Below are 72,089 nucleotides of genomic sequence, written 5' to 3' on the forward strand. Positions count from 1 at the left end.
AAAGTAAATCAATAATGAACAGGATTTATATGATTCCATGAAGCAAACCTCTCAACCATGACATTCCCACTGACAGGTTACAGACTAATTGGTTCATGATGGTTACATAGAACAGAGCTTGCAGATGATCACATACTAATCATAAGCCATCACAGTCAGCATGAAGACTTCAGCAGCTGGAAAAAAATGCTCTCCAAGGACTTGGGTCATGCATCCATTGAATTGGATAGTATTTTTTTTCTTGAAATAAATAAAAAAATCAGTTTACTGTTACTAAAAGAAAGATAGTAATTATTAATAAAGGATCAATAGGCAAAAAAAAAAAAAAAAGCACACAGAGGATTCTACCAATCAACTCTGTGGGGAGGATTAGCTCACACGTGGGTGCGTGGGAGTGTGTTCTTGAATCTTGTTGGGCAGTTGTGATTCCCACAGCTCTGAAGAGACTGGAGCACAGGAATTTTTGACTGAGTCCCTTCCACGCAGTACTGGGCGGGTGCTGGACTGTGAGAAGCCACTGTGGTGCCCCTCAGTAAGGAGAGGACTCAGTCTGAAGTCTGAGGGGGCAGGCTCTTGAGTGGACCCAGAGAGAGGGCTGATGCCCACCAGCTACAGGGCACTCATGTGAGCGCTTACAGTGCTTGTCATAGCACACCAACGCGCCAGGGCAAAGAAGCTGCAGAACAGCCATGGTGGTCTCTATTTGTGACTCCCAGATGCCACCGGGGAGCCACAGATGAACAGAGATTGTGGGCATGCAGGGCTGGCCTGAACAAGGGAGAGGAAAGCCCCGACTGCTCAGTGGGAAAGAGATTCTTTGGTTACTGTTCTCACTTGGCTGACTTGGTAGCCCAGCTAGCTGGCTTGAAGAGGTGGTCCTCCACAGCAGATCATAGAGATGCTCTCCACAAGAGATTAGACGACACTTGGAGGGCCCCTCCACGGTTCTCCAAGGAAGGCCCCAGTGACATAAGAGAGTCCATGGTTGCAAATAGTTTTATTTTCATAGTGGATGGTAGCTGAATCTGGATACACCCCCACTTAGGTCAGGGTGGACCTGACTTAAATAGGGAGGGAGAAGGGAGGATAGTCTGGGAAAGGAATACATAATTGGCTCTGACCTCTGGCCTTTAGGTATCTCATTAATATGGAAATCTCTCTAGGGCCTGAGGCCTGTAGTCAAGCCCTCTACCTGTGCTAGGTGACACAAACCTCTTTGGGAGGGGCTTCATTGCCCTATGTGATTGAAAAGCATGGATCAATGGAGATCTTAGACTGCATGTCAGGAGTCTGGAATTTGGGGTTGTGGTGAGATATGTGCCATCCCTCACAGGCATGGACACCTGTTTGGTCTCCAGCCATCTCTAAGCCAGTGCTCTACCGGAAACCAAATCATTCTTTCACGGTCCCACAGTCTAATACTGGCCAGAACTGGGAAATTTCTGACCATAGAGCCTATGTAAATGAGCAAACCACAGAAAATAAAGTTTTCTGCATGTTTTGGTTCTGTAGAGAACAAAATTCAGTCACATTCCTCTTTTCTGTATGCATCATAGATAGTTTATTACATTCCCTGGTCACTAGAGCACCATTCCCTCAGTCTCATAATTTTTGTCCCTGCGGTTCTTTCAGACAGGACCAATTCTAGGTCAGAGTTTTTGATCATGGGATGGCAACCCCATCACTCCATTTGATGTCTTGTCTTTCTATTGGAGGTGGACAGCTGCGTTGTTAGCTCATAAGTGAATGGGTGAATGGGTGCTCACAAGAGTTTGACTGAGTTCCCTCCACCCAGGGGTAGGGAGATCTCAGTCTGATGTGTGTGTGGGGGTGCTTCTGAGAGAGGGTCTCCGCGCCAACAGCTGACCTGGAGGCCTGTGGTCTCTGTCTTTGGACCCCCAGACGCAGTTGAGAGCCATGGAAGAACAGAGACTGGGCATATTCAGGCTGGACCTCCCTGCAGCCTAGAGGAATGAGGAGGATAGAAACCCTGACAGCACCCCTCTGTGGAGACTCCTGTTACTTGGACTTGCTCGGCTAGCTTGATTGAATAGACAAGGCTTCGAGGCGGGAAAATAGAGAAGTCCTCAGGTGGGAGATTAGGTGGAGGCTGCGCAGCAAAAAGTTCATTAGTTAAAGGCCTTCTCCATGGTTCCCCATCATGGGGCACCAAAGACACAAAGAAGTCCATGGTTTCAAAAGGTTTATTGTCATGGTGGAAAGTGGATAAAGCTGTAGGGTCCAGGATTCGAGGCCTGTGCCCAACAGAACACATGCCCACACACTTGTGGGCACCACACCCCCACACTTAGCCATTCTGATTGGTACGAGGTAGAATTTTAGGGTCGTTTTTATTTGCATTTCCTGATCACTAAGGACTTAGAACATTTCTGTTGTGAAATCTGTTTATCTCTATACCCCATGTTTTGATTGTGTTGTTTAGTTTTTGTAGGTTAGCTTCTTAAGATACAGACAATGGACACGTGAGCTTATTTCAAGTAAGACGACATTGGAGTAGGATGTACAGGACACGAAAATCTTTTTATGAAAAATATTTATAATTGTTTGTAAACTTAGCCATCTTCTGCATATCTGTTTAGATAATTATAGGAAAGTCTGTCAATAAATGCCTATTATTTTTAACATTCACTAACCATTCTTCTTCATACTTGGCAAGAAAAGTACTGACACACAGAAGGTACCAAGGCATCTCTCTGTCCAAGCACCTACTCAGCACATGCAATGCCTGGGATCAACCTCCAGAATTGTAAAAATATCTACCTAAACATACTTGAAAACACAGCGCCTCCCTGGAGAACATCATAAAAATGCTCTGTATGAGCTGCTGTAGGCTAGTTCTCAGCATGATAATAGCAGTAGTTCCCTTCCTAGATTTCAAAATAGAAACCTTAAATGTTGTAATCAGCAATTAGATTGTCCATCATTAAAATTTTGTCATGAATGAGAAACATGCTTTTTACAGAACATTTATAATTCTGTTGCAGAATTGCTCTGATATTTTGGATCTCAAGTGATGTTGCTTACTGGTAAGTTGGTAACTTGAGTATATGTGAATGATAGATTTTTTAAAATTTTATCTTCAGAGGAAATTAAAATTTACATTTAAGAAATAATATCTGCCTAAAGATTTTGCTTAACAATTGAGTTTTAAATGCTTAGAAATTAATTCATTCTATAGATGTTGGAATGGACAGTCTCATATAATTATTAGTTTGGCAGTTTGATAACTGTCAGATAGTTATTAATTTTTTTCTCATGTATAAGTTTGGTAAAATATGAAATGAAATATCGATATTATAATTTGTGCTTAAGATTTCAAGTCAGAAATTACAAGAAAATAATTTAAGCTGTTATGCAACTGATTCTTTGACAAGGGATCAGACATGTTTATAAATCAAAATAACATTTAAAATAAAACTAGGACATGTGTGAATAAATAATTTCATAGTTATTATTTTTAAATATGAATTATTGAGAGTAGCTTTTACTCCTATGTTATTAATCTATATAGGAAGAATTCTTATATACCACTGATCCTGGCACATTCATTTTATGAACTAAGAGTATAACGTCCTGAATCTAAGAAGTGACAGTATTAGAAGTCGCACTCAATTTTGTGCTGTCCCTTATTTTTATCATGTGTCAGGTATCTGAAAATATAATACAAATAATCATTCTTAAGTAGCATCACTAGTCATTCTTGAGCATGGAGGAGATACTCCTACCTCAAACATTGCAAGAACTATGCATCTGTGACTTGCCAGAATTGGTTATAGATCTAAGAACTGATTCAGCTCTTAACTCATGAACAAACTTTAAATTAACTTATAATCCCATTTTTTTTAAATTAAATGTGTTCTGCTTAAAATGGCTGGCTATGCACCAAATATTGAAATTCAGAAAACTTATGTATGCTTCATTCATACAAGCATGTATATAAAATTTAATGTTGGATAAAGCAGAATTAATGCTCAATTTATCTCTACCTTTCTCTTGACTTTGGACAGGACGTATAAAGTGATGATGAAGAATTCAGGATCTGAGGTCAGAAAGCTCTGCTTAGAAGATGTGGTCAGCTATATGCTTGTTGCATTACCATGCATGTGTATCTTCCAGGTTAAAATTATAGCTATTTTTATTTATGTTTCAAGAGACACATCAACACTATCTCAATGTTGTGATTAAAATGGTTTAATAAGGCTCTTTTTATCTATTATGAAAGTTGAAATTCAGAACAGATCTCTAAAAGTAAGCTCTATTAATTTACAAAGGTGATATCTGAAGGGAGGTGTCAAAACTATAAGGATTAATTAAATTCTTACCAGTAATCTTTTCAAACATTAATACTGTATGTGAAGAGGTTGAATCAAAATGAAAAAAAGAGTGCATGATTCTGAAAGAGAACAAAGAGAGGTACATAGGAGGGCTTGAATGGAACCAAAGAAAGAAAAAAGTTATTATATTTCATCTCAAAATATTAAAAAATAAAAAAATCATATAATAAAGAAACCAAATTCCATGGAGAAAGTTAAACATCAGCTTTAGCCTTCTGAGTCAAGGCAACTCAAGATCACATTAGTATATTCTAATAATTGCCTAGTAAATCAATAAAAAGCAAAGGATGCCTAATATTTAGATTCCTGCCTGAAATTACTTCTTTGTTCTGGCCTAATATCAGATTCCTGCCTGAAGCCTACTTCCTTGTCCTTCACCAATATCATATTTCAGCCATGCAACCCATTTCTTGTCCTCAGCCCATGTCAGATTCTTGCAGAGCAGCCCCAAAGGCTCTCAGCCTCTCCCCCTTTTTTATTTCATTAACAAGATTGATCCTGTTTCAGACAGGAATCTAAATTTTAGGCTAGAACAAGGAAGGCTTCAGACATGAAACTGACTTTGGACTAGCATAGGGAAGTTGACTCAGATATTTTGATCAACCTGATAAGCCCTTAGAAACAGGGATCATGGAATTTTGCTTATTGCCTTGCTTGTTCTTTGACTATTTGTGTTTATTGTCTTGGTTGTTCCTTGACTATTTGCATCTATTGTATTGCTAGTCCCTCAACCTAAAACTGAGCTGAATACTTGCATGTAATTCAAATGGTCTAAAAGCAAAAAGGAGAAGGGGAGATGGGATAAGGGGTTCTAGGAAGGGGAAATAGGGAAATGGGATGTCATCTGAAATGTAAATCTTTAAAATACCCAATTAAAAAACACAAAGGATGTATGTTTTTGCTAACTATTTTAAGAACAATTATTACATACATTTTCTTGTTTAATAACAATATATTGTTATTATTATTATCTGCCTTGGGGAAAGATTAGAACCTACTTTATAAAAATCTATGCCTTTAGTATTATTCATGAAATTTCACTATGAAAATGAAAAAAAAACATTTTATAATTCAATATTATTTTAAAAAATCAAAAACTTAATGGTATTTTGTAGACTTTTGTCTTATATTGATTACTTTGGTGGCATTTTTGTCCTATTAGTCTTTTGCTTGTATATTACTGTTTCTAATTTTGTGTTATTTCTGTGTGTGTTTCTTGTTTTTTCTTTATGTTTAATAAATATTGTTTCTTTTTTGTGCATTTTTTTTAGGTTTTTATTGTTTTTCTACTTCTTCACTAAGGAGAGAGAAGAGTAATTGAGTTCTGTGTGTAGGAAGGTGACAATAATCTTGGAGCAGTTGTTGAAGGGAAGTCATATAAAACTTTTTTCAATAAGAAAGTTAATTATTGTTAATGTGGATTACAGTATTAATTAATATTCAATTAGTCAATTAGTAGAGGAAAATTAAATTGAAAATCTGAATGTGACATCAGAGCTGAAGTGCAGATCAAAGGGAACATTTTGAGACTATTTGATAATTTTAAGATATTTCATTTAGAAGTATTAAAAATTATATTTACAAACAATGATTTATTCTTGTCCAAAGTTCTAGAAAAATAAGATGAAATCTGGTCACTACATAATACAATATTTTTTTAGTTTATATAGCCTAATCTTTTATGTTTTTATGACTTTTATTGATTGATAAAAAGAATCATACTACTCACATATTTTCTATGGATTAAAAATAAAATCACTCTTTGTGAAACAAGACAATTGGGATGGAAGACACTAGTCTGAAAACATTTTAACATTTTATCTCAAAAGTCATTGTATATTCAGAATTTAAGTATAGCAAGTTTTTCTTTCTCATACTTATAAATAACTACATTAATGACTCTAGAATTTATGATGAATTCACAGTATTATTATGTCAATTCTACATGACTCTTAATAAGGCAGGTCAGATTTTATATTCTACTTAAAAAATCAGATAAAGTTGTTATAAAGTAAAGGCACATTATAGAAGAATAAAAAGAACACAGCCTACATTGAAACTGTTTTTATGTTAACCAGAACTATTATAATTTTCAGTGTCTAGAGAGTATATGTATTTGGATAAGAAATTACATTGAACAATTTTAAATCAGAAATCTTAATTTGATTTAAGATTCATTTAAAACCAGCTGTGATATTTTCACAGAATCTTAAAACCTATTATAACTGAGTACCAGATTTATTTATCTGAATTATTTGGCTGAAGAAGATTAAGCCTAGCTACTATAAGAGAAACTGTTAGAAGATACTTCTAAACATAAACTCCTTAATTTTGTCATTTCAGGTGATTTGCAAATTCTGTCTACAGTGAACCATGGATAAAAATAGTAATATCACAGTCTTTATTTTATTGGGACTTTCCCAAAATAAGAACACTGAAATTCTCTGCTTTGTATATTTTTTATTTTGCTACATTGCAATTTGGATGGGCAATGTACTCATAATGGTTTCTATCACATGCACTCAGCTCATTGACCAACCCATGTATTTCTTTCTTAACTATCTCTCACTCTCTGACCTCTGCTACACATCCACAGTGACTCCTAAACTAATGACTGACTTACTAGCAGAAAAGAAAATAATTCCCTACAATAACTGCATGATACAGCTCTTCACAACTCATTTCTTTGGAGGGATTGAAATCTTTATTCTCACTGGCATGGCCTATGACCGCTATGTGGCCATCTGCAGGCCCCTGCATTACACCATTATCATGAGCAGACATAAGTGTAACTTGATCATCATGACTTGTTGCACTGGAGGATTTGTGCACTCAGCTAGTCAGCTTCTTCTCACTGTCTTCTTACCATTTTGTGGCCCAAATGAGATAGATCACTATTTCTGTGATGTGTACCCTTTGTTGAAATTGGCCTGTTCCAATACACACATAATAGGTCTCTTAGTCATTGCTAACTCTGGCTTAATTGCTTTAGTGACATTTGTTGTGTTGATGTTCTCTTATTTTTTCATATTGTATACCATAAGGGCATACTCTGCAGAAAGCCGGAACAAAGCTCTATCTACTTGCAGTTCCCACTTAACTGTTGTAGTCCTGTTTTTTGCACCTGCACTATTCATTTACATCAGGCCAGCCACCATATTTCCAGAAGACAAAGTGTTTGCCCTTTTCTACACCATCATAGCACCTATGTTCAATCCTCTGATCTACACACTGAGAAACACAGAGATGAAGAGTGCCCTAAGGAAAGTTTGGTGTCATCAAGGACTTCTAAAGAGGAGGTAAATTTAAATTTCTTAGCTATTTCTGTTTCTACGACTGGTATCATGAGTCAATGCATACAAGATCCACTGTCATTTTTTTTAATGCTTTTGAAATTTAAGTAGACAGATAACAGTCTGCTCTCTTGAATTATATTTCTACATGGACCCTTCATGAATAAAGTGGACATTATTTGTATAGAACCCCTCTTGTATGTTACTTAGTCATTAGAACTGTATTCTGGCTATCAAATAAACCATTTTATATAATATAATAATTATTAATTCTTAAAGTATTTCATAGACTGTATCTTGACTATATTCAACTATTCAACTATTTTATGAAATTTATCCCAGACCAAATCTCTGTCCTCCATCCATATATATATATATATATATATATATATATATATATATATATATATGTGTGTGTGTGTGTGTGTGTGTGTGTGTGTGTGTATGATGTATATGTATGTAGTATATGTATATGATGTATATGTAATTGATGTATATGTATATGATATATGTGTATATGATGTATATGTATATGATGTATATGTATAAGTGTAGCTGTAGATGTAGATGTATATGATGTATATGTAGATGTTGATGTAGATGTATATGATATATATGTGTATGTATATGTATATTACTTGGTTATTTTATTTATCTGCATTTTAAATGTTCTCCACCTTCCTAGTCTCCCCTCCACAAATCCCTCATCTCATACCCTCTCTCGTATGCCTTTAAGAGGGTGCTCTCCCACCCACCAAGTCACTTTGACCTCACCAGTCTAGCATCCTCCTATGCTGGGGAATTAAGGTTCCACAGGACCAAGGGACTACCCTACAATTTTTGCCAGATAAGCAGATCATTTGCTGCATATGTAGATGGAGTCATGGGCCTATCCTTGTATAGTTTTGTTGGTGGTTTAATCACTTGGACCTCTTGGGGTGGGGGTCTAGTTTGTTGATATTGTTATTCCTATGAGGTTGCAATCGCCTTCAGCTTCTTCAGTCCTCCCCCTAACTCTTCCACTGGGTTCCCAAGCTCAGTAGTATGATTGGCTGTATCTGCATCTGTCTTAGTCAGATGGTGATGGAGCCTCTAAGAGAACAGCTATACTAGGCTCCTGTCTGCAAGTACTACTTGGCATCAGCAATAGTGTTTGGGTATGGTGTATGCAAATAGCATGCATCCCAAGATGGGGAGGTCTCTGGATGACCTTTATATCAGTCTCTGCTCCATTTTCTGTCCATGTGTTTCCTTTAGACATGAACAGTTTTGGTGTAAAATTTTTGAGATGGGTGTGTGGCCCCATCCATCAACTCAAAACCATGCCTATCTACTGAAAGAGCTCTCTTCGAGTTCTATCTCCACACTGTATTTAGGCAAATGTCATATCAGTTGGATCCTTGGATCCTCTTCCTTCCCTGGTGTCTAGGACCTTCTAGTAGTCCTCCCCAACCCTGTTTCCTACACCCACTGATACATATTTTTATTCATTCTCCTGACCCTCTGGACTACTCTCCTGTTTCTTCCTATACCTGATTCTGCCTCCTTTTTCCTCCCCATCCTCTCTTTATGCCAGATCCATTCTTCTACCTCCCATGACTATTTTGTTTCCCCAAGTAGGATTAAAACATCCACACTTTGGTCTTCCTTCGTGTTAAGTTTGTTTGGTTTTGTTTAAGAAAAGACTTTCTCACATTGTTTTAGTCCCCTGGCTCAAATGATTCTTCACTATTATCTTTGTCAAATTCCCGGAGACTTACAAATTGTTGTTGTACTATAAATATATGAGTTAGAGGCTATTACTTCTATGATCTGCTGATCTCTATAGTGTCACCATTTATTCTTTCTATAGTTTATGCGTTGTCTGTTCCAAAAGGAAGCTTTCATGATGAGTGGGAGATGGGGTTAAGGATATTCTCAAAGGCAGATTTAATGATAAGTACTTAGAATTCAGTGAGAAGTTTACTAATTCAGTAGTCTGGTAGTAGTAGGTTCTCATTTAAGTCTCATGCCCTGTACAGATGGTTGACTAAATTTACAGAGTCACACAAAAATTTCTTCTGTTTAGTGGTCCTTAAGAGGACTAAGATTACTCTTGGTTCCCCTAATACAAATAACACTATTGTAAATTTCTGAATCTTACCATGCTCTACCTTTTATTCTTTGTAGGAATTACAGAAGAATAGTCCTATTTATTGCTATTTGCTGTTGGTAAATTGCATGACTCCTCCTGAAAATATGAGAGCTACCCCTTGTGTGAGGAGTTTTCCAGGTTAGACACAGATCAGTTCCTCCAAATCTTGTGTCTAAAAAATGCGGTGTTTTCAGAAATAGAATTTAATCTTTTTTATTTTTTTCATGGAAGGCACCAAAAAAAAGAAGGCAATAACCAATATTTTCTGGGGTTTCTTGAATTCCCCTGAGCAACAAATCAAATGGAAGTTCACCATTCCTCAGACCTACATACCTTAAAATATTTTATGTTTATATAAAATGTAATTTTAAGTAAATATAAAATAATCAGAAATGTTTACCTAACATTTATCAAACATTAAAGTATGTATTTTTCATGTTTTAACAACTTGAAGTCAAATAAAATTCTCCGTTCCTTATTATTATGACAGCTTGTTCTAAATTGGTTACCTAAAGAAAGAGAAGCACAGGTGAGAAATTTTCTCCAACCGTCTGTCCAGTGCATATTAATGAGACATTTTATTGATTAGCAATTGCTGTGAGATGATTCTGCTCACTCAGAGTGATGTTATCTCTAGGCAGATGAACATGAGGCATAAGAGAGCAAACTACAAATGCCTTGGAGAACAAGCTAATAAGCAGCATCTTTCTATGGTCTCTGCTTCAGTTAGTGTCGGAATGAGTTCCACTTTCTGACTGAGTTCATGGTCTGCTTCCCTCAATGATAGAATCTAACCTATAAAGTATAATATACCCTTTCTTTCCACAATTTCTTATAGTCAAAGTATCTTCCTTATAGCAACACAAAGCAAATATTGATGCAAAAATACTCAATAAAATCCTTACAAACCAAATCCAAGAACATGTCAAAACAATCATCCATCATGATCAAGTAGGCTTTATCTCAGGAATACAGGGATGGTTCAATATTCAGAAATCCATCAATGTAATCTATTATATAAACAAACTCAAAAAAAACCCACATGATCATCTCACTAGATGCTGAGAAAGCATTTCACAAAATTCAATGTCTCTTCATGTTAAAAGTCTTAGAAAGATTAGTAATGCAAGGCACATACCTAAACATGGTAAATGCAATATACAGCAAGCCAGTAGCCAACATCAAACTAAATGGAGAGAAATTTGAAGCAATCCCACTAAGATCAGGCACTAGACAAGGCTGCCCACTCTCACCCTACCTATTCAATATAGTACTGGAAGTCCTAGCCAGAGCAATTAGACAACAAAAGGAAGTCAACGAGATACAAATAGGAAAGAAAGAAGTCAAAATTTCACTATTTGCAGATGATATGATGGTATACATAAGTGACCTTAAAACTTCCTCTAGAGAACTCCTAAACCTGATAAACAACTTCAGCAAAGTTGCTGGATATCAAATCAACTCAAACAAATCAGTAGCCTTCCTCTACTTAAAGGATAAACAGGCTGAGAAAGAAATTAGGGAAATGACACCCTTCATAATAGTCACAAATAATATAAAATATCTTGGAGTGAATCTAATCAAGCAAGTGAAAGATCTGTATGAAAAGAACTTCAAATCTCTGAAGAAAGAAATCAAGAAGATCTCAGAAGATGGAAAGATCTTCCATGCTCATGGATTGGCAGAATTAATTTAGTAAAAATGGTCATTTTGCCAAAAGCAATCTACAGATTCAATGCAATCCCCATCAACGTGCCACATCAATTCTTCATATAGAGAGAGCAATTTGCAAATTCATTTGGAACAACAAAAAATCCAGGATAATTAGAACCATTATCAACAATAAAAGAACTTTTGGGGGAATCACCATCCCTGACCTAAAACTGTACTACAGAGCAGTAGTGATAAAAACTGCATGGGATTGGTACAGAGACAGGCAGGAAGATCAGTGGAATAGAATTGAAGATCCAGAAATGAACCCACACACCTATGGTCACTTGATCTTTGACAAGGGAGCTAAAACCATCCAGTGGAAAAAGGTCAGCATTTTCAACAAATAGTACTGGCTCAACTGGAGGTCAGCATGTAGAAGAATGCAAATTAATCCATTCTTATCCCCTTGTACAAAGCTCAACTCCAAGAGGATAAAGGACTTTCATATAAAACCAAGTACACTGAAACTAATAAAAGAGAAGTTGGGAAATACCCTCAAATGCCTAGGCACAGGGGAAAAGTTCCTGAACAGAACACTAATGACTTACTCTCTAAGATCAAGAATTGACAAATGGGTCCTCATCAAATTGCAAAGCTTCTGTAAGGTGAAGGACACTGTCAATAAGTCAAAATGGCATCCAACAGATTGGGAAAAGATCATTACCAATCCTACATCTGATAGAGGGCTAATATCCAATATATACAAAGAACTCAAGAATTAGACTCCAGACAACAAAATAACCCCATTAAAAATGGGGTACAGAGCTAAACAAAGAATTCTCAACTGAGGAAACTCGAATGCTCTAGAAGCACCTTAAGAAATGCTCAACATCCTTAGTCATCAGGGAAATGCAAATCAAAACAACCCTGATATACCACCTCACACCAGTCAGAATGGCTAAGATCAAAACTCAGGTGATAGTAGATGCTGGCGAGGATGTGAAGAAAGTGGAACACTCCTTCATTGTTGGTGGGTTTACAAGCTGGTATAACCACTCTGGAAGTCAATCTGGTGGTTCCTCAGAAAATTGGACATAGCACTACCTGAGGACCTAGCTATACCACTCCTGGGCATATACCCAGAAAATGCTGCAACATATAACAATGACATATGGTCCACTATGTTCATAGCAGCCTTATTTATAATAGCCAGAAGCTGGAAAGAACCCAGATGCCCTTCAACAGAGGAATGGATAAAGAAAATGTGGTACATTTACACAATGGACTATTACTCAGCTATTAAAGACAATGAATTCGAGAAATTCTTAGGTAAATGGATGGAACTAGAAAATATAATCCTGAGTGGGGTATCCCAATCACAAATGAACACACATGATATCTACTAATAAGTGAATACCATAATATCACTAATAAGTGGATATTATCCCAAAAGCTTGAAATAGCCAAGAGTCAACTTACAAACCACATGAAGCTTATAAAGAAGGAATACCAAGTGTGGATGCATTTGTCCTACTTAGAAGGAGTAACAAAATACTCAAGGGAACAAATATGGAGACAAAGTGTGACAGAAACTGAAGGAGAGGCTGTCTGGAGACCATTCCACCTGGGTATCCATCCCATGTGCAGTAATCAATGTAGACACTGATGTGGATGGCAGGAAGTGCATGCTGACAAGAGCCTGATATAGCTGTGTCTTAGAGGTCTTCCAGAGCTGATGCATTCAGAGGCAGATGCTCACAACTAACCACTGATCTGATCAAGGATTTCCCAATGGAGCAGTTAGAGAGAAGACTGAAGGAGCTAAAAGGGTTTATGGCCCCATGAGGAGAGCAATAACACCAACCAAACAGAGCTCTCTAGGGTCTAAACCACCAGCCTGGGGGCACATAGAGAGGGTCCCATGACTCCATCTGTACATATAAGGGAGGATGGCCTTGTTGGGCATAGGTGGGAAAGGAGATCATTGGTCACATGAAGGTTGAACACTGAGTTTGGGGGGGGGAATTCAAGTGTGGGGAGGAACAGTGGGTGGGGTAGGTTGGGGCACATCCTCATAGAAGCATGAGGAGGTGGGATGGCAAAGGAGATTCCTGGATGGTGTGGGGAATGGGGTAAGGGGATAAAATCTGAAATGTAAATATAATATCCAATAAAAAGTATATTAAAAAGAAAGCAGAGTTAATATCACTAAGTGCTTTCATAAATCAATTGGAGATATCTCGTATGAGAAACTTAAAAGCAAAACTGAAAGCTTTAGAACAAAAGGAAGCAAACACGTCAGGCAGAGTAGATATTAAGAAATAAAATCCAGGCTGAAATCAATAAATTAGAATCAAAGAAAACAATAAAAATAATTAGTGTAACTGAGAGCTGGTTCTTTGAGGAAATTTGTAAGGTAGACAAACTTTTAGACAAACTAACTAACTAAAAAACAGAAAAAGAATGTTCAAATCAACAAAGTCAGAAATGAAAAGAGAGATATAACAACAGACACTAAGAAAACCCAAAGATTCATTAGAACTTACTTCAAAGGCCTTTATTCCATACAACTGGAAAATTAAAATGAAATGGCTGATTTTCTTGATAGGTACCACTTTCCAAAGATAAATCAAGCTGAGGAAAAGTATCTAAATACTCTTATAGCCCCTAAGAAAATAAAAAAACTCATTAAAAATCCATCCCCCAAAGGCACAGGGGCAGAAGGCTTAAGCCCAGAATTCTGCAGTCTTTCAAAGAAGAGGTAATACTTATACTTCTTAAACTATTCCACAAAATATAGAGGAAATAATTATTGCCGACTTCATTGTATTAGGATGGAGTCATCCTGACACCTAACCAACACAAAAACTCAAAAAAAAAAAAAAAAAAAACCCAGACCATTTTTCACTATGAACATTGATGCAAAAATATTCAATAAAATACTTGTAAACGAAATCCAATCTTGATTGCCCACAATGATCAAGTAGGCTTAATTCTGAACATCAGGTGTGGTATGAAAATCAGGTGTGGTATATGAAAATCCATCAAGGTAATCTACTATACAAACTAACTGAAAGAAAAACAAATGACCATCTTATTTTATACTGAAAAAGCCTTTGGAAAATCCAACATCGTTTCTTTTAAAAATGTTGGAAAATTTAGGTAGGTGAGGTACAAAGAAGGCAATATACAGCAACCCAAGAAATAATAGAGAGAAACTTAAAGCAATTATATAAAAATCAGGGAGAAAACAAGGCTGCCCAGTCTCACCTATTTATTTAATGTAATATATATAATGCCAAAATTCTACCTGAGTTCTACAGCTGATAAATTTCTTCAGCAAGTTTCTAGATAAACTATCATCTTATAAATTCTTCCTATATACAAATGATAAACAGGCTGAAAAAGAATTTGAGTAAACAACATAGCCACAAATAATATAAAATATGTTGGTGCAACTCTAAGCAAGTTAAAGATCTTTATGATGATAACTTCATGTCCCAGAAGGAAATTGAAGAAGATATCAGAAGATGGAAAGATCACCCATCATGAATCAATGGGATTAACATAGTGAAAAGGGCCATCTTGCTAAAAGCAATCTACAGATTCAATGCAATTCCCATCAAAATTCAAGCACAGTTTTTATAGATCTTGAAAGAACAAGCCTTAACTTCATATGGTAGTACATAAAACCAGGATAGCCAAAACAATTCTGAGCAATAAAAGAACATCTGGAGGAATCGCCATCCTTCATCTCAAACATGACTATAAAGTATAGTGATTAAAAGCTGCCTGGTATTAGTATAGAAACAGAGAGTTTGATCGTTGGAATCAAATTGAAGGCCCCAAAACTAATCCACAAACCTATGGGCACTTGCTTTTTGACAAAGAAGCTGAAACCATACAATGGAAAAAAGAAAGGCATCTTCAACAAATGGTGGTCTAGTAGGTTGTGTGCTTATCACCCTGCAGAAAACACAATTCCAAGTGGATCAAAAACCTCACCACAAAACCAGATATACTATATCTACTAGAAGAGAAAGTGGGAAACTGCCTTGAACACACTGGAACAGGCCATAACTTCCTAAACTTAATAGCAATAGCTCAAGCATTAAGATCATCAATTAATAATGGGACCTCAGGAAATTGAAAAGCTTCTATAAAGCAAAAGTCACCATAAATGAGGCAAAAGGGAGCCTAGGTAATGGGAAAAGATATTCACATATCCTAATTCTCACGAAGACTAATATCTAAAATATATAAAGAGCTCATGAAAATAGAAACTGAAAAATTCAAATAACCTAATTAAAAAATAAGACACAGTGAATTCTCAATAAAGGAATATTTAATGGCAGAGAACCACTTAAAGAAATATTCTACATCCTTAGTCATTAGAGAAATACAAATAAAACAGCACTCTGAGATTCCATCTTACACTTGTCAGAATGGCTAAGATCAAAAACCCAAGTGACAGCACATTCTGGAGAGGATGTGGAACAATATGAACACTCTTCCTTTGCTGGTAAGATTGCAAACTTATACAACCACTTTGGAAAGCAATGTGGCAGTTCCTTGGAAAATTGGAGAATAGTTCTACCCTACCAATCAACTATGTTCATAGCAGGTTTATTCAAAATAGCCAAAGTTGTAAACAACCTAGATTTCCCTCAGCGAAAGAATGGAAAAGGGAAATGTGTTACATTTACATAATGGAATACTAGTCATCTTTGTTGGGGGCCGACTTTTAGCAGAAAGCGGCTATCAGCTTTGCAGCCATCTTGAGCCATATACCCTGACATGAGACTTGGATTACAATAGCCTACAACAGCTGAGCACACTCCGATAATCTTGGTTTAGATACCTTGGGTGTGTGAGATTAAAGGTGTGTGAGATTAAAGGTGTGTGACTTAAGAGTGTGACCTAGAGATCAGATTTAGAGACAAGACCTAAGGGCATGATTAAAGGCGTGACCTGAAGTCGTGGCTTAGAAGTGAGACATATAAAAGGATAGAGACAGACAGAGAAAGTAACAGATTACTTGACATTAGGTAGAAGACACTTGGCTCTAGAGAGAACAATTTGGAGTAACAGAGTTTGAGTACAGGATTGAGTACAACTAGGAACTAGAAGTAAGAGGAACTAGGAACTCAAGACTTGGGACTTGGACTAGGAAGAGAGACTGAAGAATAAACGAGACTGAAACACACTCTGTCTGGTCTCCATTCTTCGAGTCCATCCTCACTCTCTCTCTCTTGCTGAACCCTGACCCGAGGACCTGAGCAGCAGCTTGGGCCGGGAAACAGTGGCCGCAAAACGCGGGGCAGCCAGGCCTCAACATTTTCCTCAGTCGTGACATTTTTGGCCGCCCAAAGTGGGCCAGCTTAGGCCCCAACATTTTTGGTGCCTGAACAGGGACAGCTCGAGTCACAACATTTTTGGCGCCTGAATGTGCTTGCAGAAAAAGAGCTTTGCTTAAATGTCTTCTGAGATGTTTCATCCAGCAGCTGATGGTAATAGATGCAGAGACCAATCACTAGGTGGAGCTCAGGCAGTCTTATGGAAGAGGAAAACAGAAAGGGAGCCAGAAGGGAAAAGGAGAGCACAAGGTAAGCTACAGGTCAACTAATGTCTGAACGTGGGCGTTCACAGATACTGAACCACCACCAAAGAACATGCATGGGCTGGACCTAGGCCCCTACACACTTGTAGCAGATGTGCAGCTTGGTCTTCATGTGGGTCCCCTAACAATTGGCACATGGGCTGTCTTTGACTTTGTTGTCTGCTTTGGATTCTCTTACCCTAGGTGGACTGCCATGTCTTGTCTCCGTGCTATAGAATGTGCTTATTTCTATTTGGAGTGGATATTCCAGGATGGGTTGGTTCTCCACTTGGGGTGGTGCTTCTCTTCTCTGAGTGGCTAATGAAGACTGGGAATGTTGAGGGTCAGATTGAGAGGAGAGGAATAAGTGAATAAATAAATTAATTAAAAGGAAAACATTCCTGACTATTTTACAGAATAAAAAGCAGAATTCTCTGATAACAGCCACATATGCATTGGAGTTAATAACAAACCAAACAAATTCACCTGCCCTGAATATGTTATATGGTTATGTTAACTTGATTACCACTTAGAAAGTCAACACTGGGTAATCTTATAAATAATGTCTCTCTGTGGCAGAAGTGATTGTGATATTTAATAACTCAGTAGTTCTGAAACAACTCTAGAACAAGACTTTTGTGTAAGGATTCCAGTGAGAGAATGGAGGAGTCATTAATAAGGCAAGCTAACAGTTCACAATAGTGGTGATCTCACACACACTCAAATGCACAATACACATCAGATGTCAGAACTGATAGGATGACTTATGGAGGAAGGCATCAACCACCAAGCATAATATCCTGAGTTCTTTTTCTGGACATATAGTGGAAAGAGACATGCAATTCGAAAAATGATCCAATCACTTTTTTTTGGTTTGGTTGCTTTTTTGTTGTTGTTGTTGTTGTTGTTGTTGTTGTTGTTGTTGTTGTTGTTTTGTTTTTCGAGACAGGGTTTCTCTGTGTAGTCCTGGCTGTCCTGGAACTCACTCTGTAGACCAGGCTGGCCTCGAAGTCAGAAATCAGCCTGCCTCTGCCTTCCATGTGCTGGGATTAAAGGCATGTGCCACCACTGCCCTGCGATCCAATCACTCTCAATTTCACACTCTGGCAATACACATGGTCACACAAACCTGACACATAAACAAAAAACAAATACAATGGAGTGTTCTCTAAAATTGAGATCTTACAGAGACATATTTCTGATAAAGACAAAAAAGCATCAAATACATGAAGAGTTAGATTTCACTTTCTTAGATCCTATGTAAATGAAAAGCATCACAAAGAAGAACTTAAAACAGTTCAATACTATACTGACAAACTAATGATGCTAAGTTTAAAGTTGCTGTAAACAGTTACACAATTGCTTTCATGTGTATTAGAAGAATTCTACAAAAAGCCAGACTTCAGTTAAAATAAGTCCCAAAAAGTCCGTTCTCAGTAAAAAATTTTAACAGGTATATAAAATAGTATGTTTTGGAGACAGGTATTATGTTACTGATTTCAAGCATGAAGACCTGTGATTTCCAGGGCCCAAGTAATGAGTGAACCTACTCCTGCAAATTGGACATCGACCTTCACTTTCATGTTGTGGCTGCCTACACTTTACCCAACCTTTAAAATAAATGAAAAAGTATAATTAAAATAAAAATGGTAATCATTATGATATTCACACATGCATGCTTGTGAATATGTATGCATGTATTGTGTGTGTATGTGTGTATGTATAAATATATCACTGTACCTTGATCATATTAATTCCCCATTATTCTTTCACCAGCCTCTTTGCCCTCCCTTTCTGTTTCTCATATACCCAGCTATATAAACACACAGTTGTGTCTACGCAAATAAGACATAATGAAAATGTATGACATTTTGTTTTCTTTTTTCAAATACTTTATTTTGTTTCTCTCTCAGCTCCCTTTAGAGTGTTGCTATGAATAGCTCCTCTTCCAGATAAATAAATGGCACATAGATAGATTGGATAGATGATAGATAGATAGATAGATAGATAGATAGATAGATAGATAGATAGATGTTAGATAGATATGCTCCATTAGAGAAAATGTGACATATTTTCTTTCTGTATATAGCTCATTTTGTTTCTTGTAATGACATCCAGCTCCATGAGTGTCCCTGCAAATGACATAATTTCATTGTTTTATGGTTACCCTAAACAATTCCAGGTTCCCATGCAAGAGAACTGAAAATGTACATTATGTGTACATTAATTGTGCATAAATATTCACAGAAGCATAGATAATTATAACCACAAGCTGGGAATACAAATATTCAAATTTCTACAAGCACATAACTACAATGTACAATATCATTTGATAATAAATAAAAACAAGTCACCAACAATGCAATTACATGGTAAACTTCCAAAACATTATAAGAATAAAATAGACACATAAAATTGTACAATTTTATTCCAGAAACAAAGACTCTTTCTTAGTTACCCCATGTGTTATGGATATTTTTGCCTATGTACAAAAGAGAACATTAATGTGTCATTGAGAGTCCTCAGAACTCTGATGAAAACTGTGGGACTTTATTTTCTCTTTATTTTATTTTTTTTTCGGTTTTTACTTTCAGTCGACGCTGTTTTGATGGAGCTTGGATACTCAGCTGTCTGTTGATATATTTGGCCATAAGTGAATTAGTTAGCTGCAGCTCAGCTCAGCTCCAAGTCTACCTCCCCACAACAGTCTATTCCCACCACCACTCTTTCTTTCGGTCTGCCTGTATTCCTTTCCATTTCTTCTTTTTCTTTCTTTCTTTCTTTTTTTGCTTGCTTGTTTGCTTGCTATTTAATCTGACAAAGAGTTTCATAATGTACCTGGAGCTGGCCTGGAGCTTTCTGTTTAGAAAAGTCTAGCCTTGAAATTATAGAGAACCATATACCTCTACAACCTATGTGCTAGAATTAAAAGCATATACTACAGGGAACACCCTCATAAAAGCAGATGGAGGGAGGATGAGATGGAGGGTTTTGGGGGAGGAAACCAGGAGAGGGGATAACATTTGAAATGTAAGTAAAGAAAATATTCAATAAAAAAAATAAAAATAAAATAAAGAATATTCTACCATACTTGAAAAGTACTTTAAAAGTGAGTTTTTTTTCTTTCTACATACTTTTCTTTATACCTAGATTTTCTAGTTAGTTAGAAGAAGAACAAGTTAAATCTATACAATAAAATGCCATGATTTAATATGAAAAACATAGTATTTAGTATGTGTATTAATGTACAGTAATTTAAGTAATAAAATTATAATAAAAATATTACTTCTATTTTCTTATCTAGAATCTGAGAATTGTATAACTTTCAAATTTAAAATGTATAATATAATAATAGTTATTACTATTATAAAATATTTAAAATATTTAGTCTTAAGTCTTAATTCAACAGATACTGGAATTTAAAGTTCATTTTAGCTCTGCTATTTTATTCTGATCATGAAGAAAGACTCTGGGAATACATTTTCCCCAAGGTCATTACGGTTTTCCTTTCTTTTCTTAACAAGACTACATAAGAAGTGAAAGAAGGAACATTTATTTCAGTAGATGAGAAGTAATGGAACAAGGAAGATTCAGTTTTCCCATTATTAGTTTAGAGGGTCAAGGATTCTCCAGTACTAGTTATTCATAATTGTTCAGAATTTCTACATTATTTAAGAAGACACTAACAAAAAGTCACGTGAGTTCAAACCCATTTGGAAAATATTAGCCGATGTGTTCAACTCAAATTAAGAAAAGAATGTAGTTGCAAACAAAGGGGTAGTCACTGTTTTTGCATTTATAATATATTAGATGTCCTGGTTTTGAACAAAAAGAAAGTATGTGATTGTAAAGACAATGATAAGATGGTAACTTATATCTAACTCTATGGATTCTGCCTTAGTGATAGTGAGTCATAAATGGGAAATTAAAAAAATAAACATGCCAGTCATTGCAAAGCACAGTATCAAGTCTGGAGGAATGAAAAGGAAGAAGAAGGAGGTTTTTAGGTGCAAACTATCATAGAGAAAAGGTGCTTGCCCTAGTCCTCTGTACTTTAAACCTTAGTTGTATGTGAGTATTTGTGTGTTGTACAAAAAAATAAATTACATAACAATTGCTCTAAACTTCTAAGATATAAACTCATTGGTGTTGAGTAATTTGTATTTTAAAAATCAGTAGGATTCCAAAAGAGAAACATTTCCTAGAACCGTGGCATTGAGCTTGATTCCCAGTCTGATTGGAATGCGGATGTTCTTTTGTCAAATTTTCACATGAATCCATAATACATAAAAGGAGAGAGAACTACAATGGCTTTTGTACAACTCTAGGACAAAGACCTGGAAATTCACAGCATACATGACTTTCTCTAAACTTAAAGTTGCCCTCCTTTTCTACAAAAGACAATTGAAAACTCAGGGTTCTGTGGCTGAAAGAACTAATCAGAATTGACATTGTGAGATGCATTCCCAAAAGGACAGCCTGCCACTTAAGGGATCATTTATACCCATGTGTTGATTTGAAAAAGAATCTTCAAATTTCTAAGAATCATAAGCAATTCATGTGTTCTTTTTATATTAAAAACTCCCCATTAGAATGCCTGCTATTCTACCACTAAAGTTACTTCTATTCAAACTAAACTTTTTCTTCTCTTTAGGCTCATTCCAGGTCAAGAAAAATGATAACTTCTGCCTGAAGTATGAAATCAAAAGTTTCCCACACTCAGTGGTGTGCTGTAGCTAATACAAAGTGGGAAATATGAGGATGCATGAAGAGACACTGAGTACAGAACACTTCTTTTTTTCTCTTTGTTTTATGGAAACATTTAAAAATCAATTAAAGGCAACTAAGGAAAAATCCTGGAGTAACCTCATTACAGCTGAAAAAATTACCTAGGACTTCACTTCCATCTTGATCAAGTAAGTAGAGCTGCGTTTATCTACAGAAGATTCTTCTTCTATTGTCTTTAATTCTTATCTTTGCCCCACCTCAGGATTTTGTAACAATTCTATGCTTATGGAGTAATTTAATTTTAATGTAGAAATGACCTTTAATGACAAATAATGATGACTGTAAGCTTTATTATATAACAAATAAATTACAGACATCTCATAAAGTTAAATGATTCATTGAGGTTAAATTGGGATTCCTTCAGAATCAGATATGTATAATTTAAGTTTTGTTCTATGGCACCATACAGTGAGGTTTAACTGTTGAGGTCAACAGAGAGGCCATAATTTTATTTCAATAACATCTAATTTTAAAAGGAAAACCTAAAGGAGCCATACTGGAGCTGTGCAACTTGATAAATCTGAGTAGGTGTGACATCCAGAATAGGTATTATGAAATGGGCCAAATATGAGCATATTTTATATTTTTGTATGAAAATGCAGGAAGCATTTGCTGGTACATAAATATTATCATAGCTTCAAGCAGCAAAGTCTGTGTGAAATATAATAGAAATCTTACACAAAATAAGAGGCATGTACATTTAGAAGCTGATGTATGAACTTTAAAAAGTAGAGGAGAGAAGGCTCTTCAAATGTCACATGAGACTTCAAAAATTATTCTGTGTCTTTGGACTTTATTTCTCACCTGAACTGAAATATCAGAGTATATAACACTGAGGTAAGTTTATCAAAATAAATACACTTAAAATGAAACCTAAGTATAAAAAATATAAGTGAGCAATTCAATGAGCAGCCACTATAATTAATTTGTTTTAAAATAGAAGTGAAAGTTGGTGGTCTTTCTACTTGTCCTTCAGATAATGTAATATTCTTTTGTGAATATGGCCTCAAGAACTTATTCCATGGAAGAAGTAAACAACGTCACTGAATTCATTTTCTGGGGTCTTTCTCAGAACCCAGAGGTTGAAGAAGCATGCTTTGTGGTGTTTGCCTTCTTTTACATGGTCATTTTGCTAGGAAACCTCCTCATCATGTTAACAGTTTGCTTTGGCAACCTTTTCAAGTCTCCCATGTATTTTTTCCTCAACTTTCTCTCTTTCGTGGACATTTGCTATTCTTCAGTCACAGCACCCAAAATGATTGTTGACCTGTTAGTGAAGAAAAAGACTATATCCTATGTGGGGTGCATGTTACAACTCTTTGGGGTTCATTTCTTTGGTTGCACTGAGATCTTCATTCTTACTGTTATGGCCTATGATAGATATGTGGCCATCTGTAAACCCCTGCACTATATGACTATTATGGACCGGGAGAGATGCCATAAGATGTTGCTGGGAACATGGATCGGTGGCTTCTTACATTCTATTATCCAAGTGGCTCTGGTGCTCCTGCTCCCCTTTTGTGGACCCAATGAGATTGATCACTATTTCTGTGATGTACACCCTGTACTGAAACTTGCCTGCACAGACACCTACATTGTTGGTGTTGTTGTGACAGCCAACAGTGGTACCATTGCACTGGGAAGTTTTGTCATCTTGCTGATCTCATATACAGTCATTCTCGTGTCTCTGAGAAAGCAGTCATCAGAAGGCAGGCGCAAAGCTCTCTCCACTTGTGGATCCCACATTGCAGTTGTCATCATTTTTTTCGGTCCCTGTACTTTCATGTATATGCGGCCTGACACTACCTTCTCTGAGGACAAGATGGTAGCTGTATTTTACACCATTATCACTCCCATGCTGAATCCTTTGATTTATACTCTAAGGAATGCAGAAGTAAAGAATGCAATGAGAAAACTGTGGGCTAGAAAGGTTTCCTGGGAAACTACTGGGAAATAGCAGAAAAAGTTCTCTAGCCTTGACTAATACCATTTTTCAGAGAAACAATAACAGCAACATCAGAGGATTCAGAAGAAAAATAATGGGCAATGTATTACACAGAAGTAAGGTATAATAATCATGACAATGCAATAATAATTTATGGTCCAGTAATTTTCTGAAATTTGAATGACAAAGAAATTTAATGAGTCATAAGAATGCTCATATAAAAACCATTACTGTGTCCTCTTCTTACTTAACTATTTTTAAATGAGATCATGCTACTGGTATACTTAAGGCTGTTTCTATCATTTAGAAATATATTATTTACCTATTAAGCTCTCAGTTCTGGTATATCATACAACTGTATGTATACCCATGCAAAGCACCATATCTAAGCAAATGTCTTTTTAACATGATTTTAGAAAACAAAGAGAATATCAAGCCTCATAATGTTAAAAACAGGAGTACAACTGTCTGTAAGAGACTTCAAAAATAACATATTTAGATGACAAAAGATTATGTTTCATCATTTAATTTTGTAAATAGTATTTCCATTCTTTATTTCTCACTTGTTTTACTCCAACAGTTAGAAGATTTGACTGACTATACTTACATCACTCCATTCGTCCCATCCTCATTTGGACATAAATTGCTGAGTATAAAGCTTCCCTTCACCGGGATCCACAACATGAAACTTACTTGGTTAAAAAAAAAGTGTCTTTACCATTGTTTCATTGTATTTTGTTAAAATCTAATTATCTTGAAACTAGTTATACATGTACATAGGATGAGGAATGGGATTTTTGAGTCAATCTCAGTTGCATGATGAATAGCAGGGCAGCCTCAAAGATTGAGACCTCATCTAATCTGTTTTCCTTTACCTTCCTGAACCAGATAATTCTACCAGAGGTTTCTTTATTTCCATGTAAATGAAGCATAAAGCTTGATTAGATTTTTGGACCCATTTTTCCACTACATTTTACCAACATTTTTCTTTGGTTTCTAAATTCCCTACCACTTTTTATTATTATTTTATTTATGTGCATTTCAAATGATGACACCCTTCCTAGTCTCCCCTTGCAAACCCTTCTCCCAATTCTTCTTCCCCTTTGCCTCTAAGAGAGTGCACCCTCTTCCAGCTCACCCCTCTAGCATCCCTGTTTTCTGGGGCAACAAGCCTCCACAGGACCTAGTACCTCCTCTCCCACTGATAGGAATCCTCTGCTACATATGTAGCTGGAGCCATGATCAACCCATGTATACTCATTGATTTGTGGTATAATCTCTGGAAGGTCTGAGGGGTCCAGTTAGTTGGTAGTTTATAGGAAGAACAACAATAGGGGTTGCAATCTTCTTCAGCTCCTACATTCTTCTCCTAAATCTTCCACTGGGGTCCCTGGGATCAGTCCAATGCTTAGCTATGAGTATCTGTATCAATATTAGTAAGGTGCTGGCAGAACCTCTCAGAAGACAGTCATTTCAGGCTGCTGTTTGGAAAAACTTCTTGGCCACAGCAATAGTGTCTAAGTTTGGTATCTGTGGATGGGATGGATTCCAAGGTCAGGCTATTCTTTCCTTCAGTCTTTGCTCCATTATTTGTCCCTGTGTTTTTTTTTTTTACCCTGGATGATATTTTCTTTAAATAGGGAACATGTCTATATCATTTAGAAATGAAAAATTGCTAATATCCTTGTTATATTGTGGATCATTTTGCAAATGTGTTCCTTTACTTTAAATGTGACATCTTTTAGAAATGTGATGAAGATACTTGAGGTTCTTTCAATCCACTTTTCTTTTAGAGTAGACTGTGGAATAGATAATGAGCATCAGATATATGTTTGAAAGCCTGAAGATCTCCTACTCACTAGCTGGTTCCCGTTTCATCAGCTACAAAGCATAGTGAACCCAGAAATCCTCCCCAGTTCACAACAATTCTAAGTAGATATGAAGAATGCCCATTTGGGTCCTGAAAATGTTAGCCTACACTCTAGAATAAGTTATTTTTACAGGCCTTATTTTTTCTTAATTTTACTGTAGCATCAATGAAATTTTTGTACATGATATATATAGAAGGTTCAATATGTATACAGTATAAAAATAAATATTAAAAGCAATTTAATAAGGATATCCATCACCACAGTCATTATGTGTTCACAGTGTTTGTATATATGTATATGGTTATTTTGCCATAGGGGTTTCTTTAATTCATAAGAACAGGGCAAACTTGTGAAGAAAACACTGACATAGCTTAAAAGGTGATGTAAAAACCATGTTGTCTTCTATGTTCTCTGTTCAATAAAGATTAACAATTTGTACTTAAAAAATTGTCATCTTCATCTCTACATTTTCCTAATTTCAGAGGCTTATACCACATTAAAGATTTCCTATGCTGCACACTTTTAAATCAAGGCGAAACAAATTTAAACAAATTATGTTTCCTGATTTATCAATAGTTATATCTTTTATAAATAAATAATTTAAAAGAAGCACACATATATCAATAAATTTAATATATGTAACATATAACAATGCTCATTTTCAAAGAAATTTTCTGCATCAATTGTGGGTAAAAGCATTACTTGTAGGTAAAATTTTGACTTTGAGAGCACCATGTTTTCTGTCGCTTTCATAGTTTCTTGTTCACATTTCTTTTTGCTTTAGATTTCTATCGATATAATAGATAACTTATAGAAATAGAAGTTCATCAATAACTTCTCTGAAGAAATAAAACAGTAAAAGGCTCTCATTTAATTCACACTTTTTCAAATAATTTTAATCATTATTTTTCTCTAAGAAACTCCTCATATTGAAAGATAATTACTTCATATGCATTAGTACCTTAATATCTGTTCCATTTCAGAATTATAGAGTCTGAATCAGTAAAATCTGTATAAATGGAATGCAATAAAACCTGTAACACTCCTAAGTAATATTCTAGGTCATTATTAATTTTCAACATTTTATATTTTATTGTATATAAAATCATAGACTGCATAGTATATAGGCTCAAAATAAAAACAATACACACAGTATAACAGCAACAACATGAGTATATACTTAAACACTTGTGAAGACTTTATTAATATTTATTGATTATTTTGTTTATTTACATTTCAAATGTAATTCTCTTTCCCAGTTTTTCCTTCACAAACCCCAATCTCCTTACCCCTCCCCCTGCTTCTATGAGGGTGCTCCCTCAATCACCCATCCACCCACTCTCACCTTAGCCTTCCCCTACTCAGTGTCATCGAGCCTCCACAGGACCAAGGGGATCCCCTCCCATTGATGTCAAATAAGGCAATCCTCTGCTGCATATGCAGCTGGAGTCATGGCCCACTCTATGTGTACTCTTTGGTTGGTGGTTTAGTCCCTGGGAATGATGGGGGGTCAGGTTGGTTGATATTGTTATTGTTCTTATGGGGTTATGAACCCCTTCAGATATTTCAGACCTTTCCCTAACTCCTCCATTGTGGTCCTGTCACTCAATCCGATAATTGGCTGCATGCATCCAGATCTGTATTGGTCACGTTCTGGCACAGCCTTTCATGGGACAGCTGTAAATATAGTTTCATGTGTGAAAATGAAAAATAGAGGTTTTCAACATCTGATTTAAAATGTTTAATTACTGAAATATTCCATAATAAGGAGGCTGACAGTAAATTGCAGAGTATTCCAGAGGTAATCTATGGGTAGGATAGTTTACATGGAATTATAGTCTCAGAAATATACTTTGTTTGACACGTTTATCATCTGTAACATGTACATTTTTTACATTAAAATATAATTCAATGCAGGCCTTAAATGAAAGTAGTTAGAACCTCTTTATGTTTCTGGCCGTTAGCAGGAAGTACATGTAAGACACAGCTACATCTTTCTTTTTAAGTTTTTTATTTTTTAACAATTTACCTGGTGAAAACCTCATTTTGCTCATTGCCCATGGTGCCATGAAGGCTCAGAGGCTCAAAAGTGTTAGTACTTCACGATGTTGATGATCCTCTTATTTAACTTTTCTGTGTAAACCCTCAGAGAAGTAAACAATACAAAGATAGAAAAGCAAACCATCTCCTCTGTTTAAAGATTACAACTCAAAAGCTTATCACTTGTCTGTCCCATTGCATTGTAGACATTGATTCAATAGCTAGAACAAGATACAGCAAAGAACAACACTTTATCTTGGCAACTCACATACTGCATGACATTCATCATGTCTGTATTTCTCAGAAGGTAGATGAGGGGTTAAAGCAGGAACAATCATAATATAAGAAACAAGAACAAAACATAAGGACATAAATGAAGATGTGGTTAAGAAAAACATATAGAGTTATGATTTACAAATCACAGCCGAAGATAGCTTAGAGAAATACCTAAGATGTGCATGTCCCTGTGGTGAACACAATGATAATGTAAGGAGTTATCAGGTCAGCAAAAGTCAATGTCTCTTACAATGGCAGCATGTTCCACACACTTACTGTTTTTTCTTTGATACCTCAGAGATCTGCATCATGTTAGCCATGGCTACAAATGCTGTACAGCTCTTTTAGACCCTTTGGTATATAGTCTCTATGATTATATAGCTGTGACATACAGCAGTATTGATGCATAGCAACAAAACCAACAACTATCTACATTGCTATAATGTGCATTTATTCACATTTCAATATTCAATATTAAAATGTCAATATTTCCATTTCTACTTCAGCTACTCTTTTCTGGTTATACTGAGAACTCTAGGATAATTCATATCTCTGATATACTTGTTGCTCTATTAATATAATATTAAAAATAGTATTCTATATGATTAGGTTGATATATTATTTTCAGATTTCCTGCTATAATTACTTAAAATACTATAATCTAGTAAGCGTAAATATTTATTTCTAGATTAAAGACATGAAGAGATAATATTAGCAATTTTTGTCGTGATTGTGCCAGAACATTAACAGAAGCATCTTAAAGAAGAAAAAGATAATTTTGGCTCATGTATTCAGAAAATCTTTCAATTCAATATTGCAGAGAAGGCATGGCAATAGAAGCGTCTCTATCCTTGATATCTACACTTGAGCCTTAGTTTCCACATGGTGTCAGACAGAGCCAGAGATCTTGAGGATGGAACCAGAAAGAGATATAACTCAAAGTTCATAACCTAATAAATTCCAACAACAAACCAGTTTCCAAAGCCATTCACTGAAGGCTGAAACCTGACCACCTGAAACATGGGCCTAGGAGAGAGTCATTGAAATTGGGATGTAAATTGCAAATTCAAATGATTGAAGGGCAAAAGAAATAGCTCAGTAATTATGAACACTCATTGATCAGACAAAAAGCCTAGGTTTGGTTTCCAGTAGTCAAATCAAGTTCTCAGCCACACTTAACTGTACCTTCCCCCCCCCACCATGAGCAAGCCTGAAGAGACCTTGGTTACCACAACAAGGTCAAGTGACGGGATCTACAGGTGAATCCAGTTGACTTGTGGCCGCGGGCGGCTACACTTAACTAAAACTCAGAACACAATATACTATACTTATACTAAACTTGCATTTAAAAATGATTATAATGTTTATTTTTCAAAATGAAACAATGTTCTCCAAAGTTCAAAGTATAAGATTTTTAAATTAAAAATATAAGGTTAATAAAGCCACAATGCATATTCTTCCTAACCTCAGAGGAACTACACCAGTGGGCGAGTTCTCCCTACTTGTTTTAATGTTATTACAGGATCTGAGTGATCACACACACACACACACACATAAAATATCTCAAAACTAAATGATAAATTATCTAATATATATATATATATATATATATATATATATATATATATGCACAATTCTCTCTCTCATTCTGTTTTTTTCCTTTTTTATTGGATATTTTATTTGCATTTCAGATGCCATCCCTTTTCCCAATTTCCCCTCCCTAGAAAACCCCTATTCCATGCCCCCTTTTCTTTTTGGCTTTTATACAATTTTTTAAAATGTTAATCAAAGGCTTTATAAGTTTGGTAATGCTCAATCAGAAGTGTAACCCAATACCCAACCTAGATATATTAACTATCTTTGACTGGTGGAGACATGTGAACATCTGCCTCCATGTCCCCCCCTCTCTTTCTCTCTTTTTCTTCTCTCATCACCTAGTTTCTCCTCTCACTACTTTAGTAAAGTTTCTTTTATGTATGTGGGTAAAGGACCTTCACATAAAGCCAGATACACTGAAACTAATAGAAGAGAAGTTGGGGAAGACCCTCAAATACCTAGGCACAGGGGAAAAGTTCCTGAACAGAACACCAATGGCTTATGTTCTAAGATCAAGAATTGACAAATGGGACCTCATCAAATTGCAAAGCTTCTGTAAGGCCAAGGACACTGTCAACAAGACAAAATAGCAACCAACAGATTGGGAAAAGATCATTACCAATCCTACATCTGATAGAGGGCTAATATCCAATATATATAAAGAACTCAAGAAATTAGTCGCCAAGCAACAAAATAACCCCATTAAAAAATGAGGTACAGAGCTAAACAAAGAATTCTCAACTGAGGAAACTTGAATGGCTGAGAAGGACCTTAAGAAATGCTCAACATCCTTAGTCATCAGGGAAATGCAAATCAAAACAACCCTGAGATACCACCTCACACCAGTCAGAATCCTAAGATCAAAAACTCAGGTGATAGTAGATGCTGGCAAGGATGTGAAGAAAGAGGAATACTCCTTCATTGTTGGCGGGGTTGCAAGCTGGTACAACCACTCTGGAAGTCAGTCTGGTGGTTCCTCAGAAAATTGGACATAGCACTACCTGAGGACCCAGCTGTACCACTCCTGGGCATATACCCAGAAAATGCCCCAACATATAACAAAGACATATGCTCTACTATGTTCATAGAAGTCTTATTTATAATAGCCAGAAGCTGGAAAGAACCCAGATACCCTTCAACAGAGGAATGGATACAAAAAAATGTGGTACATTTACACAATGGAATATTACTCAGCTATTAAAAATAATGAATTCAAGAAATTCTTAGGTAAATGGATGGAACTAGAAAATATCATCCTGAGTGAGGTAACTCAATCACAAAAGAACACACATGGTATTTACTCACTGATAAGTGGAGATTAGCCCAAAAGTTTGAAACAAAAGATTCAACTCACAGACTACATGAAGCTCATGAAGAAGAAAGGACAAGTGCGGATGCCTAGGTCTTCCTTAGAAGGAGTCACTAAATACCTAAGGGAGCAAATATGGAGACAAAGTGTGGGACAGAATCTGAAGAAGAGGTTGTATGGAGACCATTCCACCTGGGTATTCATTCCATGTGCAGTCACCAAAAATAGACGCTGATATGAATGACAGAAAAGGAAAGCTGACAGCAGCCTGATAAGGTTGTCTCCTTAGAGGTCCCCCAGAGTCTGACATACCCAGAGACAGATACTTGCAGCTAACCATCGATCTGATCAAAGGTTCCTGATGGAGAAGTTAGAGAGTAAACTGAAGGAGCCAAAAGGGTTGGTGGCCCCATGACCCCATGAGGAGAGCAACAATACCAACCAGCCAGAGCTCCCCAGGGTCTAAACCACCAGCCTAGGAGCACATATGGAGGGACACATGACTCCAGCTGTATATGTAGGGGAGGATGGCCTTGTTGGGCATAGGGGGAGAGGAGATCTTTGGTCCCATGAAGGCTGAACACTGAGTGGGGGGGTGTGTGGGAATCTGAGGGTAGGGAGGAGGAATGGGGAGTAGGTGGGTGCAGGAGGAGGGGTGTTCCGCGCACCTCTCGAGTCCCTTTCGCCCGCGAATAAGGACACGAGAGACAGTATTCCGGTAGTTACTGCAAAACGAGGCTTTACTCTGTATCAGCAAATGTGGAAGACGCGGAAGGACACGGAAGGATGCAGAAGGGCTGAAAACAGGAAGAGGCCTAGCTTAAATACACCCTAGGGTGACATATTCACTTCTGATTGGCTGTTCACTCACCACCCAATATTACGCCTCGGGATTGGCCAGTGACTTTGGCAGGTTTTCTGCCTTTGCAGCTGCGCAGTTACTTGTTTACTGCTGGGAAGACACAAGGCCAGCGCCATCTTGGAATGGCACATACTGACTGTGGCTCCCAACAGAGGGGGGATGGGATAAGGAGTTCCTGGGTGGTGGGGGGAATGTGGTGAGGGGATAAAATTTGAAATGCAAATATTATATCCAATAAAGAGGTGAAAAAAAGAAAAGTGGTTAGAACCAACATCCTTAATAAAATGTCAGCCTCGTTAAAAAAAAAAAAAACTATCTTGATACTAAAATTTGTTTTGAGAATTGTATATTGCAGAATGATCAGCCTTAGTTTATCTACTCATCAAGCAAGCTGGGCAGACCTGCTCAAACCTCTGAGGTCCTGGAATTCCATCTGGATGCAGTGAAGACACAGGATCAGAGGCTTATCAATTTACTCTTCCCCCCACTCCTCTTCTAATATCTCAATGCACATAATCAGCTTGAAAAAGCTAATGAAGAGTCAGCGCCCCTATTCCCTGGGCTTGGGGACTAAGGTAGTAAATGTTGGGCTGTCTTTCTGTGTTTGTGTGTATCTATCTGTTGATGATAGAAAATAGATGTTAGATGATAGATAAATAGATTATAGATAGATAGATGATAGATAGATAGATAGGTAGATAGATAGACAGACAGACAGACAGACAGACAGATAGATAGACAGATGATATTTACACATATATTCTAGCCATAGTAACAATCACAATGACATTTTTAAAGATGTTTAAAGATGGTTTCTATTTAGTTGTTAAGAATAAAAAAAAAGAACACGAACAACATGATCACATATGTATACACTCCCATACACAAATGCATAAGCCATATTCACACTATACTTTGAAACAAAACTTATATAAACTTGTAAATCTAGTATATTACTTTGATTGAAGAAGACCTGAATGAAAACATCTTGAAGAAAGATAATCACAATCAGAAATAAGAAAAGCAAGAATAAAATAAACTGAGAGAAATATAAATATTGCACCAAATACAAGTTGTAAGACCTAAACATGGACCAAATTGGGATCAATATTTAAATAATGTGACTGAGAAAAACACTTGCATCTTCCTGCTACATCTTCTTTTTAAAAAGACTGATTTGATTGGTAATGATCTTTTCCCAATCTGTTGGCTGCCGTTTTGTCTTGTTGACAGTGTCCTTTGCCTTACAGAAGCTTTGCAATTTGATGAGGTCCCATTTATCTATTCTTGATCTTAGAGCATAAGGCATTGGTGTTCTGTTCAGGAACTTTCCCCCTGTGCCTAGGTATTCAAGAGTCTTCCCCAACTTCTCTTTTATTAGTTTCAGTGTATCTGGCTTTATGTGAAGATCCTTTATCCACTTGGAGTTGAGCTTTGTACAAGGGGATAGGAATGGATTAATTTGCATTCTTCTACATGCTGACCTCCAGTTGAGCCAGCACCACTTGTTGAAAATGCTGACCTTTTTCTACTGGATGGTTTTAGCTCCCTTGTCAAAGATCAAGTGACCATAGGTGTGCGGGTTCATTTCTGGGTCTTCAATTCTATTCCATTGATCTTCTTGTCTGTCTCTGTACCAGTACCATGCAGTTTTTATCACTACTGCTCTGTAGTGCAGTTTGAGGTCAGGGATGGTGATTCCCCCAGAAGTTCTTTTATGGTTGAGAATAGTTCTCACTATCCTAGGTTTTTTGTTATTCCAAATGAATTTGTACATTGCTCTTTCTATCTCTATGAAGAATTGATTTGGAATTTTGATGGGGATTGCATTGAATCTGTAGATTGCTTTTGGCAGGATGGCCATTTTTACTAAGTTAATCCTGCCAATCCATGAGCATGGGAGATCTTTCCATCTTCTGAGATCTTCTTCAATTTCTTTCTTCAGAGACTTGAAGTTTCTGTCATACAGATCTTACACTTGTTTGGTTAGATTCACACCAAGGTATTTATATTATTTGAGATAATAGTGAAGGGCGTCGCTTTCATAATTTCTTTCTCAGCCAGTTTATCTTTTGAGTAGAGGAAGACTACTGATTCGTTTGAGTTGATTTTATATCCAGCCACATTGCTAAAATTGTTTATCAGGTTTAGGAGTTCTCTGGTGGAAGTTTTAGGGTCACTTAAGTATACTATCATATCATCTGCAAATAGTGAAATTTTGACTTCTTCCTTTCCTATCTTTATCCTTTTGTCTTTCTTTTGTTGTCTAATTGCTCTAGCTAGGACTTCCAGAACTATATTGAATAGGTAGGGTGAGAGTGGGCAGTCTTGTCTAGTCCCTGATCTTAGTGGGATTGCTCCAAGTTTCTCTCCATTTAGTTTGATGTTGGCTACTGGCTTGCTGTATATTGCTTTTACTATGTTTAGGTATGGGCCTTGAATTCCTGATCTTTCCAAGACTTTTAACATGAAGGGATGTTGAATTTTGTCAACTGCTTTCACAGTGTCTAGTAAATGACCATGTGACTTTTTTCTTTCTGTTTATTTATGTAGTGGAATACATTGATGGATTTCCAAATATTGAACCATCCCTGCATTCCTGGGATAAAGCCTACTTGATCTTGATGGATAATTGTTTTGATGTGTTGTTGGATTCAGTTTTCGAGAATTTTATTGAGTATTTTTGCATCAATATTCATAAGAGAGATTGGTCTGTAGTTCTCTTTCTTTGTTGGGTCTTTCTGTGGTTTAGGTATGAGCGTAATGGTAGCTTCCTAGAACGAATTGGGTAGCATTCCTTCTGTTTCTATTCGATGGAATAGCTTGAAGAAGATTGGTATTAGGTCTTCCTTGAAGGTCTGAAAGAATTCTACACTAAAACCATCTGGCCCTGGACATTTTTTGGTGGAAAGATTTTTAATGACTGTGTCTATTTCTTTAGGAGTTATGAGACTGTTTAGATGGTTTATCTGCTCCTCGTTTAACTTTGGTACCTCGTATCTGTCTAGAAAATTGTTCATCTCATCCAGATTTTCCAATTTTGTTGAGTATAGTCCTTTGTAGTAGGATCTGATGATTTTTTAAATTTCTTCTGTTTCTGTTGTTATGTCTCCCTTTTCAGTTCTGATTTTATTAATTTGAATACTGTCTCTGTGCCCTTTGGTTAGTCTGGCTAAGGGTTTGTCTATCTTGTTGATTTTCTCAAAGAACCAGCTCCTGGTTTTGTTGATATTTTGTGTAGTTCTTTTTGTTTCAACTTGGTTGATTTCAGCTGTGAGTTTGATTATTTCCTGCCGTCTACTCCTCTTGGGTATATTAGCTTCTTTTTGTTCTAATGCTTTCAGGTTTGCTGTCAAGTTGTTAATGTATGCTCTTTCCAATTTCTTTTTGTGAGCACTTAGAGCTATGATTTTTCCTCTTAGTACTGCTTTCAGTGAGTCCTACAAGTGTTGATATGATGTGTCCTCATTTTCATTTAATTCTAAAAAGTCTTTAATTTCTTTCTTTATCTCTTCCTTGACCAAGTTATCATTGAGTAGAGCATTGTTCAGTTTCCAAGTGTATGTAGGCTTTCTATTGTTTTTGTCCATGTCAAAGGCCAGTCTTAGTCCATGGTGGTCTGATAAAGTATTAGGGATTATTTCAATCTTTTTTTTTATCTGTTGAGGCCTGTTTTGTGACCAATTATATGGTCTATTTTGGAGAAGGTACCATGAGGTGCTGAGAAGAAGGTATATTCTTTTGTTTTAGGATGAAATGTTCTATAGATGTCAGTTAAGTCCAATTGGTTCATAACTTCTGTTAGTTTCATTGTGTCTCGGTTTAGTTTCTGTTTCCATGATCTGTCCATAGGTGAGAGTGGGGTGTTGAAATCTTCCACTGTTATTGTGTAGGGTACAATGTATGCTTTAAGCTTTAGTCAATCCTATCATATTATATGTTTTCATGTGTGTAATGTTTCTTTTCTGCTTCTGAAACCATACTGTTCTGCAGTGATTATAAAGAAGAATTTTTCTACTTCTCATAGGAGGTCTTCAGACTCACCTTGTCCACTGAAGCTCCCTAAAGTCTTTGTCATAGTGTAATATCAATCTATTGATCAATTTGTAAAGCAGATTATTGCTGATTAACCATGTTATTTCAAAATTTGAGTAGTGATATTTTGTTACTTACTTTTTAAAAATTAACTTGTTATCAAGAATGCACAGAATAATCCTCAATAGAGTAGTAGATGTCCAACCTCAATAACTTTCAAATCCACTAATTTTTATTTGGATACCTGCCAATTTAAGCACGAAGACAGTAAAACTAGCTAGTTAGCAATTTCAGTAGAAAGACATATTTTAAAATACTATTTTCTTAAAATAACATCCTGAGAATTTCACTTTATTTTTTCAGATGTTAAAATGTGAAGAGAGCTACACCAAAGCTGTGTAAATAAATAGCTTGCCCAGAGCCCTGGGCATTCTTTTTCTCTTTTTTAACTATCTTTAGGCAACAGCCTGGAAGCTTCTAGCCATTGTTCAATCAAATCGGCCTACCTTATTGATTCAATCAGACTTCTCTCCACTTCTCACTGAATTGCTATGCTTGGACTCATACTAACTTTGACAATATATTCCAATCTTCTAGCTTCTTATTTTCTGGCTTCTTCTGTTGTCACCTGTGTCTAGCTCGTTCTCTCTGTTACCTGTCTGTGTCAAATGGTCCTGCAAACATTTCCACCATTTTTCCTACACAGATCTTAAGTAACCTCTGCTTCATGTGCTGTTAATATGAAAGTAGAGCATGCCCCATCTCTGACTCTTTCTATCAAATCTTTCTCTGATTCATCACTTTGCTTACCCCTCAATTAAATATCACTTTCAAACTTGGCTGCTTCATTTACAAACTAAACTTTATTTTATTGTTAATGATCAAAGATAAGCATTCAAGTCATGTCTGTAGTCTGGAAAGATCATTGTGTAAGTCAGCATGTCAGCATATCAGCAGGATCACATAGGCCCACAAAGTCTTCAGAATGTTCCTTTGCCAGAATTCCTATGTTGCTGGATTAAAATTCATCTTTAACCTCTTTGATTTTTAAAGCCTTCAGCTACTAATTTCTCATTATCACATTTTAAATACTTTTATAATTTCAGCCATTTTGCTAGTCTATGATATGCAAAATGACATTTCATATAAGAGAGACCAAAACTATAAAATTATGCTACTTTATGTTGAGATACAACTAATCTATTGCTATGTGTATGTTAGATCACTAACCATTAAGACAAAAGTTAATGTAATAACCTAATGTGTGCTTGGCTTATAACCATGACAGGGAAATAAGCATCATTTATAGTGGTATCCAGTTCTTGGTGATAGTAATGAGCTTGTTTATCATTGAGAGGGAAATGCTTGTGTGGGCTGGTTCACTGCTCTCTGGAGAATATTAGATATAAATTATAATGAGAGAAATGGGCATTACGCAGATGATGTTTTATGCACACAGCTCATTGAGCTGATATATCTACATTTACTAAGCAGTAAAGAAAGAGGCTATATTAATTCCAAAGGTATAGAGCAAAAGATCATCAACCTCAATCATCATGAACAAATTAGTTAAAGCAAACATTTTTATTCTTGTACATCTATAGTGTCTTTGTAAAATTAAGGTTCAAAAATTTGCATTGGATGTAGGGAAGATAATATTTTGCAGCTCAGATTTAGAAGTTTTATCCAAATGGAGAATTTGTCAGGCAAATACATAGGCTTAGAAATGCAGAAATTTAAGAGTTGGTTATAACAACCACTTGTGAAACAAAGACATGGTTTTAAGGTTGTCATAAAAAGGTTGCCATAACAGCAAGTAGTCATAACAACAGGCCATTTTAATAACCTTATAGAACAAAGCCATGGTTGCTTTTCCTGGAACAGGCAGTAGAAAACCATCTATAATTAAGGTACAGGTGAGGCTGAGCCCAATCTTCAAGAATCAGATTCAATCATAACAGGAATAAATCTATAGTTTTCTTGACTGTATGATGTTTTTTAACCCTAAGAAGGAAGGAGACAGAGACAGGCTGGTTTATCAGATTATATTAAGCATGATAATAATCTCTCTGTCTCTCTCTGTCTCATACCCACAGAGATAGAGAGAAACATGCATGTGCAGTGTGTGCTTCTCTGTGTATGTGTGTTTGTATGTGTGTGTGTACTTATATGTATAAATATACTAAATAAAACACTCTGCTTTACCATCTCAGTAAAACTTTGCATTTGGCATGAAGGAGACATGGACCCACATTCAATGAAGTCAGTAAAGGAAAGTTAGATGCTATATGTAAAATATGCTAGAACAACCAAAGTTAAAAAAACTGTTCATGAAAATGAAAAATGGAAGGAATAACTTGTTAATTTCTGAGACAAAATAGAAAGTTGCAGAAAATTAAGGAGGAAAGGAAGGTAAAGAGTTGTTCACCTTGGTGTTTGTTGGAAGTTTTTCAAAGCTAGGAACTGAAAATTTTGATACAACTAATAAAATTCATGGTGAAGGTTGTAAATATGTGGACAATATGCTTATAAATTTTAGGTTATGATGACATGACTAAGGGTAGGGTATCAATTGTCCTTGAGTTCCTTGAGAGTTTCCTTAGAGCACATAAGAACTATGATTATGAGCTTAATAAGCGTCAAAGCTGATATTCAAGTTTTCTTTTGATTGCCTATAGTGTTAGTGACTAAGCAAAGCAGGCACCTTCAGTGACACAGTTCTGTTAATAATGTATCTTGACGATGTTCTTTTATTAATTTCAAGCTAACACTACATGATGGAAAGTGAGCATATTCAGGGGCATTTCTGTATACATTTGAATATTTTACAGATGTGCTCTACATTTCTGATCTAGACATGGCCACCACCCAATGTGTGTACTATGATTTTTTTTTAATCTATGACTTTAGACTGTACATGCTTAAGGATATAATTCTTTGTATTATTATTTGATTTATTTTAATTATTCTTTTTATTTAATTATTCTTTTAATTATTTACATTTCAGATGTCATCCCCTTTCCCTATTACTTCCCCCAAGAAACTTTCTAACCCATCCCCCTCCTCCTTTTTGCCTTTATACCATTTTAATTACATGCAAGTACTTAAGTCAGTTCTAGTTTGAAAAATACAGTAGGTGTAAATATTCAAGGAAAAAGCAAGACAATAAACACAAATAGTCAAAGAACAAGCAAGGTTATACTTCTTAAATGACCATTCTTAGGATTAAACTTATTTTGTTTGTCAAACAGGACAAAAATTACCACAGTAGTTGTTATTGGTTGTGTGATAGATATTTTTGTCTAATGACTGGATGTGTTTTTATATATCCCCAATAAAATGCAGCATTCAACCATTGGTACACTAAAATTATAACTTTTATATTTGAAGCATATTATAGTCTAGTTAGAGTTTAGGTCTACTTTACAGCAGAGAAACTGAGCTTGCTACTGTATGCCAGAACAAAACTATATAAATAATAAACTTGTGTGGAGCTGTCATTAAGTATTGGCTAAGAGTCAAATTCTATTGTTAAATACAAGTGGTAATTATGTCAAATATCTTCTAAACATCTCTCTTTTTGTCAGTTGACTACTGTTGCCAATAGCCTTGTTCATGAAGGAATATTTTTTAAGATAATGGTTGGCAGTTCAAAAAGAGGATCAGATATAATTCAAAGACTGAAATATATGAATCTTACTATAGCATGAAAGCTAAGAGTTATGAAAGATTCATAAACTTATAAAGTGTTCCATGGCTCAAGGAATATCTTGGAAGAGGCTTAGAAAAAACCTAAGGAGCAAGGGGACAGCACAGAATACTGGATAACTGCATTTGGGTCAGAATATAAATATTTGCTATTATAAATATATCTTGCTATGACAAAAAGAATGATTGACAAAAAAATAGATAAAAGAATTCTGCCAAAGTTTGTAGTATTGTAGGAGCCATATCATAAAGAAATGAATCGACATTAAAAATTAATTTATCAGAAATTAAATTTTAAGAATACATAAATGTAAAAAATTAATCCCAGTTCAATATTATTTTCAAATCTAATATTCTAACATGATATTTCCCTTCAAACTGCATATCTTAGAAAAGAAAACAAATCATAGAATGATTTTTTGTGTGTTTTTTCTCCCTGAAAAAAATTATTTTATTGTAGAAACTTCTTGTGAGTAATTTTCTCAATCATCAAATATCACAATTAGGAAAAAATTCATTATACTAACATACACACAAGCAAGTACATGTCTACACACTGTTGTTTACCATGTAAAATCCAACTGTTCCATGAAAAGATGCTACACTGTATCAAGGGAAAATGTGTATGCATAAATAATGATAGAGCTCATTTTATTTTGGAAGGAACAAAATATTTTTCATTAATATTCTAGACTTTTGAACAGATGCACACTTGAAAGAATGATTTAGATGAATTATAAAGTGTGTTGGCTTCAATATTCTTTGCTTTTCAAATTCCTATGTGATTCTAAGAGAATACCTCAGTGAAGGAATTATGTACAGAACAAATTAGAAAATTCTAAATGAGAAAATACAAAAGCCTTGGTAAAGGGAAGTATACAAAAATAAACAAAAAATTGTAAAAACTGAGCTCAGAAAGAATATTGCAGCAACATTATATACTATATGAGAAAATCCCTAAGTACAGCAGCAATGTCTTGCTAGTGCAGAAAATAAACACTTAACATTTTACAAAGGATTTTGCAAAGGTAAGAGTCCATTATGTCCTTGTTGGACAAATGGAGATATTTGCAGATTCTTTCATTTTTCTAAAATTGTTTCTCATAATATATGACATTAAGTGACATCAAAATAATCTATAATTAGAAGCACAGTTAGTATGATGATGTAAAAGACAAATGAAAGTTGAAGTTATAATTTAGTGATATTGTTGAGTGTACTTAAAAGTCCTAAGTAAAAATGAATGAACATAAACATATAAAATCAAAATATATTTGAATATCGTTTGGTGTGTTTATTTAGCATTTAATGGCATCATGTTTAATACACTTATTGTCTTTTCTTTTATACCTCAGAGATCTGCGTCATGTTTGCCATGGCTACAATTGCTATACAGCTCTTTTAGACCCTTTTGGTGTACAGATTTTATGATTATATAGCTGTGATGTAAAAGTTGTACAGCTGTGTTGATGCATAGCAACAAAAACCAACAACTATCTACATTGCTACAATGTGCCTTTAATTTCAATATTTCCATTTCTACTTCAGCTACACTTTCCTAGTTATACTGAGAATTCTATGATAATTCATCTCTTATATACTTATTACTGCATTAATATAATTGTAAGAATAATATTCTATATGATTAGGTTGATATATTATTTTCAACTTTCCTTCCATAATTACTTATAATACTATAATCTAGTAAACATAAATATTTATTTCTAGATTAAAGACATGAAGAGATAATATTAACAATTTTTGTCATGATTGTGCCAGAACATTGATAGAAGCATCTTAAAGAAGAAAAAGATTATTTTGGCTCATGTATTCATGGATCTTTCAATTCAATATTGCAGAGAAGGCATGGCAATTGAAGTGTCTCTATCCTTGATGTCTACACTTGAGCCTCAGTTTCCACATGGTATCAGACAGAGCCAGAAATCTTGAGGATGGAACCAAAAATAGATATAAACTCAAAGTTCATAACCTAATAAATTCCAACAACAAACCAGTTTCCAAAGTCATTCACTGAAGGCTGAAAGCTGACCATTTGAAACATGGGCTTAGGGGAGACTCATTGAACTTGCAATGTAAATTGCAAATTTAAATGATTGCTTTGGAGAAGAAATGGCTCATTAATTATGAACACTCATTGATCATACAAAAGGCCTAGGTTTGATTCCCAGCAGTCACATCATGGTTTTCAGCCACACTTAACTCAAACTCAGAACATAATATTCTATACTCACAGTAAACTTACATTTGAAAATGATTATAATGTTTATTTTTCAAGATGAAGCAATGTTCTCCAAAGATCAAAGTGTCAATTTTTTAAACTAAAAATATAAGGTTAATAAAGCCACAAAGCATATTCTTCCTAACCTCAGAGGGACTACACCAGCGGGTGAGTACTCCCTACTTGTTTTAACATTATTACAGGATCTGAGTGATCACACACACACACACACACACACACACACACACACACACACTGATAGCATGATCTCGAGAGTAAATGCTAAATTTTCTAGTGTACATATATACATGCAGAATTCTTTCTCTCATTCTCTCTGTGTTTTGTGTGTATATGTGTGTGTATTCGTCTGTTATGATAGAAAAATAGATGTTACCAAATAGATAAATAGATTATAGATATATAGATGATAGATCAATAGATAGATGATAGATGATGGAGACATAGATAGATAGATAGATAGATAGATAGATAGATAGATAGATACATAGATACATACATAGATACATAGATGCATAGATAGATAGATAGATAGATAGATAGATAGATAGATGCATAGATAGATAGATAGATAGATACATAGATACATAGATACATAGATAGATACGTAGATAGATAGATAGATACGTAGATAGATACATAGATAGATACATACATAAGTACGTACATACATACATAGATACATAGATGATAGATAAATACATAGAGATATAGATAGATAGATAGATAGATAGATAGATAGATATATAGATACATAGATAGATACATAGATAGATACATAGACAAAAGATATTCATACATATATTCTAGCCATAGTAAGAATCACAATAACAATTTTAAAAATGTTTAAAGATGTTTTCTAGTTAGTTGTTGAGAATAAAAAGTATGAAAAGGAAGAACATGATCACATATGCATATATCCCCATACACAAATGCATAAACCATATTCAAACTACACTTTGAAACAAAATTTATATAAACTTGTAAATCTAGTATATTACTTTAATTGAAGAAGACCTGAATGAAAACATCTTGAAGAAAAATGATCACAATCAGAAATAAGAAAATCAAGAATAAAATAAACTGAGAGAAATACAAATATTGCACCAAATATAAGTTGTAAGACCTAAACATGGACCAAATTGGGATCAATATTTAAATAATGTGACTGAGAAAAACACTTGCATCTTCCTGCTACATCTTCTTTTTCAAAAGACTGATTTGATGTGTTACTTCAGGATACATTTGTTTTGCCCATTGTCTAGAAGAAGCAAATCTCCCCTTCCTTAAATAGTGCTATTTTAAAAGTAAGTGAAAATCAATATCTTCTTTATAAAAATCAATAAAAACTTTGATCATTTATATATCATCTAAGATTTTCTTGCTCCACAACTTCCTCATGGCATTTTTCACCTCTGCATTCCTCAGTGTATAAATCAGAGGGTTTAGAAAAGGTGTACAAATTGTATAAAACACCGATATCATCTTGTCCATAGGGAAGGTGGTGGCAGGGCGTGTGTATATAAAGATGCAGGGCACAAAAAACAAAATGACTACTATGATGTGAGAGACACAAGTGAACAGAGCTTTTCTCCTCCCCTCAGCACTGTGGTTCCTCAAAGAATAGAGAATGATGATATAGGAGACCATGAGCATGAGGAAGCTAACTGTACAAAGGGTTCCACTGTTGGACACCAGGAGAAGGTTTATCACATATGTGTCTGAACAGGCAAGTTTCAACAGTGGCTGCAAGTCACAGAAATAGTGATCAATCTCATTGGGACCACAGAAAGGTAAACTCAAGGCCAGAAATATCTGAACTAATGAATGTATGCAAGATCCCACACAGACTACTGCCACCAGCATTCCACAGACTCGGCGGTTCATGATGGTCATATAGTGCAGAGGCTTACAGATGGCCACATAGCGGTCAACAGCCATGAGGATGAGGATAAAGATCTCCAGAGAACCAAATAAATGAAATGTGAAGACTTGAATTATGCACTCATTGAAAGAGATAGAGGCCTCCTTCAGCAAGGAGTCCACAATTGTTCTCGGGGCTACAGTTGTAGAGAAGCAGGTGTCAGACAAGGATAAGTAGAACAGGAAGAAGTACATGGGACTCCCAAGGGCCTGGCTTGTCTTGATGGTAACAATGATAAGCAAATTACCTAGCAATGTTCCCATATAAAAGAACAGGAAAATGGCTAACACTATGTTTTTCCTCCTAGGGTCTTGTGTCAAGCCAAGAAGAATGAACTCTGTCACATTGATATTGAGGTGCATGGTTCATGAATGAGAAGGAAAACATATGAAATGTGTCATCTGCAAAAGATAAAGGAATTAGTTTTACCACGTGGAGTGATCAATTATTTTAAGCAAAGATATTCCTTTCTCATAAAAATATTCCACTTATTAATTATTAAACTGTAGTTTTCACTCTGTTTGCAATTTCAATATCATTATTGATTTTAAGAAAGCTGATAAAGTTGACAATTTCTCCAAGCACTTTCCACTACAAACTTTCTGACTTTAGTATGCATCTGATTAGTTTTTCACTTCAATTAATGCAAAATAAAATGTATACATTCATTGTTTACCTAATTGTTTCATGATGTAAAAAAACTTGGCAATGACTTATGTCATTTTGAGAAGTTTAATTATGCTTGGTAAGGATGAGGCCCTAACATTATATAGAATTTCTATTTCCCATTTATATTACATATTTTATTACCTAATTTTACAAGTAATACCACTTTCTTTTATAAGTACTATTCTTTGAAAGAAGAACAACAAATACTAGTAACCTAAGAATATCTGGTACCATCTTCAGACATTCTTCATGATATTTTATAAAAAAAAAAAAAACAGAAAAGATCTTTCTTCTAGATATCTACTAAATATCTCATGTCTAGTTTCTTCTAATTCTGATGAGTGTACCTTAAACTATTCATACTCTCTGAGATTACCTTAAAATGAATATATATTCTCTCTCTCTCTCTCTCTCTCTCTCTCTCTCTCTCTCTCTCTCTCTTTGTATAGACATATGTATATATGTGTGTGCGTGTGTTTACCACCATATAGGGACATTACATAAAATAATTATATCAAGTTAATATATTTTGGATATATTTAATATTATATGTATGTATATTTATATATGTTTATATATATATTTCTTTATCTACAAAGACATGTTTGCATACTAAGTATCATTCAGGCATCTAAACTCACACTCTCAGGTCACAGGAATATTTCAAAAGACAACATTTAATATGGAGCTTGAGAAGGCGGTATAAAATTAATTTTTTTATTTAAACTATTATCAGATCTGAAAAATTTTATGGACATATTTAAGTATGAAATTTTACCCTTTTCATAATGTCATTTATTAATGAGGAAATTTTTAAATTATATTTTCAAAGCCAAGACTTTTTACAATTTGCTTATAAAAATATCTCCACTGTATAGGGAAATTACATGAAAATAATTATATCAAGTTAATTGTAATACATTTAAATATATTCTGAATATATTTAATATAATACATATAAATTTATTCTTGATAGGCCCACTTATTCACTGTAATCTTTCAAATCCCTGATATATCTGCAATACATTGTGATAAGAGCTGTGAACTGGTCTAAGGCAGAGTCTGAAAACCAAAACAGATATAAAGTGCATTTTGTGTATATCTTTAACTTTATCATGGTATTCAAATTTGAAAGTTATATTTTTTTCTACCATTGTAAATGCATTTAAATTTATTTGTTTCAGGTGTATGAGCACTTAACCTGAATATGTCTATGTACATTATATGTGTAACTGATTCCTAAGAAGCATGAATGCTTAACTGCAGTTTTTTTTTTTTATACACCATGTATGATCCTAGTTCCTGAGAGGTTCAAAAGAAGGCATTGGCTCCCCCAGTAAACAGGCTTTAAGATGGTTGTGAGCCACAGTGTAGTTGTTGGGAATCTTAGGTTCTCTATAAGAGCAGTAAGTGCTATTAACTGCGGAGGTATCTCTCCAGAACTCTCTTCCACTATTTAAAAAAATTATGAAGATGTCTAATCAAGTAATTTAGCTTTGGGTGTCAATAAAATACCATAAAATTAGTTGCAATAGATTACCACTGTCAAAAGAACACAGAAGAAAGCACAGTATTGATAACTGAGTTTCAATGTTATAATTAATGCTTTCTTTATTTAAAATATTCCATAAATTAACAATTTCCCTGAGAACATGGTAATCTTTCAAAGGCAAATAATGTAAAAAATATTTTCATCAAATATAAGCTAATATTATGCATTTCATTAAACATATAAGTCAGTAATTTTATAATCGGTCTATATACTGTGAATGTTTACAATGATTACATTTTCTATATTCATTCATATAAAGCATGGAACTTATTTAAAATAAATTTAAAATAATAAATTTATATTTTCTTATATTGAAAATAATTGTATCTTTGTCACATATTTAATGACTGGTTTAATCAATGTTCTCTTCGTGGCTTTATTGTTTTTACTTTCATACTGCATTTATCTTAAAGTTTCAGTCAAGAAACTTCCTATACATAGAGAACTGAAAATCTATTCATCCCCATTATTTACCTCTCTCAAACATAAGTTCAATGTCTTTTGCAATATAAAAAGTTCTCAATCTTTTCTACTGAAACATTCTGTATTGCATTTTGAATGCAATAATACTTATATAATATTGTTAAATGTCATTAATATTATAAAGGTATTTTCCCATAATTTATTTGTTATGGATTTTTATTTCTCATGGTCAGTAGATGGCAACTACATTCATAGTTTAAAAAAAGAAAAAAAAATCCAAACTGAAGTAGAAATAAAACTGATATTCATCAAAATATCTTAATGAGTTTCCTGAATTATTCAGAATGGAAGACCCTTTGCTTTGCACAGCATTAAATAACATGAGATGTTGTGAGCCATGAGATTCCATGTGAATGACTATCTTGACATTACAAACTGAGATATGACTGCTTGAGTAACAAAAAGGGAATATTAAATATACTATATCTTTTGTCATCTCTTTGAGTTTTTTGTATGTTTGGTTTTCATTTTTTATTGTTGTTGCTTTGTGTTTTTTAATGTCTTATTATTCTTTTTTTATTTTCACTTTATATGTCTAAGAACCATCATTGTCCCCATACCTCTCCATGAGTACTAATAAATACAATCCACTAGGTTTTCATGCGGTATTAAGATGTATATTAAGGTCCTTAAGACAAATACCACTAGAATACAGTGTATCTTCTACAAACAACTGTACTTACCTCAACTGTTCAACCAGGATAGAGCAACTTTAAAGTTGTTTCTTTCAGAGACTCCCACACTAAACTTTACTTCTATTCATAGCTTACAATATTCTTGGAATACTAACTAGCTGCCCCAATTTCTCTAGCCTGTACACCTTTAAATTAAAATGTATATTATATATTCTCCTAAAGCCTCTCAAGCTAAGTTAATTTTTTGATTCATGCTGACTCAACCAAAGGATCACTGTGAAATAGCCTGGGCAGAAAAATAGAAATTGACACTGTTCAGTATATATAAAATCTACTATATTTATCTAGTCTTCTCAATTGTGAAAAAAATACTATTTAATTATTCGTTCTGACTCTTACAAGACAGAAAGTAGATACATTGTGAAGGGAATATGGTAGATAAGATGGTACCTAAAGTTTGTGAAGAAGTAACTACTTAAGAAGATATCAGCACTTCTACCCCCATGAATGTTAGTTTTCCTTCAACTTCATTACATACATTTGAAGAATAATTAGCATGATGGCTGGCCTGAACATTATCTGGGAAGTAGTTTGCCAAGATTTTAAAGTAAATTTCAAGTTCATGTCAATTGTAAGTAAAAGCTTTGTAACATCCTTTTAGAAACATTTTAAAAATGGATCAACCTATACTATAATATACACTAGTCTGCTCAAATATTCATCTTGCTCATCAAAAAGCTGACATATCCCAGAAGTTTTGTCAAGATTATTATTCCCTATTACATTTTTTTTTCTTAATTTTAGGAAGACATAATAAATTTTAAGTTTTGGGTGCTCAGCCTGATCTCATTTAGCAACTTAACATAACATTTGGGGAATGTATCCATAGTTTAATACCTCTTAAAATAATTATAAACCATAATATAGCAAATGCACCATTTCCTAAAATAAAATAATGGCCTTTTACATACCCATTACTTATAAAGAATTTACTCATTTTAGAGAATATCTTTTTTCCAATGATACTATTTCATATTTATAATAACAGTAAACCTTTAAAAGTATACTGTGCGATTAAATTTAATACCTCTTTTCAAGTACGAGTAATGTATTCTAATAATATATTCACATACTGTATAAGGACTTATCAAAATATACATATTTACCAAATCTGTAATAATGTATCTCTGAACTCACAAATGCGGAAATAATATTTCTCACCTGTTAAAGGACTGGTTATGTTAGTCTCATGTGCACTTACATTTTGACAACAGCTTTCCCCTAGGATGCTACAAAAAAAACCCTCTATTTCTGGCCTCTATAGGGAATATGTTAAAACATAGTGGTACAAGGCATCATTATTGCTTAGATTTTCCTTTTTCAGCTAATCAAAAATATTCCAGATGCAATAATGTACCTAATTTGCAGTATCTGTTTAAACTTAGTCAACATTAAATGAGTTCAGTATCTCGACAAAAGTTAGGATACAAAGATGTTGTTATTTTTATGAAAGCTGCTAGAGAAGAACACCAGAAATGTATGACTAGGTACTAAAGCTGACAGTGCAGAAAAGGAAAAAAAGATAACATATAATTAGTAAAAAAGAATTTAGACATTAATCCCTGCTTCCATGAATTGCCCTAAATAAGCCTTCCTATGTTGAGGAAGGGAGAATTGGAAGGAGGAAGATATCATACCCCACATAGGGAACTTTTAAGATATTTGTAAATATTACTAGGGATGGAAGTGCTGAATGATCAAAGAGAAGGCTGCCCTGAAGTCCATAGAAGATAAACTTAATATCCCCAAATTGTTAATTTTTCTTAGGATTAGTATGAATACAGAGCTCTGAATGTCACATTAAAAAACAAATCATTTTTGTTTGCTTTAATAACTCATGTCACTGGAAATAGACAGTTTCTTCTTTTTTATAGTTTACACAGTTTTACAGAAAAAAAAAGGAATTTAAAAATGACTAAGAGATATGAGGTGAACCGAGCCATAACTTTGGAGGAAGAAAAAAAACCAATAGAGTAAACACACTAGAGATATCTCTAACTTCTTGTAGGAGGAATGGGTAGAGAAAATTAGGCTTAGTAAATTATAAATCAAAAGAATACAGACTCAATAATGAATTTTTTTAAAGAGCTGAAGATGCAATGGTTGTCTTCATAGAGAATGACCAAATGTCAGGGCAAACAGCTTGATATTTGGATTGTTGTCTGGAAAAAGGAACTAGAAAGAGAAGAAAAAGAAAAGATTTCTGAGTTGGAAGGCAGAAGGAGGCCAACTTTACAGTGAGAGTGTCTAAGCAACTATATTAGTCAGAGGAGTCTGGAGTGTCTAAATGCCTATCTCATCCAGAAGACAGTCAGTCCTCCCATATTAATATGTTTTCATGTGCATCATGTTTCATTTCTGCTTCTGAAACCATACTGTTCTGCAGAGATTGTAAAATAGATTTTTTCACCTTTTCATAGGAGGTCTTTAGATTCACCTGTCCACTGAAGTTCCCTGGAGTCTTAGTCAAAGATTAATATAAATCTATTGATCAATTTGTAAAGCAGATTGTTGCTGATTAACCATGTTATTTCAAAATTTGAGTAGTGATTATTTGTTACTTTCTTTAAAATTAAACTGTTAGTAAGAACACACAGAATAATCTTCAATAGTGCAGTAGATGTCCAGCCTCACTAACTTTTAAATCCACTAATTACTAACTGGATACCTGTTAAAATTTCAGTTAAAAGACATTAAAACTTGCTAGCTAGCAATTTCAATAGAAAGACATATTTAAAAAATACTATTTTCTTAAAATAACATCCTGAAAATTTCACTTTTTTTTTTAGATTGCAGGATGTGATGAGAGCTGCACCAAAGCTGTGTAAATAGATAGCTTGTTCAGAGCCCTGAGCATTCTTTTTCTCTTTTCTAACTATCTTTAGGCAACGGCCTGGAAGCTTCTAGCCATTGTTCAATCAAATCCTCCCACCTTATTGATTCAATCAGACTTTTCTCCACTTCTCACTGAGTTGCTATGCTTGGACTCATACTAACTTTGACAATATATTCCAATATTCTAGCTTCCTTTCATTTTCTGGCTTGTTCTGTTGTCACCTGTGTCTAGCTCGTTCTCTCTGTCACCTGTCTGTGTCACATGGTCCTGTACCCATTTTTCCTACACAGATCTTAAGTAACCCATGCTTCATGTGCTGTTCACATGAAAGTAGAGCATGTCTCATCTCTGATTCAATTTTTCTCTAATTCATCACTTTGTTCAGCCCTTAATTAGATATCACTTTCAAACTTGGCTGCATTCTTCTATAAACTAAACTTCATTTCATTGTTAGGGATCAAAGATATGTATTCAGTCATGTCTGTAATCTGGCAAGATCATTGTACACGTCAGAGCATGCCAGCTTACCAGCAAGTTCAGATAGGCCCACAAAGTCTTCAGAATGTTCTTTTGCCAGAATAACTATGCTGCTGGATTAAAATTTATCTTTAACCTCTTTGATTTTTAAAGCCTTCATGTACTAATTTCTAATTATCACATTTTATATACTTTTATAATTTCAGCCATTTTGCTAGTCGTTTTGCATTATGCAAATGACATTTCATATAAGAGAGACCAAAACTATAAAATTATGCTACATTCTATCGAGGAACAATTAGTCTATAGCTATGTGTAGGTGATAACCAGATCACTAATTATTAAGACAAAAGTTACTGTAATGACTTAGTGTGTGCTTGGCTTGCATCTATGACAATGAAATAAGCATCATATATGGTGATATTCAGTTCTTGGTAATAGTAATAAGCTTGTTTATCATTGAGATAGAGATGGAAGTTTTCCATGCTTGTGTGTGCTGGTTGGCTACTTTCTGAAAAAACTTAGGTATAAATTATGAGAGAAATGTTCATGAAGCAGATGGTGTTTTATGTTCATAGCTCATTGAACTTGCTCTAACAATATTTACTAAACAGTAAAGAAGGATGCTATGTTAATTCCAAAGGTATGTAGCAAAAGACTATCAACTCCAATCATCATAAACAAATTACTTAAAGCAAACATTTTTATTCTTGTACATGTATAGTAACCCTGTAAATTTAGGATTCAAAAATTGGCATTGGATGTAAGGAAGACAGTGTTTTGTAGCTCAGGGTTAGAAGTTTTATCCAAATGGAGAATTTGGCAGGCAAATTGATGGGCTTAGAAATGCAGAAACTTACAAGTTGGACATAACAACCACTTGTAAAACAAAGACATGGTTTTAAGGTTGTCATTAAAATGTAGTCATAACAACAAGTAATCATAACAAGCGTTCATCAAAATAACCTTTGGAACCAAGCCATGGTTGCATTTCTTAAACAGGAAGTAAAAATAAAATCTGTAGTTAAGGTACAGGTAAGGCTGAACCCAATCCTCAAGAATCAGATTCAATCATAAACAGGAATAAATCTATAGTTTTTCTTGCTTGTAAGATGTTTTTTAACCCTAAGAAGGAAGGAGTCAGGCTGGTTTATCAGATTATGCTAAGCATGAGAATAAGCTCACTCTATTGCTCATATACTCTCTCTCTCTCTCTCTCTCTCTCTCTCACACACACACACACACACACACACACACTGAGAGAGACAGAAAGACACAGAGAAAATGTATGTGCACTGTGTACTTTCTGTGTATATATGTGTGTGTGTGCCTCTAGCTATCTATATGTATAGATATACTTAATAAAAACACTCTGCTTTACATTCTCAGGAAAACATTGAATTTGGCATGTGGCAGAAGGGACATTTATCAACATTGCTGATCCCCATAATAGGGTGTTATTTTTCAAAGAATGTAGGTGATAATTCTGAGGTAGTAAGAACTGCATGCAAATCATATTTGTAATGTGCTAAAGTATTTACAGTAAACATACTAGAGGTAAAAGCACTCAAAGATAACTGTCGGGACATATGAGCACTGCAGTCAGTGAAGGAAAGTTAGATGCTATATGTAAAATATACTACAACAATCAAAGTTAAAAAAAACTGTTCATGAAAATGGAAAATGAAAGGGATAAGTTGTTAATTTCTGAGATAAAATAGAAAGTTGGGGAAAATTAAGGAGGAAAGGAAGGTAAGAGCTATTCACTTTGGTGTTTGTTGGAAGTCTTTCATAGCTAGGAACTGAAAATTTTGATACAACTAATAAAATTCATGGTGAAGGTTGTCAACATGTGAACAATATGCTTATAAATTTTGTTTATGTTATGATGACATGACTAAGGGTAGGGCATCTATTGTCCTTGAGTTCCCTGAGAGTTTCCTTAGAGCACATAAGAACTATGATGATGAGCTTAATAAGAGTCAAAGCTTATATTCAGGTTTTCTTTTGATTGCCTATAGTGTTAGGGACTAAGCAAAGCAGGCACCTTCAGTGACACAGTTCTGTTAATAATGCATCTTGACGATATTCTTTTATTAATTTCAAGCTAAAACTACATGATGAAAAGTGAGCATATTCAGGGGCATTCCTGTACACACTTGAATATTTTGTAGCTGTGCTCCACATCTCTGATCTAGACAAGGCTACCACCCAATATGTGTACTATGATTTTTCTTTAATCCATGACCTTAGACTGTGCATGCTTAAGTGTATACTTCTTTTTATTATTATTATTTTACTTATTCTTTTTTATTGGATATTTTATTTATTTACATTTCAGATGTCATCCCCTTTACCCATCCTCCACCAGAAACACCCTATCTCATCCCCTCTCCTCCTTTTTGTTTTATACCATTTTAATTACATGTAAGTATTAAGGTCAGCTCTATGTTGAGGAACTAGCAATACAATAGATGCAAATATTCAAGGAACAAGCTAGACAATAAACACAAATGGTCAGAAAAACAAGCAAGTGTATATTTCTTAATGACCATACTTAGGATTAGAATTATTCTGTTTGCAGGATGTAGTTGGTATTTGTTTTGTGATAGATATTTGTGTCTAATGACTGCATGTGTTTTTACATATCAACCAATAAAATGCAACATTCACCTATTGGTATAATAAAATTATAACTTTTATGGTTGAAGTATATTATATTCTAATTAGAGTTTAGGTCTACTTTACAGCAGAGAAACTGAGCTTGCTACTGTGTACCAGAACAACAATATGTGAATAACAAACTTGTGTGGATCTGTCATTAAGTCTTGGCTAAGAATCAACGTCTCTTATTTTGTTAAATACATGTGGTGAGTATGTCAAATATCTTTTAAACATCTCTGTTTATGTCAATTGACAACTGTTGCGAATAGCCTTGTTCATGGAGGAATATTTCTTTACATTATAGGTGGCAGTTCAAACAGAGAATCAGACATAATTGAAAGACTGAAATATATGAATATTTATATATGAATATTTCTATAGCATGGAAGCTAAGATTTATGAAAGGTTCATAAACTTATAAACTGTTCCAGGGCTCAAGGAACACCTTGAAAGAGGTTTAAAAAAATTTAAGAGCAAGGGGAAAGCACAGAATACTGGATAACAACATGTGGGTCAGAATATAAATATTGACTATCATAGATATATCTTGATATGGAAAAAAGTAAATTATTGACAAAAATGAGAAAAAAATCTGCCAAGAATTATAAGAGCTATATCATAAAGAAATAAATCAACACTGAAAATTAATTTATTACAAATTAAATTTTATTAAGAATACATAAATGTAAAAAATTAATCCCAGTTCAATATTATTTTCAAATCTAATATTATAGCATTATATTTCCCCTCAAATTGCATATCTTAGAAAAAAACAAATCATAGCATGATTTTTTTTATATTTTTTTCCTGAAAAAGTCATTTTAGTGTAGAAATTTCTTGTGAATAATTTTCTCAATCATCAAATATTGCAAGTAGAAAAACATTCATCATACTAATGTACACACAAGCAAGTACATGTCTACAGACTAGTGTTTACCATGTAACATCCAACTGTTCCAAGTAAAGATGCTATGCTGTATCAAAAAATATATGCATAAATAATGACAGAACTCTTTTTATTTTAGAAGGGGCAAATATTTTTCATTAATACTCTGAACTTTTAAACAGGTGCATGCTTGAAGGAATGATTTAGATGATTTATAAAGTGTGTTGGCTTTAATATTCTCTCCCTTTTCTATTCCTACATGATTCTAAGAGAAGAATACCTCAGAGGGAATTATGTACAGAATAAATTAGAAAATCCTAACTGAGAAAGTACAAAAGCCTTGGTAAAGGGAAATATATAAAATTAAACAAAGAATTGTAAAAAAAAAAATCTAAGATTAGAAAGAATATTGAAGCAACATTATATAATATATGAGAAAATCCCTAAGTAAGCAGCAATGTCTTGCTATTGCAGAAAATAAGCAAGTAAGATTTTAAGAAGAATTTGCCAAGGTGAGAGTCCATTCTGTCATTGATGGGAAAATGGAGATATTTGATGATTCTTTCATTTTTCTAATTTTTTTCTCATAATATATGACTTTAGGTGACATCAGAATAATCTACAATTAGAAACACAGTAAGTATGATGATGTAAAAGACAAATAAAAGTTGAAGTTATAATTTCGTGATATTGTTGAGTATACTTAAAAGTTCTAAGTAAAAATAAACAAACATAAATATATAAACTCAAAATGTATTTGAGTATCATTTGGTGTGTTAATTTAGCATTTAATTTTTCTTAATTTGGTTTTGGTTAGATTTGAGTTTTTTCATTATTTACTTATTGTTTTAAATACATCTTGACTTCAGTTTTTCACTCATTTCACGACCCTTCTCTTCTACTTCTCTTCAGAAAACAAAGCAGCCCTCCCATGGATATCCACAAAACATGGCATAACAAGATACAATAAGACTAGCTACAAATCCTCATATCAAGGCTGGATGAGGCATCAAGAAGGAGAAAAGGTATCCAAAGAGCTGATGAAACTGTCAGAGATACCCCAAAACACACTGTTAGGAGCCCCAATAAAACACAATTCTAACAGCCATGATATATGTGCAGAGGACCTAGCACAAATACCTGTATTCTTATTTTTATAGTCATTTCTAAAAAAATAACAAGGTATAAAAGGTATAAAAAAATAACAAGGTATAAAAGGTAAAAAAAGTTTGCATTTAATTAATGTGATATATGTATGTTATGTTGGGGGCCGACTTTTAGCAGAAAGCGGCTATCAGCTTTGCAGCCATCTTGAGCCATATACCCTGACATGAGACATGGATTACAATAAGTATATGTTATACTCATAATCTTGCTCAATTTTACTGTGAAAATCTAATATTTTACAATGAATTGCTATCAAATGAAGGATTTTTTTTTTGAAAATAGTAAAAACCTTCAGGATTAGCAGCATTGGAAATTGCGAGAATTCATGTTTTCTGTTGTTTTTTGTTTGGTTGTTTGTTTCATTATTTGATTGGTTGGTTGTTTGGTTTTGGCTTCTTGATGTGTCAACAGAATCATCCTTGAGAAGGCAAAACTAAGGGTGGAAGTATATATGAGGGGTGGACTTTCAACCACAGTAACAAAAGCAAGCTAGGCAAGGGAGATTAAGAAAAAATGAACTGGATTTGGGAGAGACTTTCTGTACATTCACATAAGAATCATAAGAAAAAAGACAGGAGAGAGAAAAGCACATATCATGAAAATTTATCAAGAAACATTCCGTCTTAAGACATTTTTGCTTAATGATCTTCCAGCTGTGAAATATTATATGACTTTATGTGTACCAAAAATATATTCATATGACTATTGCAAACTAATAAAGCATAGACATGATGTAAAAAACAAGTGAAAGTTGAAGTTATAATTTAGTGATATTGTTGAGTATACTTAAAAGTCCTAAGTAAAAATAAACAAGAAGATAGACATAGACAGGAAAATTTACAAAGGGAATATGCCCATGAACTTCCCACATTCAAAAGCCAATAATCATAAACACAATACCTATTCAAACATACTGAGTTCTGGGTGTACAGATTTAAATCTAAATCTTCCCTACAAGTGGTGTGAAAGGAAAGGGAAGAAAATATGGGAGCTTAATTATTTAGTGTATATTATGTAGATGTATGAAAATACCGTTTTATAATCCAGTATCATGCTAACGAATATATGACAAAAGGAAACATTAAAAAAATAAATGTTAAAACCAATGAGTGAGAAAATTGAATTAAATTCCTACAAATAGCCAGGTTTCTTGTAATTTATTTTGAGCCAGAATATTGAAGTGGTTGGAAATTTACTTTATTTTCAGTGTGGTGTGCCTGTGTGTCTGTGTGTCTGGGTTGGGGGAGGGTTAATGGGTGACTGAGTGTGGGTTTGTGTTGGGGTGGCAGGGAAAAAAAAACTATGCTTTCCCCATCCTAACCATGACCTCTACCAAAGCAGGGCAATTCTTGCAGTCTTTACATCTGCCTGATCACCTCTTGATTAACCTGTGCTATGAAGATTAAAAAGATCATTCAGTTGTTCCTTTGCCTCATGACTGCCCCCAAATACTTTGAACCTTCTGTGACCTGTTGAATAGTAGCTGACTTAGGAACATCTGAGCAGAATCACAAGATTGTTTCACTTATTTCAACTCTAAATGTGACAGCCAAGACCACACTTTGTGCATGGCGCTTTTCATCTCATTATTTCTCAGAGTGTAGATGAGGGGATTCAGCATGGGTGCAATCACAGTGTAAAACACAGAAATTTCCTTATCCTTGTTCTTACTTCCTGCAGGTAAAATATAAGTATAAATACAGGGCCCAAAAAACAAAACTACCACCATTATGTGTGAGCTACAGGTTGAGAGTGCTTTACGTTTCCCTGCAGATGACCTTGTCCTCAGAGAATACAAAATGAGTATGTAAGAAACAAGTAGCACAATAAAAATAGCAACAACCACCATCCCTGAGTTGGCAATTGCTAAGATACTAACAACATGAATATCTTTACAGACCAGTTTCAAAAGAGGCTTGATGTCACACAAGTAGTGATTGATGTGGTTGGGACCGCAGAATGGCAGACTGAGCACCATGAGTAGTAAAGCAATGGAGTGCCAGAATCCCAGTACCCAGGCCATGACAATCAACATATCACACCTCTTCCTGCTCATGATAACCATGTAGTGCAGGGGCTTGACAATGGCAACATAGCGGTCCAAGGCCATGGACACCAAGATGAAGATTTCCACACCTGCCAGCAAGTGGGCAGTGAAAAGCTGGGTCATGCACTCATTATAGGAAATGATTTTTCTTGTTGCGGCCAAGTCCCTGATGAGCCTGGGAATCACAGTGGAGGTGTAGCAGAGGTCCATGAGGGAAAGATGGCAGAGAAAGTAATACATTGGTTGTTCGATTAAGTGGCTGCAGGTGATGGTGAGTAGGATGACAGAGTTTCCCATTAAGACAGCCAGGTAGCAAAGCAGGAACAAGAGAAAGAACAGCAGCTCTATCTGTCTATTCTCCCAAAGACCCATAAAAACGAACTCTGTGACATTTTTATGATTTTCCATGAATTCTAGGTGAACCACATGCAGAGCTGAAACTTAGTTCATCTGAAATTAAACAACAAAAAAGATTCAGCTTTGACAGAATTATTTTTACTTTTATAAATATTATATATTGAATGACAATAGTCATATTTGATTTAATTATGGATGAAATAAGCTCTTTAGAAAAGTTGCGTAAATATACTCCTAATTGTTAACTCAATATTATTAATAGTGGCATTCTATACCTAGCAATTTTATTAATATCTAATACATAATAAACTCTCATAGAACAAACAAAGTGGTTTCTGTGCTTATATATCTTTTACATATGAACAAATACAGAAATGGTAGACATAATTGAATTACAGAAACTCCTTAAGATGATGCAAATCTAAGCTCTATGTATTTTGCCCAATTTTATTTTATTAGTTTCTCTGTCATATTTTTCAATACAAGAAAAATTCCACTCATTTTATTTATTATTAAAAATAAAATTGCAGTATATTACAATGTTTCTGCATTGTTAAATATACAAAATTTGGTAATTCGTGGTTCTGTATATGACATATGATTTATCTATATATTCCATATATATGAATATAAAATATATATTATCTATAGATATATATATCTATAGATTATATATATAGATATATATCTAATGTATAGAACTTTATACATTATTTCTAATCATAAACAATTTTTTAAACAGTGAAACAAACTTAATCACATCAGTGAAAAAGCACGAATATGCTGGCAGTACTTTTAATGTTTCTCCTTAGACAAGTCAAAAAAAGCTCAAGACACAATTAGTCTAGGAATAAAAATTTTGAAGTAATTATGCCTGGCATTTAAATAGAAAGTTTAACTTTTATATTTATATTCTTAGAGGTTACTGCTGACATGTTATAGTCACTCCAGTGAGCCAGTCATTCTTCCTGAACTGTCCTGTCTATTTAATCTCATACTGAGAATGTGGTGACCATGGTGATGTTGACATATTGGGACATCAAGTGAATAAGTTAACTGCATCATGTTTTGACAATATTTCAATGTCTTCTTAGAAAAATAATACTTTATTTCTAATAGACTGTAGAATTAAATGGATTTTTCAATAGAGAGAGAAGGCGTAGATACTTTCCAAGGGGCTAAATAATTAAAACCATAGAAAGCACTAATCTTAATAGTTCAAAGTGTAGTATAGATATTGATGTAAGCATGAAACTTTTAACATTAAAATCCTGTTCTATTTTACTTGCATAAATTAAATGCTCTAAGAAAAAATACATATATGTCAACAGAAAGGCTACAAAGTTATTTTATAGAGTCTCTAGAAGTTAAATAAATACATCTTGGTATGTAGAATCATCCACAGATTCTATTCTATACCAAAGCCCCCTTTTGTTTTCTTGTTTCAAGTTGATTTTAATTGAATAAAGAAAAAAGGAAGAGAAAAAAGATGTTAAGGAATGATGGAAGGAAGAAGACAGGAATGACCTAAGGAAAGAAGGAAGAAAAGAAGGGAGGGAGACACTAGGGGAGGCAGGGAGGGAGAGAGATAGGGAGCTTTGAGTATAAAATCCAGGTTGCCAAAGAAGTTATAGCAGTAAGAAAGGTTCAAACAATGGAGTCAGAAGCAAGAAGTCTATGGCCACTTTGCATCCACATTCAGAAAACAGGGAAACAATGCTGGTGTCCCTGTAGTACATTTTTTATATGTAGGCTTTTCTGTCTCTCCCTTCTCCTCCTTCCTTTATCCTGCTACCACCATATCCCAGTACTGCTGTCACCTTCTGCTACATACAAAGTTGATGGCTGTCATGTTATGTGTATGCTATTGTACTTTCTTTCTAGTCCTGTAATAGTAGAATCAGTCTCTCACTTTCCTTCTCTCTTTCTCCTTCTCTCCCCCTTTTCTCTCTATCCCACTGTTCCCCTCTCTGCCCCTCTTTCCTGCTTTTGCTTTTCCCCTTTCTTCCTCTGATACTCTACCTTTGTCTTCCTTTCTTCCCTGTCATCTCTCTCTTTTTATCTCCCATTCTTTGCTCACCCTCTCTGTCCTTTTCTTTCCCCATCTTTCTCTCACACACAGAAACTTTCATAATCAGATTTACAATAAAAATATTTTACCTTATGTAACATTCATTTTATTTAAACCATATTAGCTAGAAGTCTGCACTTTAATTTTTAATAGAAAGTCTTCTAAAATATATTCTTTACAATGCTTTGGTAACTGCATTTTGAAAGGAAAAAAATAAGAAGAAAGAAGAATGAAAGAAAGAAAGAAAGAAAGAAAGAAAGAAAGAAAGAAAGAAAGAAAGAAAGAAGTTATTGAAATATATCCCCCAAGATTTAAATAAAAGGCTTAGACCATAAGAATATGTGGCTAGAGTTAATAATCATCAGGAAGTACTTTCTACAATTTTTCTGCTACTTTAAATAAGCCAATCTTCTTGAGGAAAATTGTGAAACAGCAAAACCTAATCTTAATATCTTGTACAATTAAAAGAATAGAAAGGTTTACATGATTTGTATTTAGAAGGGATAATGCTCTAAACTTAGTATTGAATAGTTTTCATAATTTTTTTGTATTTTATCTCCATCATGATTTGGTGAGCCGTATGTAATTCAATTTTAACCTGTTTTCTAAATAGACATGCAAACAGGACAGGACTGTACATGAGCAAACAAGGTATTGGCATCTCAACAGTGTTTGCATATTTCTGAAGATCATGCTTAAGTAAAAGGGACTTACAACCTTGCCTAATAAGCTAATTTTTCTTATAATTGCCATATAATTTTTTAAAATATCTTATTACTTAACATAACTGTGAGCAAAGATATGTCAGGAATTAGATTTATAAGTAGAAATTTATAAATACCATATTTTGTGCAGAATAAAATCAGTGCCTTGAAGAATTCATTATAATCATAGCTCTCTTTTAAATATATATCAGATAGTCCACAAAAACTGTGTGTGTGTGTGTGTGTGTGTGTGTGTGTGTGTGTGTGTGCATATGTGTTTGTGCATGCTATTCATAGCACTTACTTCTCAGGATCCAAATATTTCTGTAATGTCATGTTTCCTTTAAAGTGACTCTTCTTTGACCTGTAAATGAAATAAAACAGTAGATGTTGAAAGAACCTCTTTCCCATGAAGCTTAACCCAATGTAGCTTTGAAAGATTCCCTGCCTGAGGTACTTTATGCAGAAAGAAAAGGAAACTCAAGGGAAACAGTCTCAGGGGTACTTTTTGCAAGATGTCTAGTCTGTAGCTATAAATGTGAAGGTCAAGACAACACTACTCAGTGGTCACATATTAAGGATTTTTTTTTATTTAGTCATGATAACTATAACATAATATAACGGCATTAGATAGTGACAAGTAATAAATACTGGATTGCTTTTCATTTAACTGTATCACTGTGCTAAAAGAGTAAACCTAAGTCTATTAATATTATCCTAATCAATATTAAAATCTTTGTTATTATGAAGACTTGCAAATACTTCTCAATGTTTAATTATGGCCACTGGAAATTTAGAAGACATGCATAATACTTTATGTTAATAGGTACTCTAGGATTAGTATAATGCATAAAGTGGAAAATTCTACAGGATGTAATATGTTGTCCTTGTCTTTGATATGTGGAATTACTTTTACCCTTACCAGAAGCAGCTTGACTTATATGGGCAATTGAACCTGTGCATTTTTATAAATAATTCCTTCCTATGATTCTGTTGCTTTACCAAATGTTTACATACTTATGATAAGGTCTGGATACAAAAGTAGAAATGGAAGTCTGCCATAGTGACATATGTCTGTAAACATTCATTACTCAGGAGACTGAGACAGGAGGATTGACATGAGTTTTAAGACAATTTTGTGTTCCTCCAGAGTTCTACTTTAGCCAGGACTGCATAGTAAGGCTCTGTCTTAAGGTGGCATACGTAATACGATTTAATAGGATCTGGGAAATACTTCTACCGTAACATACTATTCTAGCAAATTTACATACAGTCATTACTCATATGTTTGTATATATTTCATCTTACTAGTTTAAATTTTTTTCCAATTTTCCTTTTTTTTACTTGCCTTTATTAGTCCTATTTATCTCTGTGTGATATTTCAGTATACAGAAATTGTTTTTCATGTCTTTACTTTATAACTTCTAAAATATACTCTTTATTTAATTTCCATTTACCATATGGGAAAAACATTCTATTCCTAACAAGACTAGTACTAAGTTGGCTTAGTTTACTTATTCTCATGTAATTTGATTACACCTTTACTGCCACATTTTAGGCCAGACTCTAGGCAATACTTTCTCATTTAATTCAGACTATTAAAATTCTTAACATTGTTTAAACACATTGTAAAAGTAACATGTATTCACCTGATTTAATTGTTTTCTTGGAGGCTTACTGGTGAATAAACTCACCCTTTCTAGTTCTTTCTGAAATCAGGCTGGCTAATTTAACTTATTTATTTATGTATTTATTTATGTATTTATTTATGTATTTATTTATGTGTTTATTTATGTATTTATTTATGTATTTATGTATGTATTTATGTACGTATTTTTATTTTATTTTATTTTATTTTATTTTATTTTATTTTATTTTATTTTATTTTATTTTATTTTTGGCTCAATCTGCTCTCCTAGCTGACTGCTTTGAATCTGGCTTCTCTCAGAGTCTCACTCTGCTTAACCTCAAACTAACTCTGGCAATTGATTCTAATCTTCTGGTACATTCTCATTCTCTGGCTTTTCTCTCTTAACCTAACAAGTAGTTATTTCTCCAACCTATCTCTGTAAAACTGTCCCAGTTGTAAAAAGTTCAATCTACCTTCTCTCTCTGTGCTGCTTTCTTTCTGTCTTTTTTTTTTTTCATGTTCCTTCTAACACTTTAATGCAGCTATCACTTTTTCTCTTTTTTTATATGCATGTTTTTAAACTGGGTATTTTATTTACATTTTAGATGTTATGCCTTACCCCATTTCACTCCTACCCAGGAACCCTCTATCCTATCCACCCTTCTCCTGCTTCTATGAGGATGTGCCCCTACCACCAGCCTACTCCCAATTCCTCACCCTCAAATTCCCCCACTCTGGGCTTCCAGTCTTCATGGGACCAAGGATCTCCTCTCCTACCTATGTCCAACAAGGCTATCCTCCCCTACATAGACAGCTGTAGCCATGGATCCCTCACTATGTGCTCCAGGCTGGTGGTGTAGACCCTGGGAGCTCTGGTTGGTTGGTATTATTGCTCTCCCCATGGGGCCACAAATCCTTTCAGCTCCTACAGTCTTCTCTCTAACTCCTCCATTGAGAACCCCATGATCAGTTCAATGGTTAGCTGTGAGCATCTGCCTCTGAATATGTCAGACTCTGGCAGACCTCTAAGGGGACAGCTATCTCAAACTCCTGTCAACATGTACTTCCTGACATCCACATCAGGATCTACATTTGGTGACTGCACATGGGATAGATACTCAGGTGAAACAGTCTCCAGATGACCCCTCCTTCAGTTTCTGTCTCACATTTTGTTTCCATATTTGCTCCCTTGAGTATTGTTTTACTCCTTCTAAGAAGGACCAAAGTACCCACACTTTGGTCTTCCTTCTTCATGAGCTTCATGTGGTCTGTGAATTGCATCTTGGGTATTGCGTGCTTCTGGGCTACTATCCAATTATCAGTGAGTGAATACCATGTGTGGGTTTTGTTTTTTTTTGTGTGTGTGTGATTAGGTTACCTCACTCAGGATGATATTTTCTAGTTCCATCTATTTACCTAAGTATTTCTGAAATTCATTGTTTTTAATACCTGAGTAGTAATATTCCATTGTGTAAATGTACCACATTTTCTATATCCATTCCTCTGTTGAAGGACATCTGGGTTCTTCCCAGCTTTTAGCTATAATAAATAAGGCTGCTATAAACATGATGGAGCATATGTCCTTGTTATATGTTGGAGCATCTTCTGGGTATATACCCAGGAGTTGTATAACTGAGTCCTCAGGTAATGCTATGTCCAATTTTCTGAGGAACTGACAGACTGATTTCCAGAGTGGTTGCACCAGCTTGCAATCCCACCAACAATGGAGGAGTGTTCCTCTTTCTCCACATCCTCACCAGCATCTGCTATCACCTGAGGTTTTGATCTTAGCCATTGTGACTGGTATGAGGTGGAATCTCAGGGTTGTTTTGATTTGCATTTCCCTGATGACTAAGGATGTTGAACTTTCTTTAGGTGCTTCTCGGCCATTTGATATTCCTCATTTGAAATTTCTTTGTTTACCTCTGTACCCCATTTTTAATAGGGTTATTTGGTTGTCTGGAGTATAATTTCCTGAGTTCTTTGTATACATTGGATATTAGCCCTCTATCAGATGTAGGATTGGTAAAGATCTTTTCCCAATCTGTTGGTTGCCATTTTGTCCTATTGACAGTGTCCTTTGCCTTACAGTAACTTTGCAATTTTATGAGGTCCCATTTGTCAATTCTTGATCTTAGAGAATGTGGATACTGAACAATGCTCTAATCAATGATATCTTAGTGAGGAAGAAATAAAGAAATAAATTAAAGACTTTTGGAATTTAATAAAAATTAACGCACCTCATACCAAAACTTATGGGACACAATGAAAGAAGTACTAAGAGGAAAACTCATAGCTCTGAGTACCTACAAAAAGATAGTGGAGAGAGCATACACTAGCAGCTTGACTGCACACCTGAAACCTCTAGAACAAAGAGAAGCAAATATACCCAGAGGCATAGATGGTGGAAGTAATCAAACTTAGTGCTGCAATCAACCAAGTAGAAACAAAAAGAACTATAGGAAGAATCAGCAAAACGAGGAACTGGTTTTTGAGAAAATTAACAAGATAAATAAACCCTTAGCCAGAATAATCAGAGGGCACAGTGACAGTATCCAAATTAATAAAGTCAGAACTGAAAAGGGAGAAGTAACAACAGAAATTTAGGAGATTCAAAAAATCATCAGATCCTACTACAAAAGCCTATATTCAACAAAACTCAAAAATCAAGATGAAAAGGACAATTTTCTAGACAGGTATCAGGTAACAAAGTTAAATTAGGATCAGATAAACCATCTAAACAGTGCCATAACCCCTAAAAAATAGCAGCAGTAATTTAAAGTCTCACCACCTAAAACAGCCCAGGACCAGATGGTTTTAGTGCAGAATTCTATCAGACACTCAAAAAAGAGCTAATACCAATATTCTTCAAACTATTCCACAAAAGAGAAACAGAAGGAACACTACCCTATTCATTCTATGAAGCTACAGTTACACTGATACCAAAACCATACAAAGACCCTACAAAGAAAGAGAACTTCTGAACAATCTCCCTTACATCAAAACAATCATTCATCATGATATATAGTAGGCTTTATCCCAGGAATACGGGGATAGTTCAATATAGGAAAATCCATCAACATAGTCTACTATATAAACAAACTCAAAGAAAAGAAAAAAACATGATCATCTCACTAGATGCTGAGAAAGGATTTGACAAAATTCAACACCACTTCAAGGTAAAAGTCCTGGAAAGGTCAGGAATTCAAGGCCTATACCTAAACATATTAAAAGCAATATACATTACACCAGTAACCAACATCAAACTAAAAAGAGAGAAAATTGAAGCAATCCCACTAAAATCAGGATCTAGAAAAGGCTGCCCACTCTCTCCCTACTTATTTAATATAGTACTGGAAGTCCTAGCCAGAGAATTAGACAACAAAAGAAGGTCAAAGGGATACAAACATTTGAAATATAAATAAAGAAAAAATATATAATAAAAAATTGACAAAAAATAAAAAGAAATTTTTGACCATTGTGTCAATATCTTCCTCAGTATCTTCTACGCTTTAGATTCTCTTTTCTATCAATTCTGTTAGTGATGCTTACATATATATTTCCTGACCTCTTTCCTAGGTTTTCCATCCACATGGTTGTTTCCATTTGTGTTTTCTTTATTGTTTCTACTTCTACAGTTTTTGACTTGAACTGCTTTATTCAATTTCTTCACCTGTTAGATTGTGTTCTCCTGTATTTCTTTAAGGAATTGATCTGTTTCCTCTTTAAGGGCTTCTACCTGTTTACCTATGTTTCCCTGTATTTCTTTCAGTGAGTTACTCATATCCTACTTAAAGAACTCTATTGTCTTCATGACTTAAGATGTTAGGTAAAAATCCTGTTTTTCGGGTGTTTTGGCGTATCCATGGCTTGCTGTGGTGGGATAACTGGCTTCTGATGATGCCAAAGTATATTGACTTCTGTTACTTATGGTCTTTCATTTGCCCTCCACCATCTGGTTACCTCCGGTATTAGCTGACCTTGTCTTTGTCTGTAGCCAGCCTCCTGTGTCTCTGGGTTGCTACAGGTCTTGTGGTAGGCCTGTGGCCCTGACTGTTGCAGTCTTCCTGTGAGGCCTTTAGACTGTTTGGTCTACAGAGGGGCAAACAAGCTACTGATATGTTGCCCGGCATGCAGCTGATCTCCTGGGAGACTTCAGACTATGGTGTCTTCAGAGGAACAGACATGCTGATGGTCTGCTACCCTGTGTGTAGTAGATATCCTGAGAGGTCTTCAAACGGTTGGGTCTTCAGAGGAACAGTCAAGCTGGTGTCATGCTTCTAAATGTACTTCTGAGACGCTTTCAGACTGTGGGGTCTGTTGTCCTGAATGCAGCAGGTCTCCTGAGAGGCCTTCAGACTGTGGAGTCTTTAGAGGAGGAGACAAGCTAGTGATTTGCCCTGAGAGAAAGCACAGGACTGAAGGGTGTTGACGTTTAGTGGGAAGTTTGGAGAGGATAATGGGTCCTGAGCCTGCTGGACTCCTCTGGGTTCCCAGCTGCTGTGGTTGTTTGGGAGTGTTCCTTACCTTTTGTCCTGCATGCAGCAGAATTCCTGGAAAGCCTTCAGACTGTACAGTCTTTAGAGAAGCAGACAAACTGGTGTTCTGCTCAGGCTCAGGCTGGAGGAGCAGGTGGGAAGATACACACACACACACACACACACACACACACACACACATGTGTGTGTGTGAATGTATATCCACCAGAGGAATGGGCATGGGACAGTTAAGATGCAGCATGCTGTGACCCTGAAAATCACAGAAATTTGGGATGGCATCAGTAGAGCTAACTCCCTTCCTGTCTCTATGCCTACATGGGCTACCTAACCACAACTCCCAAGTAGGCCAATATAAGCAGGGAGTCATGTATCCAGCACCTGGAATGCCTCTCCGTGCTAATGAGTCATCTCAGCATCCTTAGTCTTCAACCAATGACCTTACGTTCCTTGATCTTAACATGTCCTTCACCAAAATTATATAATCCTTTATTCATAAAGTGTATGTGTTTAAACCCACCTTCATTTTTAAAAAAGTACAAACAAGATAATATCACCTCAGAGAGCTGCTTCATTAGAGATTGCCAGGGAAAGACTTGACCTAAAGGAGCTATAACACCAAGATTATCTTAGGAGACCTTCTCTCTTCTTTTTGCCCCCACCCCCAGCACTTGTTCTTAATCATACATAGATCCTACTCTTTCCAGACTCTACTTCACCCTTCCAGTCAGGAGGGCAACAGGGTCTGACACCTCTAAGGGAGAAGTTGACCCCATCTGGACATCATTCTTTCTTTTTCTGGACTGGTATACTGGCAGTGCCCAGACATTCCAAGAGGAAAGGAGAACCAGAACTGCAGCATTTGTACCAAATTCTGCTTTTCTCTTTCATCACGGCATACAGTAGAACTCTGATGATCTAGAAGGAAACAAAGACTGCCAACTAAGCCAGAAACATTTCACATTGTCCTCCCTCAGCCAGTGTATTGGAGAAACAGAACTCGGCACCACACATATGATCATATATATATGTATATATGTATATATATGTATATATATGTATATATATATATGAACATATGTGTGTATACATACATATGTATGTATATATTTACTGTTCAGTTCATTTCATGTTACTTGTATATATGTTTTTAGAGTTGACCATTTGACTCTGGACAAACAATTGTTATGCTCTTCATTGGGGAATATCATTTCTTCCACTTACAAAGGAAGAAGGCAGCTAAGTTTTATTCAGCTATGGCACTTATAAACCACATTGACAACCATCCTCTTGGCCTGATAGCCTTAAAAGTGTAATAGTGGCACAAATGTATCCTTAGTAACTAATAGCTCTTTCATTGAACTTAAGCCTACTTAAGAAGGAAGTAATGCTTAGTACTAGAAATCTTGCTAACTTCTCAATCCTAATGAAGTCAAGTTTATTGGAGGAGAATCTACAATCACTAATTACTAAACCAGCACAATCTCTAACAACAATGTAATCATAAAGTGTAGTCCTTATCCCTCAACAAGAATACATTTCTTTGTAGTCGGTATAAAATATATTGTGTATGCCTTGCACCTGGATGCCACAGAGCAAAGTTTGGAACTAGGAGTCCACAATGGTTTCTAGTCCTCTGTCTGCCTGTGGCACCCAGGTGTTGCAAGCACTCTACAGGGAAAGTCAGTAACAGGGTATGTGGGTTTTCTATCATTACTTCTGTGAGTAGAAGGCAGAGTGAGGGTTGAGTATACCAGAGAGGCTGGAAGAGAAAAAGCCTTCAGGAGTGTTATGCGCTGCTCTTTAAGGCCAGGCCTTTCCCTTAGCATTCATTAATAAAGCAGTTCTCTGAGATAATCCTTGCTTATTCATATTGCTTTATTGAAGGTAGATTTGAGTGCTTACATGTTATTGGGGTGAACTAGGGCTTATATACTTCTTGGGGGAGGGAATACCCAGGAAGGAAAAGTCCTTGGCTGAAGACTCAGGGCTATCTAGATATCACATTAGTATGGAGGTGAACTCCAGGTGATAAACTACATGGCTGAATGTCTAGATCCTCTCAGTGGAGTGTTGTGATTATGTGTTCCAGAGCAGGTACAGAGACAGAGAGGATGTGGCTTGACTCCTGTTATTCTCAAATCTCTGAGATTCCCGAGGTTTGATCTTGCTCACTATTAGCAGTTCTTATGCCTTTCGGATAGCAAGGTACCATGTGCCATACAGGTAGAGACCATTATAGAAAGTAGCAACCAATGAAAATGCAGAGTTGTGGAGCCCAGTCACAATAGATATATCTACAAATTACTTGTGCAACTAAGCCTCAGGGAATATTGCAGAAGAGAGGGAAGAAAGACTGAGGATGAAGGATGGAGGACTTTGTTGTGAGATTATGTCGCCTGGTAACAACAGAAGCTATATCCATAAAGTCTCAACATCAGGATTGTGAAACATGAGATGAGTATGAAAGAACACAAATAGACATGGCAAATACAGTATTGTTTTTTTAAACATTTATTTTGTTATTTATAGTAAAGGTACCAGAAATGATGTGATTAGGACTTCTTTATCTATTACAGCTATCTCTGACAAAATATCCATTTCCTAAAATAGAGTAAAATTGTGGAGTCACAGTTTTTCTAATTTTTCCATAACAGTATAATAGTAGCCATTATGTCTGTGAGGATAAATAACAAAAAATTTCCATTTATCTAAAATGGAAAAGAATTAATTTACTGATTCATCCATATACACAGTCCTCATGGCTTGGGATCTTATCTTCTTGGGGCTTGCAACTTTTGTTGACTATGCACTGTCTTGTTATCTTGCTGTATTGCTCACATTTATTCTGTAGATAGGATAAGACTGAGAAACATGCTCCATCAGCAGAGGACTCACTTTCCTTCAAACAGTTTGTCTTGGCACCACACCTTCCTCATGGCATTCTTCATGTCTGTATTCCTCAGTGTGTAGATGAGAGGGTTGAACAATGGGGCAATCATGGTGTAAAACAGAGCAAATACTTTGTCATCCCCAACAGAATCACCCATTGGGACATAGGTAAAGATGAGTGGCAAGAAGAACATGAATACAACAGTGATATGTGAGCCACAGGTAGAAAGAGCTTTGCGGCGACCCTCTGATGACCTGGTCCTCAAGATGGATAAAATGATGATGTAAGAAATGACCAAGGCAAGAAAGGTCAAAATGGACAGAACTCCTGTTGTGGTAATGACTACAATAACCAGGAGTCTTGTGTCAGTGCAGGCCAGCTTCATCAGGGGGAGTATGTCACAGAAATAGTGGTCTATTTCATTGGTGCCACAAAAGGGAAGTCTAATAATAATAAATACATGTACAAGTGAGTGTATAAAAGCACCAATAGCTGAGGCTATCACAAGGATGTAACATACCTGTCTGTTCATAGTGATCATGTAGTAAAGGGGTCTGCAAATGGCTACATAGCGATCATAGGCCATGGCCACCAAGATAAAAATCTCAGTGGCACCAAAGAAGTGGGCATAAAACATCTGGGTGATGCAGCCACTGTAGGAGATGGTGTTCCGTTGTACAAATAAGTCTATAATCAATGTTGGGGCCACTGTGGAAGTGAAGCAGACATCCATGAAGGACAGATAGCTGAGAAAATAATACATTGGCTGCTCAATAAGTTGACTGCCCCTGAGAGTTATAAGAACAACCAGATTTCCACAGAGAATTGCAAGATAGCAAAGCAAGAACAACACAGCACACATTGCTTTGACATTCTCATTATGGAAAAGTCCTAGAAAGATAAATTCTGTGAGGTTTCCAAATCCCATCACTTTGGCATTCCTAATTATTTAGATGGAGAACAGGTTGTGTCTGAAACCTTGCTGTTTCAAGTCTTTCTACTTATTTCAAAATCATTTATATCCAATAAGTATATAAGTAAAACTCATGCAATAATTGAAAGTAGAGTAAGTTCATTCATGAGAACAAATGCACAGAGAAAAACTAATAAATTGATTGTAATGAAAATTATAAATTACTTTTAGTCATTGGGGAAATTCCAAATCTTGATATTTATTAGAAATAAGGTAGATACTTCAATTAAACACACACACTCTAAGTTCCAAATTGAGATAGGAGTCCACAAGTTGACATCATGAAAGGTTTTTTGTTTTGTTTTTATGTTTTTTTTGTTTTTGTTTTTATTTATTTTTGTAGATGTAAAGGCTATTCTAATTCTCAGTCTTTCATAATGATTAAAATACCTGAATTCTGAAAGTGTGCGCTGATACTCTAGTTCAGTGGACTAAACATGTCACATTATTGGGCATCTTCACAGCAATCTCAGAGGTGTCTTTAAAACTTACGATAGTTAAAAAGAATAATATATGTGATAAAGAGCACCCAGCAACTTTTTAGAGAAGAGGATAGTTTCTTGTCCAGTATCCAAAGAGACTATGATTTCCTTGATTTCACCTTATTTCCCAGTTCATTTTCCAGTCTTTTCTGGAGGCCCCCGTTGTTAGCATCAATTGCTCATATTCTGGAATCACTTTGGAGGTTAGCTCCTTCAGAGACACAGAATACATCCAGAGGACTGCCTTCCCTCCACCTGTTTAAACAGCATGTGTCTTAAAATTGAAGCATATATTTTCACTTTACCAGATTCCCTGCATGTGCATGATAAAAAAATATTTCAGTGAAAAGAAAAAATATAAAATATTTCCTTCTTTCCCTTTTTATTCTCTGTAAATCTAGTAATAGATCTAAAATGTGACACATAGATGCTCAATTCAAGACAGCTTTATAAAAGTAAATCAATTAATCAACCTTATTCATGAATAAAAATGTCCCTATAATACAAAGAATTAAAACAGTAAAAGATCAGTGCTCTTTGTACTGTATGGTACTACAAATAAATCTCCAAGAAAAGTACAGTTAACACAGAAAGAGATTGTGGATAGAATCTTGTGGATTGATTCATGTTTTACCCACTGATCTCATGTTAATACAGTCTCTTCTAACTATTCCACCAATCTCTGAAAGTTTCACATGAGAAAAGGTCCAGTTATAAATCTAAAATCAGGAGAATGCAAATTAAAAATCAATGTCACATTATTCTCAGTTGATGGCATTGTGCACATATAAATTAATTTTTAAAGACAAATTAATAAGTAGGAGCATTCAATTCAACCTTGTGAACATTTGAAAAAAAATAGAAAAGGTCTAAATACACAGGAGTAACGAAGCAGAAATAGAGTATCATATGTTCATACAGTGCAAACCAAATACTTCAGTAACCTAACTGGATATGTTTGACAGTAAGGAAATCATATAATGTAAGCATAAGACAAAAGGTGTTAAATAAATGACCCAAATATAAAAGTATGTGAAAAAGTCATGTCTATGAATTCTTGAATTTTACAAGGTTCAGAATGGCATGGTTACATTTGAGGTATAAAGAAGGTAATCATCAAAAGATATTATAATCAAACTATATCTTAATTTCCCTATCAGTAAGATTTTACTCCCTTCTCTAATTAAAAACTCATTGAAGAACAATGCATTGTATACTAAGTGGGATTTAGGTCAATAAAGAAGAAATTGTAATCTTTATTGCAATTCTGTGAAAGCCTGAAGGCCTCATTCTTTATTATTTAACACATGATTTTCTCCTTTACTGGTGTGAATGAAGTTGCAGAAGAAATTGCTTATGCAT

General features: G+C 35.0%; 5 protein-coding genes across 6 annotated transcripts; 2 read left to right on the top strand and 3 right to left on the bottom strand.

The window, feature by feature from the left end:
* The first annotated feature begins 2,868 nt into the window (after positions 1 to 2,868).
* Positions 2,869 to 7,955, top strand: LOC117703182 (olfactory receptor 4P4). The gene is made up of 3 exons (XM_034494667.2): positions 2,869 to 3,047; positions 4,029 to 4,065; positions 6,699 to 7,955. Exon 3 carries the CDS (start codon positions 6,729 to 6,731, stop codon positions 7,656 to 7,658), a length of 930 nt encoding a protein of 309 aa, XP_034350558.1. The 5' UTR covers positions 2,869 to 3,047; positions 4,029 to 4,065; positions 6,699 to 6,728; the 3' UTR covers positions 7,659 to 7,955.
* Positions 7,956 to 20,602: 12,647 nt separating this feature from the next.
* On the top strand, positions 20,603 to 26,085 carry LOC117703755 (olfactory receptor 4S2). Its single transcript, XM_076929061.1, has 3 exons — positions 20,603 to 20,731; positions 21,689 to 21,950; positions 22,799 to 26,085. Exon 3 carries the CDS (start codon positions 22,823 to 22,825, stop codon positions 23,777 to 23,779), a length of 957 nt encoding a protein of 318 aa, XP_076785176.1. The 5' UTR covers positions 20,603 to 20,731; positions 21,689 to 21,950; positions 22,799 to 22,822; the 3' UTR covers positions 23,780 to 26,085.
* A 14,663-nt stretch (positions 26,086 to 40,748) lies between these two features.
* On the bottom strand, positions 40,749 to 48,193 carry LOC117704074 (olfactory receptor 4C16-like). Of its 2 annotated transcripts, none has more exons than XM_076929063.1 (2): positions 48,151 to 48,193; positions 40,749 to 44,046 (listed from the first exon to the last, which is right to left on the bottom strand). In XM_076929063.1, exon 2 carries the CDS (start codon positions 44,005 to 44,007, stop codon positions 43,081 to 43,083), a length of 927 nt encoding a protein of 308 aa, XP_076785178.1. In that variant the 5' UTR covers positions 44,008 to 44,046; positions 48,151 to 48,193; the 3' UTR covers positions 40,749 to 43,080. The 2 variants fall into 2 exon arrangements, with proteins under 2 accessions (XP_076785178.1, XP_076785177.1); XM_076929062.1 differs by lacking the exon at positions 48,151 to 48,193 and adding an exon at positions 47,033 to 47,996.
* Positions 48,194 to 54,020: 5,827 nt separating this feature from the next.
* LOC117704594 (olfactory receptor 4P4-like) lies at positions 54,021 to 60,677 on the bottom strand. Its single transcript, XM_076929064.1, has 2 exons — positions 60,558 to 60,677; positions 54,021 to 57,571 (listed from the first exon to the last, which is right to left on the bottom strand). The coding sequence occupies exon 2, from the start codon at positions 57,527 to 57,529 to the stop codon at positions 56,600 to 56,602; it is 930 nt and encodes a 309-aa protein (XP_076785179.1). The 5' UTR covers positions 57,530 to 57,571; positions 60,558 to 60,677; the 3' UTR covers positions 54,021 to 56,599.
* An 8,200-nt stretch (positions 60,678 to 68,877) lies between these two features.
* Positions 68,878 to 71,110, bottom strand: LOC117702706 (olfactory receptor 4P4-like). Its single transcript, XM_034493860.2, has one exon. It carries the CDS (start codon positions 70,198 to 70,200, stop codon positions 69,274 to 69,276), a length of 927 nt encoding a protein of 308 aa, XP_034349751.1. The 5' UTR covers positions 70,201 to 71,110; the 3' UTR covers positions 68,878 to 69,273.
* Between the last annotated feature and the right edge of the window lie 979 nt (positions 71,111 to 72,089).

This window comes from Arvicanthis niloticus, chromosome 2, assembly GCF_011762505.2.
Source record: "Arvicanthis niloticus isolate mArvNil1 chromosome 2, mArvNil1.pat.X, whole genome shotgun sequence".
In the NCBI taxonomy this organism is placed as follows: Eukaryota; Metazoa; Chordata; class Mammalia; order Rodentia; family Muridae; genus Arvicanthis; species Arvicanthis niloticus.

What these genes read in the sequence shown, in the direction of transcription:
- LOC117702706 (XM_034493860.2), bottom strand. Translation starts at nt 70,200, where the DNA reads ATGGGATTTGGAAACCTCACAGAATTTATCTTTCTAGGACTTTTCCAT.
- LOC117703182 (XM_034494667.2), top strand. Translation starts at nt 6,729, where the DNA reads ATGGATAAAAATAGTAATATCACAGTCTTTATTTTATTGGGACTTTCC.
- LOC117704074 (XM_076929063.1), bottom strand. Translation starts at nt 44,007, where the DNA reads ATGCACCTCAATATCAATGTGACAGAGTTCATTCTTCTTGGCTTGACA.
- LOC117704594 (XM_076929064.1), bottom strand. Translation starts at nt 57,529, where the DNA reads ATGGAAAATCATAAAAATGTCACAGAGTTCGTTTTTATGGGTCTTTGG.
- LOC117703755 (XM_076929061.1), top strand. Translation starts at nt 22,823, where the DNA reads ATGGCCTCAAGAACTTATTCCATGGAAGAAGTAAACAACGTCACTGAA.